The sequence below is a fragment of the Arvicanthis niloticus genome, chromosome X (genome assembly GCF_011762505.2).
Source record: "Arvicanthis niloticus isolate mArvNil1 chromosome X, mArvNil1.pat.X, whole genome shotgun sequence".
Classification (NCBI taxonomy): Eukaryota; Metazoa; Chordata; class Mammalia; order Rodentia; family Muridae; genus Arvicanthis; species Arvicanthis niloticus.
This window is the reverse complement of record NC_047679.1, coordinates 59,247,020-59,307,967: the sequence shown is the minus strand read 5'-3', so window position 1 is coordinate 59,307,967 and position 60,948 is coordinate 59,247,020. Positions and strand designations below refer to the sequence as shown.

General features: G+C 41.2%; 3 protein-coding genes across 6 annotated transcripts in view; 1 reads left to right on the top strand and 2 right to left on the bottom strand.

The window, feature by feature from the left end:
* Positions 1-3,607: 3,607 nt before the first annotated feature.
* On the top strand, positions 3,608-11,852 carry Taf9b (TATA-box binding protein associated factor 9b). The gene is made up of 7 exons (XM_034484907.2): positions 3,608-3,874; positions 4,465-4,546; positions 4,997-5,133; positions 5,212-5,346; positions 6,693-6,768; positions 8,842-8,952; positions 10,024-11,852. Exons 1-7 carry the CDS (start codon positions 3,824-3,826, stop codon positions 10,185-10,187), a joined length of 756 nt encoding a protein of 251 aa, XP_034340798.1. The 5' UTR covers positions 3,608-3,823; the 3' UTR covers positions 10,188-11,852.
* Positions 11,853-13,436: 1,584 nt separating this feature from the next.
* Pgk1 (phosphoglycerate kinase 1) lies at positions 13,437-28,393 on the bottom strand. Its single transcript, XM_034484906.2, has 11 exons — positions 28,225-28,393; positions 23,548-23,598; positions 21,192-21,347; positions 20,925-21,069; positions 18,923-19,026; positions 17,592-17,711; positions 16,405-16,519; positions 15,820-15,999; positions 14,445-14,622; positions 14,127-14,225; positions 13,437-13,846 (listed from the first exon to the last, which is right to left on the bottom strand). The coding sequence occupies exons 1-11, from the start codon at positions 28,287-28,289 to the stop codon at positions 13,806-13,808; spliced, it is 1,254 nt and encodes a 417-aa protein (XP_034340797.1). The 5' UTR covers positions 28,290-28,393; the 3' UTR covers positions 13,437-13,805.
* A 26,360-nt stretch (positions 28,394-54,753) lies between these two features.
* The window catches only part of LOC117695213 (toll-like receptor 13), a 20,921-nt gene continuing 14,726 nt past the window's right edge, over positions 54,754-60,948 (bottom strand). For all 4 annotated transcript variants that reach the window (XM_076918173.1, XM_076918172.1, XM_034486061.2 and 1 more), the window contains one exon: positions 54,754-58,558. In XM_076918173.1, coding sequence (XP_076774288.1) covers positions 55,613-58,483 — 2,871 coding nt within the window. In that variant the 5' untranslated portion in view covers positions 58,484-58,558 and the 3' untranslated portion in view covers positions 54,754-55,612. The remainder of the gene's footprint in view (positions 58,559-60,948) is intronic.

Below are 60,948 nucleotides of genomic sequence, written 5' to 3'. Positions count from 1 at the left end.
TCAGTAAGGCTCCAATATTGAGTTGAAACCAACTGCAACTATGCAAATGCAGCAGTCAATGTCTGTAATTGCGGCACTTGGGCAGCTGAGACATGAAAACCACAAGTTTAATACCTGCCTGTGCTACATAGTGAGTTCAAAGCCACTGTAAAAAAAAAGTCAAAAAAAAAAAAAAAAAACAATTGTTGAATTAGTTTAGATATTCAAAAATATATACAGTAAAGTGGGTTAGATATAACTACCAATCATACTTTCTACAAATGTTCCGTCTCATTTTTAGGAATGTGTACTTGAACACAACGGAGTTTCACAGCTACTAAATGGATTCATAAAGATATTAATAAAACTGTAGAAAATATATAACAAAATGTTGCTATTCTGTCCAAATACAAAGTGCTTAGTTGTGTTCATATTCAAATAACATGCAAATATAAATTATAATATATTCCACTCAGTCCATAAACTACTAGCAAAGAAAATCACAAGATATTAACCAACTAGGTGTACTATATGCAAGTCTTCTATATAATTGTGATGAATAAGGATGTGATTTTCTTGCCTAGCATATTAAAGATTTCATAATGGAAGTTTTTGTGTACTTTCCAGTTTCTTAAAATGAACAGAGGTACCTGAAATGTTTCAGTTTCCATAAATAGAAGGAATAACTTACTTAAGACGTGTACCTGCAAAGTGATTATCATAACAATTGGCCATAGAAAAGATATTAAAATGTTAGTCTGCTATAAATTCAAATTTTTATTAAGGTGAGAAAGAAAGAAATGCATCTAATTTAGAAATACACTGGGAATGAGACTAGACAAAATTCAAACAGATATTTTTATGCTGTTTCTCCAAAAGAGCTTGATTTTGGAAGACTATGACCAAAGTTAACTTGGGCAGGAAAGGATTTATTCATCTTACAGGTGTACTCCATCATTCAAGGAAGTCAGGGCAGGGACTGAAGTAGAGACAACAAAGGAGTGCTGCTTGCTGTCTTATTTCGCATTGCTTGCCCAGCCTGTTTTGTATACAACTAAGGACCATCTGCCCAGCAGTGGACCACCCACAGTGGCCTGAGCCCTGAAACATCAATCATCAATCAAGAAAAATAATCCAAAGACTTGCCTAAAGGCCAGTCTTACAAAGGCATTTTGTCAGTTGAGGTTCCTTCTTCCAGATGACCCTGGCTTGTGTCAAGTTGTCAAAAAGCAAAACAAAATAAAACAAAACAAAAAAACCAATCAGCACAGACATTATGTGAAACAACTCTCATTCAAGAAAGAAAAGAGAGCTGTATTTGAAAATAAAATAGCTTCAGAGCACTCACAAGCATGCACACGCGAACACACACACACACACACACACAGAGAGAGAGAGAGAGAGAGAGAGAGAGAGAGAGAGAGAGAGTTACCAGAAAAAGCATCAGGGTGAAACAGGACTCTCATTTCTTTACAGTAATCTCTCTAAATCTGTTTTTTGCTTTTCACAATTTCAGTTGCCTGTGGTCAACCATGATCTAAACTTATTTAATAAAAAATTCCAGAAATTAACAATCCATGAATCATAAATCGCAAGCTGTTCTCAGTAGTATATTAAATTCTTGCACCTTCCCTTGTTGAGCCATCACTCTGTCTAGTGCATTCCAGCTATACATGGATTCACCCATGAGCCAGTAACTATTTCAGTTGTCATATGAGCTACTGCAGTGTATGTGGGCAAATAACTGATATTTTGCTTAACAAATGGCCCCAAGGCACAAGATTAGTAATTCTGGAAATTTGGATACAGCAAAGTAAAATAAGTTACATTGTGAAAAGACAATAAAAACAAGATATTCCTTATATTTTGCATAGACAATTTTTAAGTCAAAATTGTGGGAGTCAAGCAGTGCTTTTTCTTTTTTAAAATTGTTTTATACTGTGTACAAACTACTCGTTTACTAGTTTCCACTTGTTTTGAAAAGGTAATCCTTAGTTTTAAACATTGGTCAGCTGGTTTTAGAGTAAGGAAAAGATGCTAGGGAACAACGAAGGTTCACACTGGAAAGTAAAGCATTGCTAGGGCGCAGGGAGTTGAGGGAAAGAGGGTCAGGGGGCGTGGCGCGGGGGCGTGGCGCGGGGGCGTGGCGTGGGGGCGTGGGGGCGTGGCTTGGGAGCCGTTAGCGTGTGTCCCGCAAGAGCGTCAAAGTTCAAGATGGCTTCCGAGGAGTCGGATGAGGAAAACTGCGGTACCCAAACTGAAGGGTTCGCTAAGCCCCGAAATTTTGAGGAGTTGGCTGCTTGGGACGAGATAGTTGAGGCGCCGGATGAGGATGAGGTAAACTGCGGTACCCAAACTGAAGGGTTCGCTAAGCCCCAACATTTTGAGGAGTCGGCTGCTTGGGACAAGGTTGCTGAGGCGTCGGCTCAGGTAAACTGCCGTACCCAAACTGAAGGGTTCGCTAAGCCCCGAAATCTTAAATTAATATGTGAGAGATACTACTGGAGAATTTTAAGTAAAACAGTATTTGTTATAACTAAGAGACCCTCAGTTGTGAGGAAGTGAAAAGGCCTTATTTGGGTGGCCTAATTCTGTAATCTTAGTAAGCAGTCGGCGTAAAGATGTTACCATCATAGCTCTAGAACTAAATACCAAAGAAATGTGATGTAATTTTGTGAAGTCACCCTGATAGGACTTGTCGCTAATTAATGGGCCTAGTTGTGTCTAAGCTAGGTGTCATGGCAACCTTCTCGAAGGTGGAAGAGGATAGAGCTGTTGATAAACATAGAAATGGGATTCTCTGAGTCATCTTAAACCAGAGACCGTTAACTGATGCCTTCATAATTCTAAGGGTAGGGGAAGTAGATGCCTTGGCGTGAACATCATGGTACTCAAGCCCAGGGGCCTTTTAGAGGTCAGAGGTCATCAGACTTGTCTTGCTGGAAGAGCATTTAACTGTTCTGATCCTCTTTGCCAGTCCCAATGCCTAACAAGACAAGAGAGAGCCCAGTTTCCACCTTAGCGGTTGGAGCCCCTCAGACAGTGAGGACCAAGGGAAGCAGGTGCCTTTGTAGACTTAACCAAATCCCTACGTGTGAAGAATAGAGTCTGTTGCAGTGGTTTTCAACCTTCGAAATGCTGTACCCTTTAATGCAGTTTCTCAAGTTGTGAGGACCCCCAACCATAAAATTATTTTCGTTCCTACTTCATAACTGTAATTTTGTTACTGTTATGAGTTGCAAACAATATAAATATGTTTTTGTAAATATCTGATATGCAACCCCTCTGAAAGGGTGGTTCGACCCTGAAGAAGTCGCAACCCACCGGTCGAAAACCTCTGGTCTATTGGGTAGGGTTGCCAGATTTGAAAAAGATTTCATAATGCCCAGTTAAATTTGAATGTCAGCTAAGCAGCAACTAATTTTTGTAGTGTCAGTATGGCCTGTGTCAATGTGGTGATACACATTCGTTGTTAATGTGATATTCAAATGTAACGGGCTGTTGTGTTTGCCAGAACCATGTTCACACAGAGACAGAGTGGAGGAAGGGCCTGTGAGGGAATTCCAGTAAACTCAGTGGTCATAAGGGGGAGTGAGGGGGTCGGAGGGGAGCGGGAGACGCGTGGTGCAAGGTCGATGAGCGTTGCTAGGGAGACTTCTCTGCACCTCAGAGCCTCCATGGGCCCAGCGTAGCCAAGCCCACACAGGTGGGGGCTGGCGGCTGTGAAGCCGCCCAAGGGGAGCTGCATGCTAAGACCGCCTTCCATCCCCCACAGGGGTGGAGCCAGATCGAGGTGGAAGCCGCCTGCAACTCTATCTCTGTGGTTGAGGAGCCGCTAGAGAAAATGGAGCCGAGCAAGATGGCGCCTGTCAAGAACGCTCCGAGGGATGCCTTGGTGAGCGCGAGGGGAGCGGGGGGCCTTGGCGCACTCGATGGCCTTGGGACCTGTGAGACAGGCCAGACCGAGCGCCTGGCGGGGGGCGGGTAGGGGGGGCTCGCGCGCTGTTTGCAGCTGGGAGACGCGGCTGGGAAAGGGCAACGGGGTTCCCCTGTGCCAGGGGCGCCGTCCGTGCTCCTGGGGAGCCCCTCAAAAGGGCTGCCTCAGGGCTTTGTCTCGCCCACCCGAGGTCGCCCCCACCCCCAAGTCGGCAGCCTCCTGGCTTCACTATGAGCCCCGACTGCGACATGGGTTCTGATGCTAGCTTCCCTCACTGACAGATCTGAAAATGACAGCCAGCTGGACCCACCCCTACCTCTGCCTGGAAAGCCGCTAAAGGCCGGCCACTCGAGTGCCTTTGCTCTCACCCTTGCTAAAAGTTTTCAGCAAGAGCATATGACTAATTTTGTGTGATTACTGACAGACACGCACTGGGAGAGGCACAAGAAGGAGCAGTTGGCTGCATATAAAAATATGCCTTCAGTCCACCCTTGATTTCTTTCACTTACATCGCGCGTCTGGCACTTTGTTTTTATTTGAATCCACAGGTGATGGCACAGATCCTGAAGGATATGGGAATCACAGAGTATGAGCCAAGGGTTATAAATCAAATGCTGGAATTTGCTTTCCGTAAGTTAAATAAATAAATAAATAAATACACCCCAAACCTGACCTCATGAATTAGAAAAGATCGTTTACTATAACACTTCAAACCAAAATCAATTGTTACTAATCTAGAGATGAATAAAGCAGTAAAAGGGAGCTCAAGTTAAGAGACAGTAGTAATTAAATATGGTGTGTCCGTTTAAGTAAGGTATGCAAATAGGACAATTAGTTATTAAATCCAAAATTCATAAATGTTCCAGAAATTACTGCAACCTTTTAAAAACAAGGGGCTATAAATAGATGCCTTTAGGTTAGTCTTGGTGATGCATACTGTAATCTAGCCCTTGAGGAGAGGCAAGGGGATCAGCAGTTCCAGGTATCCCTTGGCTATCTTGTGAGACCAGTATAGGCTAGTTAAGATCCTGCCTTGAAATGTCTTCATTCATTTAAGAAAAGACTATTTTGCTCTTAAAGGCTATGTGACTACAATTCTGGATGATGCAAAAATTTATTCAAGCCATGCTAAGAAAGCAACTGTTGATGCAGATGATGTGAGACTGGCAATCCAGTGCCGAGCTGACCAATCTTTTACCTCTCCTCCCCCGAGAGATGTGAGCAAACGTTTATTTGCAGTTATTCTTACTTACACTTTAAAAATTATATTTCTAATGAGGATTTTTCTCTGTTAGTTTTTACTGGATATTGCAAGGCAGAAGAATCAAATCCCTTTGCCGCTGATTAAACCATATGCAGGCCCTAGACTGCCACCTGATAGATACTGCTTAACAGCTCCAAACTACAGGCTGAAGTCCTTAATTAAAAAGGTAAGAATTTCTGGACAGGTGTGGTAACTACTGCCTGTAATTCCAACGGTAGGGATGCTCAGGCAGGATTAGGAGTTCGAGGCTATCTTAGGCTACATGGACTGCTTATGTCAAAAGGGGGGACAGGGGAGTTTCAGTTAGCTTATGGGTTTTTTTTTTCATTAGTTTATTCACTTTACATCCAGATGCCCCCTTCTCCAAGTCTCACACACACACACACACAGAGAGAGAGAGAGAGAGAGAGAGAGAGAGAGAGAGAGCTCCTACTCCCCATATCCCCCTCATTCTCCTCTGAGAAGGGGGACCGCCTTGGGCATCTCCCCCCACCCTGGCACTCAAGTCACTACAAGGACTAGATGTACCTTCTCCTACTGAGGCCAGACAAGGCAGCACAGTTAGGGGAACAGGATCCACAGGCAGGCAACAGATTTAGAGACAGCCCCCACTCCAGTTGTTGGAAGACTCAAATGAAGACCACACTGCATGTCTGGGGTCTAGGTCCAGCCTATCCTAGCACTTTGGCTGGTGGTTTCGTCTCTGGGAGTCTCCACATGTCCAGGTTAGTTGACTCTGTCTGTCTTATGGAGTCCCTATCCCCTACAGGTCCCTCAAGCTTATTTTTTTATAGGGTGGAAGTAATAGGTAAACTTATAGAAAGTCAAATTCCTATAGATAGCACAGTAAAGGTTAAAATAATTCTTGGAAATTTTTTTTCAGAGCTAGAAGGAATTTTATTATTTCATCTAATCCAGTGGGAATTTTTCTTGTCAGACAACTGAACCTGAACTCATGGAGTCAAGGACAATGCTAGGACTGAGTCCCAGATCTGGTAGCTCACAAACCTTCCACCTTGCCATAGCTTTTTATGTGTGACATCCAATAATAAAGTGAATGATATGCCATTTCTAACTAGACTTTTTTTCAGACATATGACCTAAGGCTCTCTGAGCACTGAAAAGAGAACTCTTCATCTTAGGCCACCCTTATTTTCTGAAATTCTGCTATAAGACAGTTTTAATTTAGGCAGAGTTAAGACATTGACTAGTTAAAACCCAATATTATAATACAAGTGAGCATTTGTCTACCTTAAATATACAGAATTAATAGGGTTGTATTATGGATATATGGATGGATGGATGATGCAAAAACTCCAAATAATTGGTTTTAAAACAGGAGAGTTCAGTTCTCAGCATCATGACAAAAAGAAAAAGAAAACACAATAAAATCAAATCTTTTTACATTGGATCATCCACTAATAACCCACATTGACAGTTACAATTTCACTCTTCATCAAGTTTATGTGTCAAATCTTACCATCAAAACTAACTTGTTTTGAAATTCCCTAGGGACCTAACCAAGGAAGACTCGTTCCTAGATTAAGTGTCGGTGCAGTCAGTAGCAGACCTACAACTCCTACTGTAGGTAAGTGAAGGGGAAAATAGCCTTTCTAAACAGTAAAAACAGCCTCTCAGCATTTGCTTTTGAGCCATAACCTAAGTCAAAATGGGAGTCATAAACCACTGATAATTTTATTCATCCTCTGGTAAAAATATGAACATGTTTTTCAGATTCATACAATTAGATTCAGTAATAAAAAGAAAACCACAAAGACTGACTTATCCCAAATGACATTGGCCTATCCCTTGTTCATATAACTGTGATCCAGAAACTCTTTATTCTTAGCTGTTTCTACATTCTATGTTCAGGTCTCCAAGCACACCCATGCCAGCTATCTACTTAAATAAGAACTTAAGTAAATGTCTCAATAAAGTGGGCGCAGGTTCAAAGATTGTTGGAATATACAAAAAGTTCAACATTCTTAAAAATAGTCTTTAATACTTACCTTTTTAAAACAGTAAAAGGACCAGCCTGGGTAGCATAGAAAGAGCCCATCTCAAAAAAGAAAATCATACTAATTATCCTGTATTGGCCAGTGAGAGCCCTCACAGCTGTGTCCTGAACTCCATTTGATAACTCTCCATCATACTGTGGATATTTCTGACATATGTTGATCCAAGCCTCTTATATTTCTATGTCCAAGGTTTAGAATTGAACACTTCTCCAAAGAGCCTTAGGTCTTTTTATTAGAGAATGGTCACCATTATTTGTAATGTTGTTTTTTTTTTTTAATTAAGGGGTTGGGCAATGGTGGCATTTGGGAGGCAGAGGCAGGAAGGATTGCTCTGAGTTCAAGGTCAGCCTGGTCTACAGAGTGAGTTTCAGGTCAGCCAAGGGTACACACAGAGAAACCCTGTCTCAACTCAAACCCCTATCCCCCAAAAGGAAAAATTAAGTTTTCTGACTTTTTTCATGTTTTTCAGGAAAAAAAAAATCCTCTTCTTTCTTACTTGTATTAATTTCATGACTCTTACTGTCTTTAACTTGAATCTTATAGGTCTCATTATACTTCTAGTATAAGACTAATTTTTTAAAACTGAGTCTTACTCTGTAATACAGGATAGCCTTAAACTTGCTATCCGTCAGCCTTCTGTGTATTCAGATTACACTTGAAGAATACTGCCCAGCTAGCATTTGACCCCTGAGGTGTGAACAATCTCTCCACATTCTCAGGATATAAATGTACATGCCAGCATTTTTAAACTATTACCAGTTAGGTGTGTAGCTCCAATAATCCACATATGACCTCCTATGAATAGAAATTTGCATATAAAAATCTGTATAACTTTTCAGTCATATACTACTTACCTGTATATTCACATTAATTAAGGGAATACCAAATTTTTGCTTTTTTTGAAAGTTATCTATGTTGCCCAGGCTTGTCTTAAATCCTCAACTGAAGTGTTCCGCCTGACCCTGCCTCCAGCTAGCACAGCTAGACAGGTGTGTACTACTGCACTTAAAAATAACAGGGAATAGTGATCAGTTACATGTAACATGCAAGGAAGCCAATTTCAGTACCAGTTGCTTTTTTACATTACTAGCTATCTGTTAAACATTTAGAGTTTAACCACCTAGAACATAAGTCTTAACCCAAACTTCCTGTTTAAACATTCAATCTTTAAAATTGAGCAAACTTACTTTTGGGGGGTTTTGTTGTTTTTTATTTTATTTACTTATATTCCAAATGTTACCCCCTTTCCCAGTTCCCCCTCCCAGAGTTCTTCACCCCCCTCCCTTTGCTTCTGAGAGGGTACTCCCCCCACCCACCCACCTCATGTACCCATCCCCTTACCTCACACCCCCTCCAGCATCCTCCTTCCCTGTGACATCAATTACTTTTTATTTTAAAACACAGGAAACATATTTACACTAAGGAAAAGTGAGGAGGAAACTCCCCAGAATAAGAAAGTGGTTACAGGGGAAGAATACCCATTGTAAAGATCTTAAATTACTCTGTCTTCTTTTCTGATGGTACTTTCTCATCTCCCATCAGCCCTCTGTACTTTGAAGGTGCATTCCTATAAGCTATGGACTATAAAGTATGAATATGCACTAAGTCATCTAACTAGTACAATCTGTTCATTTCAACTATAGCACCCCCACAAGCAGTATCTGTCCCAAATAAGGTTGCAACTCCAGTGTCAATGACAAGCCAAAGATTTGCCATGCAGATTCCACCTTCTCAGTCCACATCTGCCAAACCAGGTAATGTGATACAGAAGAGGGGATGGAATTCATGAGTAATTCTCAATTATACAACAGTTTGTATCACTGTAGGAAGACTTTTGTCTTAGTGTCACAACAGGAAGGTGATAGGTAAAGCTGCAAGCCAGGGATCTTCAAGCAATGTCTGTATGATTGCATGAAGTTTTACATAGACCTAAAATTTCAGGAGTGTGGCAGATTGAGGTGCTCATCAAATTCTAAAATATTATAAACTAAAGAAATTGGGGTTCACAGATCTAAGATATCTTCAGGGAAAAGCACTTTGAGTAAAAACTCAAAAAACTGATACAGTTTAGAGATGCACGTGTATGATCCCAATGTAAATGTGAATAAAAATGTACCTTTACTCATGTCATAGGTGCCAGCTGTGATTGGACTAATGTAAATAGACTGCTGACACAGCATTTTACTAATATATGTGTTTAGACTGCACATCTTTTGAAACATATCTCCATAAAAGAAACAACTTACATAAAAGTTGGGGCAGCAAGGTGGCTCTTGGGTAAGGGCAAGCACCAAGCTTTATGACCTGGGTTCAATCTCCAGGACTCCCATTGTATAAAGAGAACCAACTCCCCCCAAAAGTTGTCCTCTGACCTCCATATGTGTTCCATAGTACATACACACCTGTACACATACACACACACACACACACACACACACACACACACATAAATAAATGTAATTGTTTTAGGAAGTGCCCTATAAAAGAAGCATGTCTCTTAGCTGTACACATGAATCCAATGCACTAAATGCTAATTAAAAATTCAGGTAATTAAAAATTAGAATTTTGTTAATTTTGCAATAGGTTTAGGGAGATTTAATATTTATGTATACATATATCCAAACATCCTCATGCCTGGTAAATGTCACTATTGGCAAATTTAAGATAAAAATCTTTAAAGATTGAATTCTACCATTAGCAGTTGCCTATGTGTCTTCTATGTGCTATGCTATTGAAACTCATCTAAAATTACATCCTGCTTTGTTGTCTACTTTTGGATCATGGGTAATTCATATCTGGGGTTGGGGGGTCTCTTCTGTTTACAGCTCCTGCATCGACTGCGGTCCAAAATGTTCTGATTAATCCTTCAATGATTGGGCCCAAAAATATTCTCCTTGCCACCAACATGGCTTCCTCACAGAGTACAGCCACCGACTCAAACCCACTAAAGAGGAAGCATGATGATGACGATGATGATGACACTATGTAAGGAATAAAGTCTGTTCTGATCCATTACCATTTTCCTGTGTTTGGGCCCATATGGTGGATTCAGCAGCCTAGGTCTTCGTTAAGTTTTATCTTAGAAATGTATGGCAGTATTTTTCACACTAATTACATCTGTAGGTTTTGTTACAAAGGATACAAATGTTTTCTCAGTAGGCTTCAGGTATACAAGTACATGCTTCTAGACAGCTTCATTAAATGTTGAGTCTCACCAATGGCAGCTCTATTTTTAGAAGCAGTTTTTCTCTGTGTGTCACTGACAGCAGCGCTTGGATTTCAGATCCTGGTCTCATTTACATTTACACAAGACTTTTTTTTTTTTTTTTGATAGTTAACTATTCACATTGTCACTTTTTTGACCAAATCTCTCAATTTAGGAAACTTGTTTTTGAAACGATGGATTTAGAAGTGTGCTAAATCCATTTTGAATGTATTTGGGTTCTGGTCTTTCCTAATTCCCTATCTAGATCCAGTTTGTTTTTTGTTCCCACCTCTCATCGCCTTAAGTCACTTGCCATTGCACTTAAATTTAATAGACTGGGACTGGAATTTGTAATATGCCCTAGATGCCTGGCACTCTGCAGTTCCCTTGAACCTGAGTGTCTGCATTTGCTCTTTTTCACTCCATAACAGAGCATTTGGGTTTTAGCCCTTGTCTTTCATGCCTATTAGTCTAGCTCTTCTCGTTGATAGGCAGTTTTGCATCAATTACATTCAGTTGCATTCCAAGTCACTAGCTTCACAGTCTTCACGTTTATAATTTAAGATATAACTTAAAACCTGCCTTGGTAAGTTATTTACACTGGACCCAGACAAAACCACTGAAGAGCTTTGTTGTTTTTCTTACCACCTGCATATATGCTTTGGTCACTACTGCTTGAACCAGTCCATTGGTTTCATTCAGATCACCGTTCTAGTTTGCTGCTGAGGGTGTCACACATAAGATGGGATCAAGCATGAAGGAAGATTCTAATGATTCCCTTTCCCTATCAGACCAACAGGGAAAACAGATTAGTGTCATCATCTGACTCCATTTAAGTACCCTACAGAATTTCCCAACCACATTTCTGTACACCTTCTCCTACTTTGCTTTTATACATACCTACAAGACTCATTGGAAACAGCAAAGCTTTTTTGATAGTGTAACAACCTTTTTAATTTGGTTTAAGTTCCACATAGCCAACATCAGAAAGAAATTTCTGAAACCATGTCACTTAGAATTTATAGCCATGGATCATCAAAACTTACTAAGTATCAGCATAGGATGGTGTTTGACACGTGAAATAGATCAGTAACAAGACAGAAATATTTCATGCCAGTTTGAATTGTCTAGGAAGGTTAGGGAAAGTTGATCTGACCAATATCATAGGAGAAAGGTGTAATATACAACACAGATGTCAGGACTTGAATGTTCTCAGGGAAGCAGAATACCAGAAAGCCTAGGTTCTAGTATTAGTTTCATTTACCAACAATGTGACCTTACTTTACCTCTGAGCCTTGTTTTCACTAGTAATAGGGAAATAACATCTGCCCTGCCTACCTCACAGGGATGTTGTGAGGGTTTAGCTGGTGTGTGTGAAAGTTCAAGATTGTAAAAGCTATATAACTATTAATGTATGTTTCAACGTTATTAATAAAAATTTAACTTTAATCAGTGACCTTTCATTTTCTAACTGAAAGGATTCAAGGAAAGTGACTAAGGCAACAGTATAGCAATTCAGATCTACTGATGCTGACAGCATGTTTTTGCTGGAAATTAGCATTTGATTCATGGTAAAGAAAATAATGAAATCAAAGAATATGGCTTTAAATCTTACAAATTTAAGATACTCTTTAGCAGGAATTTGTATAGAACCTTGTACTGAACTAAAACTTAGTCTTAGGAAGGTTGCTTCTGGGGAGAGAAGCCAGGAGACAGCTAAGTTGGTGCCTTGTCATTCACTAGATACCCTTTTTGATTGCATGCAAACCTTTAATAGAGTATGAAAAAGCAGGAAACAATGAGCACTGGGGGTAGGGGTCTGGCTGGATCAGGATCATGAGTTTGGGGCTAGGTCAAACAGTATTGTAAAAAATTCTTGTAATTCTACATAAACACACATGCATATATGCACACACATACACACCCCAGAAACCCAAATTTGAATTCATTTATAACGTGGGGATTAGGTGGACACATTCAAGTTGATTTGACTTAAAATGCATGCCTATAACATTTATCATTAATTAACTAATTAACATTAGTAATTTTCTATTAAATCTGAAAGCACAACCTTGTCAGCCTGGGATACACAGTAACTCCAGAATAAGAGTAAACAGAAATAGAGGGGAAAATGAAATCAAGGATTTCCAAGGTGGAAACCCCTGCAACACCTATCCAATGTATAGTAGCCAAGAACTGGAACAGAGAGGCACCAAGGATTCCAGATTTCTAAACTTAAATAACTATCTGATGTGTTCACATATACTATAGTGTTCATATAGTGGGTGTTGGAATGAATCAGTAGCATAAAAAACTGGGGAAATTATTGTTTTATTTTTCTATTTTTGGACAGGTCTCACTTGGTAGCCTTCATCAGTATCGATCGAACTATGTATTAGGATTAAAGTGCACCATGCTCAGCAAAAGAAAAGTTATAAGTAAAATTAAAAATGACAAAAAATATAGCATACTAAACACATAAATAAATGGTACTTATAATCCTAACTTAAAACTTAGGGCTCGAGACAGGGTCTCATATAGTCCAGACTGGCCAAACTCATTATGTAGCCAAGGATGAACTTCTGTCTCTCCTCCACACTACCCAGTGGTGACATTATAAGCAAACACCAGGCCCAGAATCTTCATAAATGTAAACTTCTGGTCCAATTAGAACTCTGGCAAAACAGCACTGAGAATGAAGTGCACGAGGAACAGAGGCTGCTGATCTCATTCTTCAGGCTATGACAAACATTTGGAAACCACAGTAATTGGAACCATGAAGTGGGAATCAAGAGAAAAAAATGGTCACACGAGAATATGGATCATGAGTGAGAGTAATGAGCTGGCCTTAACTTTTTAAATTATGGTATCCAACTATGAAACATTATCATAAAGCAATAAAGGCCTTCAGTAAGGAGTGGGCATTTATGTAATCCCACTACATCACCACTGCAACCCCAATCCTTCTGTTCAAAATGTAGGTACTCTCCTGTAGTTACCCTTCCTAACAAAGTATGACAGGAAAAACTCAAATTTCAGTGGACATCTTTATTGTTTACGGTGGGAATTTCATCATATTTCCATGCTGAGTCATGAACAGTGACAAAGCTGACCAGAGGCTACATACAGAGAGAGCTAAGCCTTTACAGCTCACTTCCTTTCACAGGCAGAATATAGATGCCCTCTACAATGCACACTGGTTTTAGTCACTAAAGAATTGAAATGGGATCTTGAAGAATGTAGACCAATCCCGATGCAGTAAAGACGAGCTGAGATGCTGTGCAACTGCTTAAGGGTTCCTGGTGCTGCATCTTGGTGAATCTTGCACTACCACCAAATGCAGATGCGGAAAACACTAGGTTGACTTAGGGGCTGTGCACAGGAACCAAAGGCAGGACAATACTAAACATTGCTGAGAGCATCCACCCCGGGAAGGACTTTACCTGTTTTTGAAAAAACAAACATCATTACTATAAGGCCCACTAAGCTACACCTGCCAGATCTTTATTAGGTTATAAGACAGAAAACATTCTGCAATCAACTAAAATGTGTTCCTATTTACCCCTCCCACCAAGAGGAGGCAGGAGCTTTATTTGTGCTACCTAGTTATTGTGATTGCTAGTGACAGCACTGCCCAAAGCTAAAGTTCTCCACTCTTTGCCCCACTTCTCAGAATGCAGTCTTCACCCTGCCTCCAAAGAAGCCAAAAGACAATAAGCTCACCTTCCAGGAGCTCTAGACTGGCACCGCCCCCAGTGCTCACATGGCTGACTTTATCCTCTGTGTTCCATTTGGCACAGCAAGTGGCAGTGTCTCCGCCACCTGTTGAATGAGACCAGAGGGGAAAAATGTTTTGGCACCAAAACTAACAGTGTGATTCCCAACCCAAAATGTAGTGAATGAACCTCCCTCCCATCAAGAGGAGCCCCTATGAGTGACACATCTATCAGAACCAAGAGACACAGAAAATGTTAACCATTCCATCTGCCCTCCCCTGAATAACTCTGCCCATGTTATTGAGTTTAGTACAGGGCCCCTTACCTATGATAGTGATGCAACCCCTAGAAGTGGCTTTCACCACCTCATCCATGAGTGACTTGGTTCCCCTGGCAAAGGCTTCCCATTCAAATACCCCAACAGGACCATTCCAAACAATCTGCTTAGCTCGGGCCACAGCCTCAGCATATTTCTTGCTGCTCTCAGTACCACAGTCCAAGCCCTGGAGGACAGAATTAAAAAGAGAGTAACTGTCAAGAAAACTTACTAGGAACTACTATCACCTCCACCAAGACCATAATATAAGGCTGAACATCAACGGTTTCTACTAGGGCCAGGAAGTAAGTAGTGATACATACCCCTAATCCCAGCATTTGGGAGGCAGAGGCAAGCAGATCTCTGAGTCCAAGGCTAGACTAGTCTGTAGACTGAGTTCCAGGACAGCCAAGACTACAGAGAAACTCTGCCTTGAAAAAACAAAGTCCCTGCTAAAATGAAAATGTACCCTTTAGCCTCCTTTAGTCTATATTTATATGGCCTTTGACAGAACCCTCCCAACTTTATGGAAGATCAAGTCAGGGGAAAACCTCATGTTGCTTAATAAAGACATGCTTGCCGGGCAGTGGTGGTGCACACCTTTAATCCCAGCACTTTCATATGCATATATTTTTCATACATTCCTTACAATTAAGCTCACTTTTATTACCTTTTTGTTTTGTTTTTCAAGACAGGGTTCCTGTCTTTATCCCCTGGCTGTCCTCTAGACAAGGCTGGCCTCAAACTCAAATCCTCCTGCCTCTGCCTCGTGAGTGCTGTGATTAAAGGCAAGTCCTACCACTGCCCAGCCACTTTGATTATCTATGTTTTGAGAAAGTTTAATTTTTTATTTCTTAGGATTATTGTTCTTGTGGGAGCATACACATGTCATGTAGAAGTTAGAACTGAGTTTTGGAAATCTATTTCCTCTTTCCAGTACAGGTCCCACAGATACAGCTCAGGTCCATGTGGCTTATGTAGCAAGCACTTTTACCCAGTGAGCCATCTCACCAACCTGAATGCTTGCTTACAATAGCTTGCAGCTATCAGCACTGTAATCCAAAAAGTACATAGTACTATATCTAGCACAGTTAAACATTCATTGAAAGAGAATCAAATGGGTTTGCCATCTTAGTGATGAAAACAGCAGCAATTTGCTAGCACTGCTTTTACCCCAGGGATTTGCCCTCGGGTGCCAACTGCATCATTTGCAGTGCTCTTTGACAGTTCCCATGGAGACTATTACTATGCCTGTTGGAGGGGGAGCTCAGAGGTAACTCACGTAACAGACGGATCTCCAATGCCACAAAAGAATCTGTTCGATGAATGGATGATTACCAAAACTTTCTGATACCTTACATAGTCACACAACCAGCTGACTCACCATCCAGCCAGCAGGTATGCCAGAGGCCACAGTTGCTTGGCCAGTCTTGGCATTCTCATCAAATTTGTCAGCCGTGACAAAGTCAACAGGCAAGGTAATCTTCACACCGTTCTTCTCAGCTTTGGACATGAGATCTTTGACAATCTTGGCTCCTTCTTCATCATACAGAGATGTGCCAATCTACCCAAGAGAGCCAAGGAGATGAAGATCAGTCCCTATACTGAGAACACAACTGACTCATAAAACAGACAGGAGCATAACACAGTATAAAGCTGTGACAGAACCTTCCTAATGCTGGGACCCTTTAATATTTTCTTCCATAACTATAATTCCACTACTGTCATGAATTGTAATGTAAATATGTGATGTGCAAATTATCTGATATGTAACCCCTGTGAAAGGGTCAGGGTTTTTTAACCCACCCAGGGGTCACAATCCATATTTTGAGGACTATGTATATGGCTATAAATACAGGGACAAAGCAATTTCGCAGACAGAATGAAAATGCTCTTAGGATTCACATTAAGTTTACATAAACTGTTCCTTACTGAGCCATTTCACAGCCACTTGCCACTGTCTCCCTACCTCCATGTTGTTGAGCACCTTAAGGAAGGTAAAAGCCATTCCACCACCAATGATCATCTCATTGACTTTGTCCAGCATATTATTGATCAGCTGGATCTTGTCTGCAACTTTAGCTCTAGAAAAGAAAACAAGAATCAACAAGGCAAGCACAGTTGATGAGTGCAATGCTAATACTCAAAGCCACAGTAGGAAAGTAACAAAAGTACTGCCTAAATTTGCCACGTTTCTCCAGCCCTCTGTGCGTTGATCCATGTGTAAAGCCCTGGGCTTATCCTTAAACAGAAAAGCAAAACTTCCCTATCTAAACAACCAGGCTCCTATCCAAAATTTACAAGGCCCAGATAGCCAGATTAGTAACTGAGGGTGTGAATGAAAATAGTTTCCACAGACTCCTATTTACATGCTTAGTCCCAGGTGAACTGTCTAGAAAGGGTGGAGGTGTGGCCGTGTTGGAGGAGGCATGTCACTTAGAGCAGGCTTCAAGGTTTCCAAATCCCATCCCAGGCCCAGTATGTCTCTCTGCAATCATGGTTCACACTAGCCTTAGCTTCAAGTGTTCAGAAATCTTCCAACATATGCCCTGTGGCTAAATACTGCTGTTTCAGGCTTATTCTGAAACCTTAATACCACCAGCAGGGGGCAGTCACCCCCATATTCCAGATCTTCATCCGGAACAAAGCAAGATAGCTCAAACATTAATGTGAAGAAGCCAAAGACCAGAGTCTGATGCTTTTTAACTCATTGAAAAAAAAAGATTCAATGTTTCCAGGATTTTTCAAGACAACACAAAACCCTATACTGATCTGGGTTTCTCCAAGGACCATGAAACAGAGCTCATGAAGTCTAGAGGGCAACTACATTATGTGAAACTGACAAGTCTAGAGTCAACTTTCATCAGGAAATCCTGAGTGTGCATTTAGTCATGTGGAGGGTGGGAGGGAACAGTCCAGTGAAGGGTCTTGGGTCTCTAAGCAGAAAGAGGCTGCTGTCTAACAGTTATGCCAAGTAAAATGCAGCTTTCTTGTCCAAGCAGTCCAAGTTCCTTATTCCTCTGCCAGATAATCAGCCCTGCATCTGACCTAACCTCTGTAAACAGTCCCTTTATTAAACTGTCCTCAGTTACCCAGTGTTATAGCTGCTACCAGGCTAACACTATTTAAAGTATGATTCAAAAGTGTTCTTCATACCCTCCCAAGATAGCCAGGAAAGGTCGCTCTGGACTCTCCAAAGCCTTGGCAAAGTAGTTCAGCTCCTTCTTCATCAAAAATCCACCAGCCTTCTGTGGCAGATTCACACCCACCATGGAGCTAGGGAAAAAAAGAAAAATGTATTCAAAATCTAGTCAAATTGTACCATTTCCCCCACCTAGATGCTTTCATCACTTCTAAGATATTAAAAGACTGGTTTCATCCCTAAATTGCAATAAAGCCACTTACATCTTAGGTAACTTTTCTGACTAATAGTTTACAATCAAGGGTAAAAGAGCAATGAACTAAGGTGGAATTTAAGATACCCAGATAAAGAGTATGGCTCAGCAGTTAAGATCATTTGCTGTTCTTGCAGGACCTGGATTCAGAACCAAATCCCCAAAGTGTAGCTCAAAATCCACTCCAACTCCAGCCCCAGGGAAACAAATGCCCTCTCCTGGCCTCTGAGGGCGCTGCATGTACACAATGCAGAGAAACATACAGACAAAACACAACAGGAAGGGAAAAAATGCCCAGTTAATAGTTTTCAATAGGTCAAAGGTTAAGTCACTATATAATCAGCCAGTTGATGAGAATATGTTATGACAGAATGTTTCCAAAGGTAAGAAAATTCTATACAAGGCATCCAAAGTTAGAGAAACCTACTACTGAAGCTATAAGAAGTTTTATTTATCATTCCCAAGTTTTATCTTTATTTCTTTGAAACTGGATATTTAACAAGGACCAAGTAGACTTAGAACTTAAAAATACATCTCTTGGTTTTTATTTTTATTGTCAACCTAAGACTACCTAGAATTCCCTGGAAGAGGGACCCTCCTGCTCAAATTAGCCTGTAGGCATGTCTGTGAGGCACTGTTCTGATTGCTAGTTGAAGGAGGAGGGCCCAGGCCACAATGGATGATACCATACCTAGGCTGGTGGGCCTATAAGAAAACTGGCTGCCACTGGTGCTTTTAATTCCAACATTCAAGAGGCAGAGGCAGGTGGATCTCTGTTCGTTCAAGACTAGCCTGGTCTACATGGTGACTTCCAAGCTAACATAAGACTGCCTCAACATAATCCAAACATAAGCCAATGAATGAGCCAGTAAGCAAAGCGTGACTTCTGTGACTTCTGTCTTTCAATGATGGATTGTGATCTAGAGGCATACTCCAAGTTAAACCCTTTCTTCCCATAAATTGCTTTTGAGTGTCTAAATCACAGACATGATAGAAGATGGTAATCTCTAAAAACAGCCCAGAATATTTGGATGACTCAGGTGCCCAAGATCATTGCACTCTGCCTAGTACTGACAATGTTCTTTTCGGTACCTGTGGGCTCGGTGTGCAGTCCCAAAAGCATCATTAACATAGACATCTCCTAGTTTGGACAGTGAGGCTCGGAAAGCATCGATTTTGGCTGGCTCGGCTTTAACCTGCAGGGGAAAATTTAAAAAGGAAAATCAAATATAGAAAATGTTGATGACTCAAAAAACTCCAAAAGCATTTCAGGCCATCAAGAATCATCTGGAACATCTTTAAGATCCTGAGTTAATAGGACAAGTTTTACAATTAGCAACAGGGTTAGTCCTTTGGTCATTTATTTATCCCCTTTGCCTCCCCCTGAAAATTAAGCACATGTGCACACACATATATGCACACACTAAATACATAATAAAAATTTTTAAACAAAAATGTTTGAGGGAAAATAAGATAAACTGAATGTTTTTCATGGAAATGTCATAGAAACTAACAATCAGGACAATTCTCATTTTTGACTTGCCAATGGGTACAAGGAAGGCAAGTAACATTCAATGAGGGTGGACAGATGGACAGTTAAGAACACTTGCTGCTCCTCCAGAGCTCCATAGTGGAGCCCACAAGTGCCTGTAGCTCCAATGTCAAGGAATCCAACACCCTCCTGTGGCCCTCTTTGTGCACCTGTACACAGACTCATACATACACATACTAAAAATAAAATAAACTTTTAAAATTGAATTGTCTTCATGTTTGTGTCTAGTTTGAACTTTCAGGCACTCTGAGCCATTACATAACAATTGAATCAACTAAGACAGACACTATTATAGTCAGTTCATTGATTCCTGAATAAAACATTCTGCATCAACTTTCCAGTTGTTCCTGCCATTTCTAAGCACTAGAGTTTGTGAGTCTTGAGTTTCAGTTTAAAAGGGCACCAAATTTGAGGTCAGCATTTAACTAGTAGTACTGTAGCAAGCATGCCAAAGCAGAAAGGGCCAAGCTCAGGGCCTGCACTGCTAAGAAAAGAAACTGCTTGAAAGCAAGCACTCCAGATGCCTTAAGAAATGTCAGAGGTCAAAGGGGAACTGATGCCTTAGAGCATCTTGTTCTCATATCACTGAAGACCCAAAGAGGAGAAAACACTAGGAAGTGGCATTAGCACCCCTTCTAACCAAAAGGTAAATCCAATATCATGCTCAAAAAGGCAGTTTTAACAGTTTTAGTAGTTGAATTCTGCTGTCAGGTCTAGTAACCAATCTAATGGATTATCTACAACAGCCTTTCTAGGATAATGGCAGGGGAGTGGATCCAAACTGTACACAATTGACTACATGACCCACAAAGTTTACAACATTTACCATGTGGATCTTTGTAGGAAAAGCTTGCATGAAGCCAAGGAACAGTGACTTCAGCAAAATGACGGCCTTTCTGAAACCAAAGCCCCGTTTCTTTAGCAAATGAGGAAGACACCTGTACCTACATGTTAAAGAGACTCGAATGAAAGAAAACATATTTCACTTAAAAACGCCTTTAGCCAGGTGTGGGAGGACATGCCTCAAATCCTAGCACAGGGAAGGTGAAAAGACCAGGAGTTCAAGGTCATCCTAGGCTCCATCAAGTTTAAGACCAGCCTGAGCTACACAGCACATGAACTACATGAGACCTTATTTCAAATCACACTTACCTAACTCACAAAAGATATAAATGCCTTAAAGGAATCACACTATTACCATTACCTTCACTCAATACTCAGATTATCCAATAGACTCCATGTATTTTTCCATAGGTATTTCAAATGTGAACAGAAAGAATGTCTGCACTGCTGGTCACATTCTACTCCTTGACTAGATTATGCAGTTCATATACCTTGTGGTAATTCAGAATCATGCTGTGCACTTATACAATTGTACTCAGGGTATTGTTCAGCACCACTGAGCTACATCCATGGCCCTCATCTATAATTTTTCATGTATATTACACTTCAATTTAAAAAGTTTGGGAAAATAAACTTATCATATCATGGCCTCGTGCAACTTGAGGCCCTAAGGCCCAATATCAAAATCACAGGTCCTACCTTGTTCCCAGAAGCATCTTTTCCCTTCCCTTCTTCCTCTACATGGAAGCGGAGGTTCTCCAGCAGGATGACAGTCCCAGCCGCTGGGTTGGCACAGGCATTCTCGACTTCTGGGCCCACACAATCCTTCAAGAACAGAACATCCCTGGAGGATGGGGGGGGGAAGCAAGAGATGAAGAGACTAGAGTTGCCTGAAAGCTGAGAGCCAGTGGCAGCCTGCTGACTACCTCACCTCACAGCCCACCTGCACTACAGCCCTGTACTCACTTGCCCAGCAGAGACTTGAGTTCTGCAGCAACTGGCTCTAAGGAGTACTTGTCAGGCATGGGAACACCATCAGGCCGGCCCAGGTGGCTCATAAGGACAACCGACTTGGCTCCATTGTCCAAGCAGAATTTGATGCTTGGAACAGCAGCCTTGATCCTATAGCCAAGAGAAAACAGAAGACAGAACAAGGTTATCCACAGAATTAGTGGGAACTATTTTAACTCATGACTTCATAAAACAAAGCCCCCTTTCTTCTCCAAGTTTCCTCAAGTCTGACAGTTACAGAATTCCAATGAGTTCAGAAGACAAACATGATACAAACCTGCCACCTGGACTTAAGTCTCATTATGGATCTGTTTCTCATGCAGAAAAAAAGCTTAGCAAGTCTGAAGCTGCTGTCTATAGGAGCACCTGCCTGGGTTAGCTAGCTGGTTTAGGAGCAGGGGATGCACCTCAGTTGGTAAAGCACTTCCCTGGCATGCGCAAAGCCCTGGGACCATTATTAGCACCACACCAACTGCACATGGTGATGTGCATCTGTGATCCCAGCACTTGGGAGGCAGAGGAAAGAGAGGCTCAGAAGTTCAAGATCATCCTCAGTAGGTAACAGCAAATTTGAGGCCAGCCTCCATACATGAGGCCATGCCTGTAAACAAATAACGTCAGCTTTTAAAGTGACTCCTCAGTTCTCTGACAACAGCTGTTCACTGTTCCTATACTCTGTATAAACAAGATAATACATGAACACCTGCTCCCTAATTCTGGAATGAGTAGTTGCTAGGTAGACAGTACCTTTGTGACCAGAGCCACTTGGTAAGGACCCAAAGGAAATGAAATTAACATACAAAAAGATAGCTGTACACTAAAGTTTATTATAACATTGTTCACAATGGTTAAAATGAAAGATTCCACCTCTTTGCCCATCAGCAGATAGATGAAGAAAACAATGTACCATTCAATCACACACAAAAAAATAATTCTGCTGTCAGGTCTAGTAACCAATCTAGTGGATTATCTACAACAGCCTTTCTAGGATAATGGCAGGGGAGTAGATCCAAACTGTACACAATTGACTACATGACCCACAAAGTTTACAACATTTACCATGTGGATCTTTGTAGGAAAAGCTAATAAAAAATAATTTGTAGAATATGCCCGTAACCCAACACTTGGAAGACCTAGGTGAGAGGAGAGGGGCTCAAGGTCAAGCCCAGCATAAACTCAAACAATGTCTCAGAATAATGGTTTGAAATAAAGTCTTTCTTATAAATTTTCTCAAAAGCAACAACAGTACTATTATATAAAAAGTCTAAGAAGGCCTTCAGCTATTCTAGAGGACTGTTCGGTTTCCAGCAGCCATGTCAGCTGGCTTACAGCCACCATAACCTCACCTCAAGTGTATCCAATGCCCTCTTCTGACCTCAACTCCCACTACACATACACACACACACACACACACACAAATTTTTACAAAGAAACTCTGCTTCTTAATTAAGCCAGTACCCAAATTAGAGGCAAAAACAAACGAAGCTCCCCCACCCACACAGAAAAATACCTTTTTTTGGGCTACTTAGAACAAACCCTGGTAAAACTACACATAACCTTAAAAATTACTAATATCATCAGTTCTCTTAGATAGCTTGTTTCAAAAGACATTAGCATTGAACTTCAATATATTTTTAAAAAGTAGTAACTCCAAATTCCTTAAAATTTTTTTTATCAAACATCAGAATGCTTTTGCTGGTGGTGGCATAGGGTTTTTTTCCCGTGGGGCAGGGAAAGGTCTAGAATTTTCTGCCTAGTTTTGTTTTTATTTGTTATTAATTCTTCAAAAATTTCATACAATGTATGTTGATCCTATTCACCTCTCACTTGCTTTTTTGTATAGCCTAGGATGGCCTGAAACTTGCTTTGTAACAACTCTGGGCTACTTTCAACTTAAACTCATGGTCCTCCTAAATCCAGACTCCTGGGCGCTAGTATTAGAGGAATATACCATAATGTCAAGTTAGGTTTGGGGGGTTATCTGTTTTGTTTGTGGGTTGTTTTGAGACAGGGGTCCTCTACAGACCTGGCTATCCTAGAACTCTTTGTGGTGACCAGGTTGTCTTCAGTCACAAGATATGTCTGCCTCTGTCTCCCAAGTGCTAGGACTAAACACATAGGCATACACCACACCCTGCTTAGGATCTTTTCTTATACAATACTTTTCATAAATTTAGAATATTAATTCCCACATTGATAAGAAAGGTTAATAAATCAAAACCATGGCTTCAATTGCTGTACTCCCAGTGTGAAAAGGACTTTGTACTCCGTATACAACTGAAACCCAAGCCAGGTTTAATAGGAATCTTACCTTTGGTTATTTGTTATCTGGTTGTTCTTCATAGGAACATTGAAGTCCACCCTAGAAAAGAAAAAGGCTTCAGTTTCATAGCCATGATCAATTTCTTGGTCCCTAAGTATTTTATTGAAGCAGTTAAAATTCAAATCTCACCTTAAAGAGACATTAAAAGATAGAATTAAAAGATAGAGGGTTGGCAAGATGGCTCAGGGCACAGGCACTTGTTGCCAGGCCTGACAACCTGAGTTTTATCCCCAAGACCCATGGGTGAAAGGAAGCCAAGTTATCGTCTGAACTCCACAAGTGCCTGAGCCTAACTGTTTAGCAGTCTGAGGGGTGACAGGTAATAAGTAATACACCTTGATTCTAATTATTTTGATACCACTTCTGGCTCCTTGAGAAAACACCCTCCAAAGAAAAGAAATCCCCCCCCCCAAAAAAAAACCACACCAAGAGAATTTCCTTCTTTCTAAGCCTGACACATTAATAGGAAAAACCCAGGCTCCAGTACCCAATCTACACAATGCCCTTCAATGTAAATAAGATAATAGTGACTTTCAAACACAAGGGAAAAAAAGGGTGAGATGTACCTCAGCCCACTGACAACAGGCAAGTGGGAGCCACATGATCAAAATGCAAGCTAATAATACATTGAAGCTGTCCCTTTTGACCTAACAGATTACACGGCCTTTCTTTTTTATGGTGGTGCAGGGACCTGGGCATGATATCTCCAGCCCTGTATTACCATTACAAACCAATTCTGAACTCTTTGCTACAGGGTGGCTGATTTTAATGTCTAAGTTCTGTCTGCCATGATTTTGAGACACTCATTCTGCCGTGTAGCTTGCTCTCATGCATCTCCTGAATGAATACTGAGATCAAGTGTATACCAAGATATCCACCAAGACCATTTTTAATTAATTTTTCTTAAATCTGTGAAATGATTATAGTTTCTGGCTCAGAGTTGTAAATGTTAAAAGGCTTAGAAGTGCTACATAGTATCACACGGGTGTTAGTTATTATCTGCCATTGATTCCCCAAACTCTATTTGAAGGAACTATACTAAAGCATTACTTTTAGTACCTCTCACTAAGGGGCTGCAATGAGGGGTCAATACTGCCACTGTCCGTGATTGTGAAACTCCCTCCATCTTTCCCTTTGCCTTCTTCACTGGTTGTTCCTGTCTGCATCAGTAACCACAAATCCTACACGTCGCTGGCTTCCTCTCTACCCTGAACACTAATCTACCTCACTAAGGAGCTTGAGGGACATAAATCTTGATTCAGATTTAAGAAAGCCTTTAAAATTCAAAGGCAGTGTGCCTCTGAACAAAGAAATGCACTCTGGTTGGTATCAGGAACTTAAGGCATCCTCTTTAAATATCCTGAGCAGGCCCTTGCCAGCCTTAAAGTGCAGACCACAGCAGATCAAATATCCCATTACCATGACTGACTTCTCTTGCAACCTCCCAGAAAAGCCAATGGACAAAAGGGTTAACTGCACAGGGTAAGTAGTGCTGCTTCCTGCACCCAGAAAGAACCTTACAGGAAAGAATGCCTTTGGGCTAAAATATCCAACCATCTGTGGCTTCTATCCAGGCTGTGATGGCATCAGCTTACTGATGAAAACTGGATTAGTTCTCACTGACTCAATTACCTTGACCTTCACTCTCTCCTAGACTTACAACTCGGCCTTTAGCTTCTCTCCTGAAGACTTCAAAGCAGGAACAGCATTACCTATACACGTCACTTGTTCACTTGTGTGTGTGTGTGTGGGGGGGTGTATACACACACATATATACTGAGCATATATACATCTATATATGTATATACTGGGGAAAACTGAGTTTCTCTACAGTCTTTGCAATCTTCAACTTTTCAAAGTGGGGTGGTGGTGGCTACAGCATACAACACACACCTGTAACCCCAGCACTCAGGAGGCAGAGGCGAGAGTTTGAGGCCAGCCTAGTCTACAGACTGGGTTCCAGAACAGCCAGGACTAGAGTGAACCCCTGCCTCAAAACACAAAGCAAAAAAAAAAAAAAAAAAAAAAAAAAAAAACACTTTACAGAGAACATTAAATTACAATATCAAGTCTTTGTTGAAATCTCAGGATTCCAGGCCCTGTTCTACCAAAAAAAAAAAAAAAAAAAAAAAAAAAAAAAAAAAAAACCCTCAAGGGAACCATGTCCGCCACTGCTTTCATGGTCTGATTGCTAAATTCTGCTAGTGTGATGGTGTCTGCTCTTCATTTTCTTCTCTTCCCACCAGAGCTGTTGCTTCGGCACATCCCAAGAGAAAACCAGTGAGGTCGGAGGAAGAAAGAATACAAGAAAAAGAAGTGCAGAGGATGACTAGGGACCTATGGGTGAAAAGAAAGGAAATGACATGACAAGAATCAGCAGGAAATGTGCTCACATGGCCTTGTAAAATCAACTAGGGTGAGGCGGAACCTGTTGGGGTTTCTGGCTTATTTTAAAGTTTCTCCAAAAGGAACTGGAGTGTGACTCAATGGTAGAGTGCTCAAGCACAAAGTGGCAAGTGTTTGATTCCCCAGCACACTAATAAAAATTACCAACAAATCAACTTCCCTTGCCAATTCAAAGCAAGGGACTAGTCAGAAAACAAGAGTGCCCTTCTGCAGGCCAGAAAGGAGGTGAGTGAAACACCCACCACTCAGGAGGCCCCATTTCTGAAGCATTGCCAGCAACTACCACAAAAAGCACTGAAACAAAAAGGTATTGAGCTCACTGAGAAGCCTACAAGACAACTCCCTATTCAAGATGCTTTAATCTGGAAACAAAGCAACTTCACCACTGTGGCCTAAATACCAACAAGTACAATATATCCATATTACAGAAGGATTGTAAACTCCACAGATAAAGTCTATCTCAACCTGTCCCTGGGCCATCCCAAGGAGATAGAGACCCAAATCCTAGTCCTGGCTCTGCTACAAACTTTCTAGAGCTCAATAACCTTCAACATGTCTTTTTCCATCAGGAAAACTAAGCTAGCCAATCGTTTCAAGGCTCAAGGTTAACTTGTGTTAAATGAAATTTGATTTGGGGCAAAAGAGAAACTGTTTCATCCTGTCTCACCCCCAACCAGAGTTAATTCCCTTGAGGCAGTTTCCCTGTAGAAGATAGCATAAAGCCCCAAACTGCAATTACAGAAAGGTGACCAGCACAATGTCCCACTGTGTCTTTCAGCAGCTGCATGCATCTGGAAAGGTCAGCCTCAAACCAGTAGTGGTATAAATAGTTTAAACCTTTTAAGCTAGTTGCAAGCCAACACCTACCTGTCTTGGTTTTCACAGGATGAATCTTTCATCCTTCGAACAGAATGAAAAGCTATCGAAGACCTGCCCTTATCTATGATTAGGGTAGCTGGGATTTCTACCCATCCTGATTACAAAGGCCTATCCCATTTGGGGTAACATATTGTTTTGCATGAACATAATACACTGGGTTGGTTCTGGATATCAGCACAGTAAGAAGGCCACCTACCAAGTAATACTGGCTACGATAAAATGTGCCTGTAAAATTCTCTTAACTCCAGTGCAGAGGCAGAATCTCTGCTCCCTTACATCTAAAGGATGCCCTCACTTGAACTGGCCCAAATTGTCAAAGGGACCAGGATTACGTTGTTCACGTACTGCCAAACAATCAACCGCTTCCAAAGGTCAAGCAGGCAGAGAAGTCAGTCACTGCGACTATCTATGGCGCTTAAAAATTCCCATCCTTGGATCCTATTTTGTTACATGAACAGCCAGGCCCATCAGTTATGTATCTAATCTGATATCATCCTTCACTCCTGGCAAAAAAGTATACATTATGAAAGGTAGAAATGTAGAATATGTGCCCATGCTAGTAATTCTGTCAGGTAAAGGAGAAGCCAACTTAGTCAATGACCAGGGATTCACACGTGCCGAGTCAGAGAGTGCCATGTGTGGGGGAGCCTCCCTCACTTCTGACATCCTGCTTCTCTAGCCACCTCTGAGGGTGAGGTTACAGGCCTCCAACTCCCGGCGGCCACACCCTGCATGTGTCACAATCCTGATGCAAACCCCAAGGCCAGGAGTCCAACCGCAAGGTAGGGCAGTAGAGGCCTGTTATATAAGCTGTACTGCTTCATCCAGTGGGCCTCACCCTCCCATAACAATTCTCTGGAAGACGGACCTCCACTTGAGAGTATTTTGAGCAACATCTTTTAGGAAAGAAGTCATTTGCACCAGGACCAATGAAATGTGGGCGGTTTCGAATTCGTCACGGATGGTCCAAGGATCTTGGGGGAAGGGAAATTAACTAAATGACCTTTCAAGGTCCCTCAGCTGGGGCCTAGAGATTTCAGGATAAGCATTAGGTCCAATCTCCCTACAACAGACAAAACCGCACTTCAGAAATGAGAAAAGGATTGATTCCTGGGAATCTGAGCCCTTTCTCGGTGGGATCAACTCTCTAAAGGACACTATTGGTCTCTTTTTAAGCTAGAAGAAAGGCATTTAGGAAGCATCAAACTCGGACACAGTCTCCGCCCCAATGGGGTGAAAGGACTAGCCCTAACCTTTAAACCCAAGACCCCTGAGACCCAGCTGAAAAGTAAGCGCAACTTAGGGTGAAAGGAAAAGCATGCTTGCCAAGGCCAGAGAGACTGTGGCCCCGAGAGTTTGAGGGCAGCAGTACGGAATTACCTCATCACGACCCGCTTCCCCTTCACGTCCAGCTTGTCCAAAGTCAGCTTGTTAGAAAGCGACATTTTGGCAATACCGTGAGGTCGAGTGGCCCAGAGCTGAGGAAGAGGAGCACAGTGCGGCAGACGTGCGCTTTTGAAGCGTGCAGAATGCCGGGCCGCGGGAGGACCTAAGGGAAGCCGCCCCGCCCCTAACCCCGCCCTTGAGCCCGCCTCCGGACCCACCCCTTTCCAGCCTCTGCTCTCAGAAAACGAAGGAGCAAAACTGCTATTGGTCGCTGCACCAAAGGCCTGCCCACTTCCATTGCTTGGCGGTGCTGTCCATCTGCAGGAGACTGGTGGGACGTGCGATTTCCATTTGTCACGTCCGGCACGACGCGAGCTGCCGAGGAAACTTCCTGACTAGGGGAGGAGTAGAAGGTGGCGCGAAGGGGCCCTAAAGAACGGAGCGGGTTGGCGCCTTCGGGTGGATATGGAATGTGTGCGAGGCCGGAAGCCACTTGTGCAGCGCCAAGTACCCAGCGCCGCTGCTAAAGCGCATGCTCCGGACTGCCTTGGGAAAAGCACCACCCCTACCCGGTGGAATTCCCAGGCGCCGTTCCTAGACCTTTGCAAATGTCATCCCCTTTTGGAATCCTCTGCTTTCTCAGCTCCCAAATGGAAGTTTACATAAGGCCTTAGTAATCGAAACCTCTCAAGAATTTGAGAGAAATCAAAAAAAGGACCAGGTCTTCCTCCCCCTTTTCTAATAAAAAGTACAATATAATTTCTGTGGTTACATTATTCACAATGACAAATACATACAGCATGTGTCATGTTAACTAACAATGCTCATAAAATTTCTAAGTGCGTTCTGTCATTAAAGATGAAGTAACTGATAGACAAAGATTTAGTGTCTTACCAAGATTGCAGAGCATCTACGACATCATTTCAATCCTGGGTCACTGGGATTTAGACTGCTTTGTGAGTGTAGCTCAGTGGTAAAGCACATGCCAGAGGCCGTGGATCCAACCTCCAGCACTGTTTTTAAAAAGAAAAAAAAAACTTTAAATCTCTACTGACACTAATTTGGGCTAAGGATGTGTTTAGTGGTAAAGCACTTGCCTACAGTCTGAGGCAGAACAACTATTTAGGAAACTGAAGGGCACATGAGAAATGTAAGCCCTTCTTCACTCTCCTAGTTTTTTTCTACCTCTGTCAGTGACTGACACCCAGGAGTGACTGGCCAAACTACCTCTGCAAATTACTATATTGTGTGAAGTAACTCAGAAAGACAATACCATGTGTTTTCTATCATATTCAGCTTTTATATAAGCATATACATGGAGAGGGTAGAGACAGATCCACGAAAGGGAAATTTGTTTTAAGAGAACAGAGGAAGGAAAAAGAACTGGGTAACAGGAGACATATGACATGGAAGACACAAAGGACTCCAGCCTACTGAGGAATGCTGAGAGCCCCCGTGGTTATCCAATACCAATAGTGCGCTCTGAAATCAGATACATACAAGTGACTTTACAGACTGAGAAGGTTATCTTTACATATTATTTAGGTACACACACACACAAAAGCCAAGAATTTGAGAGAGGAGCTGCATCTTTCCCTGTTAACCATTCTCACTGACCCTGTATTTTGTCTTTCTGTTTTAATCAACAGCTAACTGCTTCTGAATCCCGGTGACATTCTTTTCCATGACGGATGGCAAGGACTCCGGGCATGCTACCTCCCCAAGATCTGAAGGAGACTCCATAGATCGCAGTGCCAGCAATACTGAACCGAATGCCCTGATGCCAGCAAGAAATCTCTACAGATAACTACTTTTTTATTTGTATTTTATCCTTGCATGTAGGTTTTTTTTGCCTGCATGTATGTATGTATGTCTGTGTTTAAGATAAACATTCATTTTTGCCAATCTTTTCCATCTTTTCTTCCTTTCAACCTTACTGGAAAACAACTCCTGGAAGGTATTTTCAAATGAGTCTCTGGACTTTCTGTCATTTAGTATCGGAGTTATCATTGTAATGAGCCAAACTGTGTTCGGATAAAGGAAAACTACAATAGTGACTATCAACCATGCAAACATAGAGTTTGACTCCCTAACTTAATGATTCTTCCCAGTTACTGAGCACTTATTGTTTGCCGGGCACTGCTGAAGGCTGAACATACATGACTCACTACTCTGCATAGGAACTTTATGAAGTAAGTATTATATCTTAAACACAAGAACACTGAAGATTATAAAGATTGGGAAGCTTTTTCCACTACTGAACTAAAATAATAGAGAGAAACAGACAGCCAATGATGAGAAGCCTGTGACAACAGAAAAACCTGAAAAGTAGAGAAATCTACAATTATACACGTGAGGCAGGGTAAATATGGGCCAGATCCCTTGGGTGTTATAACAATGCTAGAGACACAGTTTTTCTCCTAACAGAACTGGAAAACCAGATCATTACAGTCAGTTACCTCACCAGTAACTAGTACCCACCTTCCTTGCTTACAGAAATCCGATTTAATAGAGCGTTGGGCTAGTGACCAGTGCTCAGCAAAGATAGGCTTATCTCCTAGCACCAAAGGATAAATCACTGTTGACAGAAGCTGAGCCTGATAATCCCATCCCCCCACTCATCCCTTTGTAGCACATCGGTCTGGGAATGGGCAGTGACCCAACTTAGGTCAATGAGATAAAAAGGGAAGTCTGCTGTCCTGGGAACAATGGAGAAGAGTGAGAAAAGCAAGCCCTGCACATATATTGACTCATTTCTAATTAACAGAATGATGGGAGGTAACTATGGAGATCTCTCGCATGCGCACCCTCCCTCCCTCCCCCTCTATCTCCCTCCCTCTCTTCTTCTCCTCCCTCCCTTCTTCTTCCTTCTCCCCTTCCCTCCTCTTCCTCTCCCTCTCTGATCCTTCATTCTGGAAACAACAACTGCCATGTCTTAGGATCATTCAAATAGTTTCATGGGGTGGCTCAGATAGTGAGGAACTCAAGAGTACAACAGCCAGCATAAAACTGAGTCTTGCTGCCTGGGGCTTTGTAAAGGAGCCAGCCACTTTCAAAGTGGACTCTCTTGCCCCCAAGTCAAGCCTTCAGATGTCTGCAGTCAAGGCCTGCATATAATTACAATCTCAGGAGGTGCTTCCAACTAAAACCAGTTTAGATATTGTTAAATCCCTGACTCACAGAAAGTCTAAGATAGTATTTATTTTTTGGAAGTACTAAGCTTTGAGGTACTTTATTATTCAGAAATACACAATTAATACAGAGTCCCAGCAATGATTTTGTTTTGTAAGACAAAATCATCACCAGAACATTGAGTACATAACTGAGTACTTGATGACATCAGCAGTTTACTGACTTAACTAATCCCAGCACCATTGTACTACCTACCTTTCTATCATGTGAAATAAACACAGCTCTAATGTGAGTAATAATTTATTGAGTATAGTGTTGCTTGCAGCTAAAATGTCTCACTACAATATTGGGGGAATTGAATGGCTCTCATATAATCAAGTTTACAGTTTTGTAAATTATTTTTCTTGTTTATGATAGGGCCTCACTATGTGGTCCAGGCTACCTTCAAACTTATGACCTTCCTGTGTTAACCTCTTGAGTGCTGGGATTATAGGTGTATACTACCACATCTGACTATACATCTTTTTTTTAGATATTTCTATGTCTGCTATTATTGGAGTAGATAGTTGAGACTGATTCTCTCACTGAAAAACATTAGAAAAGCTGGGCTCTTTGGAGGGACAGGTGCTAGAAGATATGCCAAGGATTGAGCCCAGTGCCTCACACACTGCACAAAAATATCCCAGGCTTTTTTTTTTAAAAGACAGGGCCTTATTAAGGCTGTTCAAGCTGGACTTCAACTCACTCTGTAGCCTAAACCACTTAAACTTGTGATTCCTTCTGCCCTATTATCCCAAGAACTGAGATTACAGGCCTGTGCAATCAGGTCCAGTTTAGGCAAAAACTTTAAAACATTGTTTATTGTACCAGGCACACCCCTTTAATCCCAGCACTCAGAAGGAAGAGGCAGGTGGACCTCTGTGAGTTTGGAGGCCAGCCTAGTCTACAGAGTGAGTAACAGGACAGCTATTGTTGTTACAAAGAGAAATTCTGTCTCAAAAAATGTTTTTTAAATCTTGAAAAACTACCCAAGGCAGTAAGCCAAGATTTAAGAAGAAATAAAAGTAAATCCAGGGATAGTAAGATAGTTCAGCCAATAAAAATACCTGTCACTAAGTCTAACACCCTGAGTTTGAACACTGGGATCCACATGGTAAGAAAAAAAACTGACTCCCCCAAATTGTCCCCTGAGCTCAAATGCATGCTGTGGTACACATGTATAGACACACAAAAAGTAAATGTTTTTAAAAATAGAGGTAAGTCTGTAATTTGGATTATTTGCCTACAAGGACACAAGGCTATTCCAGAAGAGACAACTGAGTCTGAAGATGAATTTAAGCTTCAGTTAGATGTCTAAGATGTCAAGAGTCCACCAAGGAGTTTTAGTGGTTTAAATAAGAATGGCCCCCTACAGGCTTATATATTTGAATGCTTAGTCACTAGGGAGTGGAATTCTTTGAAAGGACCCTCCCTGCCCTGGCCCCCTCCCCGTGTGTGTGTGTGTGTGTGTGTGTGTGTGTGTGTGTGTGTGTGTGTGTGTGTGTGATGTCGTGCAAACTGCAAACACTAGTGCAGATGTCAGAGGAAACCTTCAGTAATCAGTTCTCTCCCTCCACCTTGTGGGTCCCAAGGATCCAACTCAAGCCCTTGAGAAGTTTTTCCCTAACCTGATTTAGCAGGACTCTTGCTTAAACTTGGTTCTTCAGTGACAAAGATGGAAACCTAAAGTTGGGGCATGTCAAACAGTAAACTCTGAAGACCCTGACTGATCTTTGAGTTGAACGAGCTAATTTGTCAATTGTAGTTACCTGATGACTTGATTAGAGGTGAAAGCCTATTCCAAGATGGTGCTTACATGGATCTTGGAAAGGGGTCTCAGTTTCTTACCAGCATGGTCCTTGCCATAACACCTAGTGAGTGTCCTCATGATATAAGAGTTAAGTACTTCTCAAATGACTGATCCAAGTGGTAGAAGGAGAAAGAAATTACAGTAGCGTGTATTACTCATTCTCAAGTGCCATACATAATTATTTCAGGCATAATCTGTCACTGGGAATGAATCACTAAAGCCATTCCCCACTGGGGTGAAGTGTTACTGGGCTACATATTTTTTTCCTTGTTTTCACTTGGGGTTTCACCTCTTGAAGGTAAAAATTAGAGATCTTTGAACATATATTGAAAATGACCAGACTCTCTTCCTAGTCCCCTTTTTTGCCAAGATCTGGATCTGATGAGATCCTGCAGGCACACATTTCTTTGTCCATAAAGAAACAAGTTAAAGGAATATCAAAGATACTAAAATTCAGGCTCTATGACCATTGCCTACAGTTCTACTAATGTCTCACTTGTGCTGATATTTCTTGGAACTGTAAAATGTCCACTTGGTAACAATTCTGAAAGTTTTACAATCCAAACTCCTACTTTCTCTGCAGTAAATTACCTCTGATGGTTTTGAACATCTAGGTTTATTTTAATATTCAGTGACTACTATTAGTTTAACTGGTACTTAGCATATATCTTCAATTGAAATATTCAGTGAATACTACATAAAAATAGTTACATTGTTGTAATTATTGGGAAATTGTTATACGAAATTATGACCTGGAATATAACCACCAGAATCCCAAATATAGGAAACCCAACAGGAAAAAAAATCACCTGGTTTTGAAAAATTGCAAGGACAGGAAGAGGATGGGAAAACTACATATTTAAGTACATAAAAGACATTTCAAAGGAGTATGGTGGATGTTTGCTGTTACTATCCTACTTCAAACAAGCCAGCCATAAACATCTAGATCCACATACACATGCTTATGGAACACCCTAAACATTTTGAATATTAACTAGATATTTGATGGTCTTCAAATATTGTATTTCAGATTTTGGATATGATAATTACATAATTAGGTAATAGTTTAATATAATTCTCTTAGAATTACATACAGTGTGTTTTGATCACTCCTCCCAAATCCATCCCCACTTCTACACAATTTTGATATTTTTTGAAGGGTCTGTATCTTAGAAATACACTGAAATGATTTTGTTTTCTTTTGTTTGTGGTGTATTTCACCATAGCCCAGCTACCCTTATTCTTTTTACCTTACTGTAATCATAAGTAATCTGCAGAAAGATGCAGTGAATTTGTATAAATGTCCTGCCCCTTCCTCACCTCATTGTTCTGAATGTTGCAGGTGGTACATGAATCTCTCTCTCTCTCTCTCTCTCTGTGTGTGTGTGTGTGTGTGTGTGTGTGTGTGTGTGTGTGTGTGTGTGTGTTAAAACTGTCCACCAACTAAAACATTAAGTAGGGAGAAACAGGCTTTGCAAGCAAGTATTGTATGACTCAAATCATGTCTGCCAACTGGATGCGGCCCATGGGCCACGAGGCTGTAACCTTTGCTCTTTATTACCCATATTAAATACAGTGTCTCAAAATAATCTGTGGTGCTGAACATCAAGAGAGTGCTCGCCTTTCCAGAGAAGAAATGGGTATTAACTGACCTGTCATTTGTGAGCTTCCTGGGTGCCAGGAATTTCCTATTATTCTGGGTAGTCTACTATAAACAGCTGTCTGATTTGTCTAGGACCAAGGACTCTCCTAGGATACAATATTTGTAGGGCTGAATGAAGTTAGAACAATCCCAGTATAATCACAAGAGTTAGTCACCCTAACAGTTACATGTCCGTATAGTGAAAGTTCACTGAACTGTATATTTGTAACCATCAGTGACCTAAACTGCGCAGAAAAGAGGTCTGTCTCGTTAGCACAAATATAGAACTGATATTTGTAGAATCTAAACTTCTACTAAGTGGGCTTAAGGTTACATTATCATTTTCCCCAGCCATACCATAGAGTTAAGCTATAAGGTAATTAAAGCTCTCAGACATAGTTTTCATGTACTTTGTTTGAGGCATGATTCCTCTTTCCTTCCTTCATACAAGTAATTTTTAACCTTAAGAGACTTGACTTCCATTAAAGTTCATCCTGCTTCTGTCTCTATTATATTTTACTGAAATATGCATTGACTTTGACAGAATTCATGTCTCAGTCCTGAACCTCTCCATGGTGCTTTGCATGTTAATGAAGGACACTAAAGAGCTTTCTTTCTTCAGACTTTATCCACTTCCACTATGCTTCAAATTCAGGTCACCATTACCAACTCTTTTTCTCAGTACTCTACTGTATTTGAATCTTGTATCCTCCAAAGGTCTCTGTGTTAAGGGTCTTCTTACCTAGGACTGGAAGTAGGGGAAGCTTCATGAGGTGGGTCCTAGTAGAAGATTTTCAGGTCATTGAAGATTATGCCCTTCAAGCAGATATGGGACTCTAGCTCTTTGTCTTTTTCTGTTTGTCTTCTAGCCAAGTAAGTGGTGAACAAAAAAAATGCTCTGAGGCGTTGCCACTAACCCAAGGCAACAAAGGCAGTCAGTTGCAAATGGAAAGCTCTGAAGCCCTTTCTCTTTATGAGTCTATCTCAGGTATTTGCTGTAGTGATGGGAAGCTCACTACCACACAATACTGATTCAGCTGTCAACATAACCCCAGACCTTTAGTGTTTAGTGTGCTTTGTATTATAGACTCAACTGATTTTTATTCACAGAGCTGGGGAAATATCTGTAATTGTGAAAAAAATTTTTTTGTTTACTAGGTAAAATGTTGATAGTACATGTTGCTTAGAATAGAGTAATTTTTTGTTTGTGTTGTTGTTGTTGTTTTGGTTTTTTGAGACAGGGTTTCTCTATGTAACACTCCTGGCTTGTCCTGGAAGTCACTCTGTATTCCAGGATGGCCTCAAAGCCACAGGGATCTGCCTACCTCTGCCTCCCAAGCTTAAAGGCATACATCACCACCACCTGACCAATTCTAAATGTAGAGAATATTACTTGCTAATACCTCACAGTTAATTATTTTCCCAGAAACTGTTCTCTGTTGTGAAGAGCGTTACTTTGCCAGTGTTGTACCCTCATTCCCAGGAGCAGCTACCAAACTGCAATTGTTTATTAGAGTCACAAAGGCCTAGCCTGTGTGTTTCATTTCCAGGCCATTTCTAAATGCCCACATGTTAGAAATCAGGTCCTCCACCAGCCTGCCCTCAGGGACTCAGTATACCAGAGGGTATGTCATCACCACCCACCAACTCTTTAAAAGCTCCCTACCATCCCAGATGGCTCTTCTTCTTTCTGTCTGTCCAAAAGTCTCTTTGCCTGCCTGCCTGCCTGCCTGCTTGCCTTTCTCGTCCTCACTTTGTGTCTTCCTTTTACTCCCCCTCCCTCAATAAATCTCTCTCCTGAGATCTGTTGGGTGGTGTGATCTCTTTGCAGCACACCTTGGCCCCAACCCACCAAGGTACTTCTGCCAATAAATAAAAACACCACATGTGGTTCAGAATTTTCTATAGGACTGGCTGAATACCCTCCTCATGGTAACTTTTCCTCTCTGTACTTATTTCTTTACTCCTTTACAAATTTCATTACTAGAAGAATCTCCCAACAATCTACTGCCATACAAATTTCAGCTATTCTTTCCAAAGAACTCTAGGAAGAATTCTAAGATGGCTTCTGTAATCTCTTCACTCTACCATCCACATGTTTGTATAATTTTCACCCCTTACGTGTGAGATGAATCTATTGGTTTCTTGTACACAACAGCAAATATCAAAAGCAATGGAATAGCATTTCAGTGATTGGATTGCCACAAAGCTCTAGAACTCCATCTTGTTAGTATTCACTAGGGAACCTGTTGGTATTCTGTCTAAACTCCACCTCCACAGTTACCTGGCAACAGCCAGGTATGCTCCTCCCCACAGTTACCTGGCAACAGCCAGGTATGCTCCTCCCCACAGTTACCTAGCAACAGCCAGGTAGGCCTGGTCCACTATAATAGGGGCTGCTTGCCCCCTCCTCTCTCTCTTAATCTCTTACTCTTAATCTCTTACCCTCCTACCCTCTTGCCTCTCTGTCCCCTTCCCCCCTTCTCTTCCTCTCTCTCCACGTGGTCATGGCCGGCCTCTACTTCTCTTCTTCCTCTTCTCTCTTCTTCTTCCATCTTCTTCCCCCCACCTTTGCCTTATCTCCTGAATAAACCTCCCCCCTTTGGAACCATGTGGTCTGGAGTGGTCTGTTTGCTGCTGTCGGATGTCTGATGACAACTAACACTTTGATGGCTCTGAAGTAAATCACCATTTTGTGAAAGAGTCTATTAAGAGGGCCATATAACAAGGAAGAATGGGGAGACCCTAAGATGTAAGATCAACACCCTGGTGACTAGCCAGTACAAAACTATAGACCTTAGTCTTCCAGTAGCTCTCTCCTTATTTGAACCTCTGATGAGACTACTCCCTAGTTGATAACTAGAATATACCCTTAGTGACACAAGGGTGGGTTATCTAGCCAAGATGTACCCCAGGACTCCTGACCTATAGAAACTAGAGGTTGTAAATATGTATTACTTTAAGCTGTTAACTTTGTTTCACAGAAATAAAAAACTAATACAAGCGCGTGACACTCAATGTTAGCATATATACTCACAGAAAGAATGAGGAAGACTGGAAGGGAAACAAGTCTCCACACTGCAGCAGTGTAACACAGGCCTTAGAAAACAGCATCTTCAACCAGTCTCTGCTGGCAAGGAGAACAGCCTGGAGCTCAGGGTCCAGAGGACCATCCTCTCAGGAAAAGACTTCTGAAAACTTACTCCACAGCTAAATCTATAAATGCAGATTCCCTGGCTTTTGTTTCATCTTGTCTAGAAGTTATAATACTGTTAAATGAATGGCAGAGACTAATGAAGAGGTTTCTTGCCATGAAGTTTTTTATCTCCATTTTTTCCAGTAAAGGGAAAATCAGCAGATTTGAAATTCTGATGATGTGTTTGATTTTCAATTTTTTTACTACTTTAAAAACTCTCAGTGAAAATTTTTTAATAGGAATTGCATTTTTAAATTAGGTACATTGGTGTTTTATTCCATAAAAAGTATCTGCTCCGAAGCCTTGTGACTGACTTTAATTTCCTGACCTACATGGTAGAAGGAGAAAAGCAACCCCCACAAGGCCTCTGACCTCCACAGACACACGAACAAAGTAAATAAATAGATAACCAAACAAATCTGGCAAGAGTGTGAAAAGGGGAGAAGGCATATTTGAAAATTTTTGTCTGGTAAAAATATTAGTTCAGGAGAACTCCTCATAGTTGAGGCAGGAAGTATCAGTGAAGACTCCATTCTCACCTCTAAGGGCCATTTATTCTGAGCCAAAGTGGTCTATGAATATCTGTTAATACATACAAAAAGTTTACCTGATAGTTGAAAGGACATTAGATAAGACACAATGATGGGCTCTTAAAAATGGCTCTTAAGAAGCCATCTAAGATTTGTTCCTAAATCTACAGCATTCCAACACTCCACATTTGTGGAAGCTTTATCAACTGATGCTACAGCACCTTTAACATAAATGTGCCCTTTTGTCTGGGAACTTCAATTCACAAATGATAGAACTTGTAAAATAGTTAAGTGGAAATCTTCCATATTTCTACTAAAATATAGTATTGAGAGTATTCCTTATTTGACAGGTTTTGCTGGTCCTTTTTTAGTTGAAACTGTCTATAATTTCACATTTTAAGCATAAAACATAGTTGTAATAAAACAGATCATGGGAAATACCATGAAAAAAATTAAAAACAGTAAGATCATATTATAAAACCACATTTTTAGAAAAATACTAGTAATGTGAAATTGAAGACATTATCAAGAAATTACTCTATTTGGGCTGGATAGATTGCTCTGTGGTTAAGAGCATTGACTGCTCTTCCAGAGGTCCTGAATTCAATTCCTAGCAACCACATGGTTGCTCACAACCATCTGTAATGGGGTCTGATGCCCTCTTGTGGTGTGTCTGAAGACAGCTATAGTGTACTAATACACACAAAATAAATACGTAATTTTTTTAAAAAAAGAAATAAAATTCTGCTTATGTTATATTTAATGTTCAAATAAGCAATATAAATAAGGGATTTTCTCTTATATTCATTAATATATAATATATATTGTTTATTTTTAGAAAAAACTTCTTTCTTTGTTGGCTTTGCCATGTAGCTCAGACTGACCTTAAACTCTATCATTCTGAATGATTTTATTTTGGAAGTTAGTTTTTAATAGAACTCTTTTATAAACCTACTCATATAATAAAATCAATATTTCAGCCAATAGGTAAAAATTCTCTGACATAGGGAATCATTTCAGTGCCCTAAACTCTTTGAAGTATTCTGGTTTCGGTAACAAATCATGTGGCATTAGTATCCTGCCTGTCTTTTAGGCTTTATGGCTATCCTTTATCGGTGCCTGCAACTCAGGTCCCCTTTCACAAAGAGCCTGAGCCAAAAACACCACTTAGACCTTTTAACCTGCCCTTCTTCCTTCATCAGATTTAAGTGAGGCAGCAAGGGAAGGGAGATAGAAAGTTCAGAGGTTAAAAAAAGGCTCTGGCTTTTGTTCCCTGGGAGGCATCTTTTCACCAGTTAATTTATTAACAAGCCCCAAGAGTTGTCCTGGAAATAGATTGCTGTCTCCAAGGACGTGTGAGCAATGAGAAAAGAAGCAACAGAAAATGCATACATCAGCAGCACAGACAGGAAGAGGTCAAGAGAAAAGAGTATTCAAGAACTCCAGTAAACAATAAATAACACTGAGCACAGGGAACGCTCAACTGGGAAAGGCAAAAAGTCAAAGCCTGCATGAACCTGGGATGCCCCAACATCAGTTGTGGTCTTAGCTAGGGTGTTGTTTGTTTGATTGATTTAATTTTTTTATGTATGTGAAGTGCTCTGTTTTCATGTACACCTGTGTGTCAGAAGGGGTCATCAGAGATGATTGTGAGCTGGGATTGTGAGCTAAGAATTGAACTCAGGATTGCTGGAAGAGCAGCTGGTGCTCTTAACTGCTGAGGCATCTCCCTACCCCCTAGCTAGGGTTTTATTACTGTGAAGAGACATTGTGACCACTGCAACTCTTATAAAGGAAAAAAATTAATTGGTTTAGTCCACAATTATCACGGCAGGAAACATGGCAGCATGCAGGCAGACATGGAGCTGGAGAGGTAGCTGAGAGCTCTAGAGTTCTATATCCAAATCTAACTAAACACAGCAGAAAGGAGAGAGAGAGAGAGAGAGAGAGAGAGAGAGAGAGAGAGAGAGAGAGAGAGAGAGGTGGGGAAGGAGGGAAGGAGGGAGGGAGCCAGGGAAAGAAAGACAGAGGGAAGGAGGGAAGGAGGGAGAGAATGAGACTAGATCTGGCTTGAGCATCTGAAACCACAAAGCCCACCTGCCCTGTGATACACTTCCTCCAACAAGATCACATCATCTAATTGGGTCACTCTCTGTAAGCCAATGGGAGCCATTTTCACTAAAACCACCACAGTTGTCCACTGCAAATTCCTGAAGAGGGGGTTTATGCCATTGTTTAGATTACAATGCCTGGGTCCTTTATTGATACCCTTAGCACCACCATCATACCAGAGAACATTTTATCTTCTTTACTAAGGTGCAGAACACCTAGCTTTTAGTCAGGTTGTCGTTGTCTAACAAGAGACTATATTTGCTTCTTTCTCTTGCAGCTTCAAGTGTGCATGTGATCAAGTCCTAGACTTCCTTGTGAGATTGTTCCACAGTGTGACCTTGAAAATAAAACTCATGCTTTCTTCTGCCCTGTATTCTCTCCTGCTGGCTGGAAGATAGCAAAAGCTATTGCACCCATCTTGGACTTCTCAACCAGTCCTGAGGCCACTCACTCATACTGCTAACATGACAGAGACACAGACTTCTACCTTTAAACTCCTGGTGTAAGATCTGAGTTTTTGTTGCAGAATCTGTCTTATCTCTAATAAGACCCTGCTGAACTAACTTTGAAAAAGATACCACATACATCACACACACACACACACACACACACACACACACACACACACACGGGGGATGGTGAAAGGGAAAAGACTATACCAAGAGAAGACAGAGCAATGGGCCAGTAGTAGACTAATGGAGTGAAGATGAATTTCTTTTTTTATTTATTTTATATTTTATGTACATTTCAGATGTCATCCCCTTTCCCCATTTCCCCTCCCTAGAAAACCCCTATCCCATTCCCCCTCCTCCTTTTTGCTTTTATACATTTTTTTAAAAATGTTAATCAAAGGCTTTATAAGTTTGGTAATGCTCAATCAGAAGTGTACCCAATACCCAACCTAGATATATAAACTATCTTTGACTGGTGGAGACACCTGAACATCTGCCTCCCTGTCTCCCCCCTCTTTCTCTCTCTCATCACCTAGCTTCACCCTTCCTGTTAAAATAAAACTTTTCTCTCAAAATGCAATTAGAGCATAGTTATTCCTAATTGTACCGGTGAGGTACAAGATAGTCCTAATACCCAGTCCATCATTTTGTTGACTAACCAGAACCTCCATCATCTGTCCTAACTAAAGCACTTAGTTTTGAACCTGGCTTTTTTCTTGGCTTTAGAATGAATGTCAGCTGAAAACCATCCACTCAGATCTGTTCTCTCAAAGTAAATAGCCAGGATTGGCTATGAGACTATAGGTCTTCAACCCCATCAGAAATCCAGAATGACTGAGTTAACTGAAATTATGGGAAGGACAAAGCATAGCTTCTAAAACTTAGCCAATTTATAGAGACCGCTGAACACCTGGAAAGCCCCTATACTACCGAACGTTGGAGCATCAAATCTTCAGCCTTCTGGCCGAGAATCATCTGACAGACATTAGTGATGCAGAATTATTAAGGGCTGATTACTCTGTCTAGGCAGATATAATCAGTCGACTGTTCTGCAAGTGTGTCCTTTTCTGGACAGTAATTTGTCTGTAGATGGGAAGAGGCAATTCTTGCCTAGTGGCTGTCACCACACAACTGGAGTAACTCCAAGGATGCTCAATTTCTTCTTAGAATCCATGACAGGAAGCTGTCAGGAGCAGACAGGTCTCTAATCAAAATGAACATTAATGTAGAAATATTTGTAACGTCAATTCTATGGACTTCTGATGTTTTGAAAACCAACTATCTATGTAAGGTAACCTGGACTGTTGTCTGTTCACTCCTCTCAGCTATTTCTAAATAAAATATGGGAAACACCCTAACAATAAACTCAAAGCCATGAATTTACTATAGGCCCTTAACTCATAGGTTAACCATCTCAAATCAGTTAAAAAGGTTAAAGAAGGACTGGGTCTAAGCCTTGTATTCCTAAATGTGTTATACAGGCACAATGCCCATGAGAATATCAATATTAATCTCACTTTTATATCAATAAGAAGCTCATACCAATGAAAACCTTATATTTGAATTCAAAGTAAATTTTGTACCATTTAAGAAATTATACCTTCATCTTGATATTAATTATACAGATTTTTATCAATAGGTTATGGCTATGCAATGAGTCCTAGCTAATCCTCCCTGTTCCAACAAAACCACTACTTTTCCCTAGAAAGACAGACCAATATTTACCACCTCAGTCCCCAAGCCCAGAGAATAGGGGCGCTGACTCTTCTTTAACTTCTTCAAGCTGATTATGGGCACTGAGATATTAGAAGAGGGGTGGGGGGAAGAGTAAATTGATAGGCCTCTGACGCTGTGTTTTCACTGCATCCAGATGGAATTCCAGGACATCGGAGGTTTGGGCAGGTCTGCTCAGTATGCTTGATGAGTAGATATATCAAGGCTGTGTATTCTGCAATATACAATTCTCAGAACAACTTTTAGCATAAAGAAAAAAATTTTTTTTTCCTAGAGGGTTGACATTTTTAAAAAGATGTTGGTTCTAGCAACTTTTCTTTTTTTTTCCCCTTTTTAAAAATTGGTTGTAATATTTACATTTCAAATTTTATCCCCTTATTCCATTCCCCCAACCACCCAGGAACCCCTTATCCCATCCCCCCTCCTTGTGCTTCTATGAGGGTGTGATTTTCCAGCTACTATGATGCTGTTTCCATTAACATAAATTGCCTCCTAAATTTCTAAATCCTTCCCTTTGTTATTAAATCTCCTATTTTTTCTTTCTTTTTTTCTCTTTTTTCTCCTTCACCCCCCCTTTTTCATCTTTTTTAAAAAATTGGGTATTACATTTACGTTTCAGATTTTATCCCCTTACCCCACTTCCTCCCACCACCCAGAAACCTCCTTTCCCATCCCCCTTCCTCATGCTTCTATGAGGCAGTGCCTACACCTACCCCCCCACCCCCTCCCCACCCTTAGATTCCCCCCCACACACTCTGTGTTCGTTTTTTATGGGACCAAGAAACTCCTCTCCCACCTATGCCTGACAAGGCCATCCTCCCCTACATATACTGCTGGAGTCATGGGTCCTTCCCTATGTGCTCCCAGGCTGGTGGTTTAGACCCTGGAGGGCTCTGGTTGTTTGGTATTGTTGCTTTCCTCCTGAAGTCACAAACTCTTTCTGCTCCTTCAGTCTTCTCTCTAACTTCTCCATTGGGAAACCCTTGATCATATCAGTGGTTAGCTGTGAGCATCGTCCTCTGAATGTGTTAGTCTTTGGCAGACCTCTAAGGAGACAGCTATATCATGTTCTTGACAGCATGCACTTCCAGCCATCCACTTGTTATTTAAAGAAGAATGAACTTGATCTTTTCACCTGTACTTTCCAATTACAGATGAAATTACAGGTACCACCGCAAACAGTTCTTTAGAGACTTTATTTTCTTCTTTTGTGTTGTGTGTATGTGTGTGCTGCATGCATGTTAGTGTGCAGGTGCATGCAAAGGCTATAGCAAGAAGCTGAGTGTCTTCTTTTATTGCTGTTTGCCTTTATTGCCTTCTGATATCATCCCTTATTCGATGGGATAAGTTAGGCTCAGCTGGCAGGCTCGTGAGCGAGTTCTTGGAATACTTGTGTTTATGGCCCCCAGGGTTGGAACTATAGGCATATACATATGCTTGCTTTAACTGTGGCTACTGGGGTTTTAACTCAGGTTGTCAAGCTTACAGAGCAAGCACTCATACTTACAGAGTTACTTTCCCAGATCCCTCCTTAGGAACTCCTAAAAATTAGTTATTAACTTTGTATCTCTCCTTTTCTGTGCCTCTGTCTTTCTCGGCCCATTCCCCCCCACACATCTCTCCCTTTCTGTGTCTCTGTATCATTGTCTCTGTCTCTCTGTCTCTCTGTCTCTCTCTCAGACATTATATACATTAGTGGAAAATTGTAAATAGATAGATAGATAGATAGATAGATAGATAGCCAATCAGAGTTTCACCACTCAATAATTATCACTGTTGATATTCTAGAGCGTGCCTTCATAAAATTGCAAGTTCATGTCTAGACACATAAATGTACATATAGGAACAGAGGAGTTTCCATAACATTATTTTCTAACTTGATCATTTTTCAACTTACAGTATACTGGTACATCCTATATATTAATTATTAATAAGCTAAAGAGTAATAAAAATGGCGTGAACGAGGCTAGGGAGATAGCTCAGCGAGTAAAACGCTTGTTCTTCAAAGTCGAGGACCTAGGTTTAATCTCCAGCATCCACAGCCGTATGTGGCAACCAGAACATATAATCTCAGCTCTGGGGAGGCAGAAACAGAATGATTCCTGGGACTTGCTAGCCAGCCAATCTAGCCAAAGCAACGAGCTCCAAGGTCAATGTCTCAAAGGCCCATCAACACTTGAGGGGGAGAACTATCAAGGAAGACATTAACGTGGGCCTCTGGCTCAAGCACACATGCAATCTCTCTCTCTCTCTCTCTCTCTCTCTCTCTCTCTCTCTCTCTCTCTCTCTCTCTCTGATGTCTGGCCTCTAGGACTGTGAAGAATACATTTCTGTTGCCTTAAGCCACCGCGTTTGTAGTAATTTGTTATAGTGGACACAAGAAATTGATACACTGTGTTGTAACCTGCTTAATCTGCTAACGGTGGAGTAAGTGCTTAGGCGGCTCATTAGGAAAGAACAATGGGGCTCTATGGAGGTTTCTATGCTGTGCGTGCTCCAGCATCGGTTGGCTGGTTTCCTCAGATGACCAGCAGGTGGAGGTGCTATACAGGAAATGAAGAGGAACCTCCTAGTTCATAGTCTCCCTGAATTTTATTTTCTTTTGAGGCAAGATCTCCTGTGTCCCAAGCTGCCCTCTAACTCACTATGTAGCTGAGGATGGCCTGGAACTGCCGGTTCTTGCCTCCATTTTCCAAGTCCTAGGATTGCAAGTGTACATCGCTCTACCCAGATCCCTCTTCCCCGTTAAATAGCTTATTTTCATCCTTCATATCCATAAAATCAGAACCTTCTTCCCTAAAGTAGCATGTATGGCCCTTGCACATCTTCAGGCTGCAGAAAATTTAGATTTCAGAAATTAGATTGGACATTTCTCCTTCTCCCTCCCTCTCTTCCCTCCTTTCTCCTTTTATAACAGCATCTCATGTGTCCTCCGCTAGTCTAGAACTCATTGTGTAGCCAAGGCTAACCTTCAACTCCAAAGCCATCTGATTCTACCTACTGAATGCTGAGATTGCAGATACAAACACAACCACACCCAGTTTGTGTTATACTGAGGTTTAAACCCAGGATTCCATCCCTGTTAAAACAGCATTCTTCTAGCTAAACTACAGTCCCAATCCCTAGACTTGGCATTTCAAGGGCTAAAAAGGATGTCTGAAATGTAGCCAAGGCCAGCTGTGTTGCCCAGGCTGACTGAGAGCTTAATCTTCCTGTCTCAAGCATCTCAAGTATTTAGGACTGCAGGTATATGCCACCATGCCCTGCTGAAGATCTGTTAGTATTTACAAAGCTTTCGATGCTGGAAAATTGCAGCCTTTGATCTGGATCTGTTGGTACATGCCTGCAATCCCAGCTACTTAGGAGGCTGAAGCTGGATGACTCCATTGAGTTCAAGGCCTGTCTGGAATGAAGAGGGGGTTCAAGGCAAGCATGAGGAATTTAGTGAGAACCTGTCTCAAAAAGAAAAGTCAGAAGAGAGCTGTGGATGTAACCCAGTGGTAGACTGAGGCCCTAGGTTTTATGTCCAGTATAGTAATAAATAAATAATCAAATACTGTGGTCTATGGAGAAGATGCTCCAGGTTTGTCTTTAGAAATGGACTTAGCAAATAACAAGACAGACTAATCTGGTCACCACTGTATTTATAGTGATTTCTCTTTAATAACACTAACATCACACACACAGTGCTCCCTCCACTCCAGCTCCTTCTGTCATGAAGAAGATGGGTTTCTTAGCTAGTGTTTCTCAGTCAGGAGTGCTGCTGATCCCTGCTATGTATTAGTTCAGTTAATCCTTACAACGTTTTGGAAGATGCTGTTTCAATAATACCAGTTTCATAGATGGGACACATGCAGTTTTAGAGAAGTTTAGTATCAGAATTAGTTACAGAGAAGAAAATCCAAGCCCCAAGTCCTGGTCATCTGGGTATCAATTTCTGTGCTAATGTAAAGGATTTGGCTTCTGGCCATCTTTCTTTTCTTTGATTTAGCACATAGTGTATCATTGATTTGGTCCTTGAACCATGTGTCACGTGGCATTGTAATTATCGATTTATACAGAAATGTATTAATTACTGCAATCATCGCCTTGATAATCTACCTGGCAAAGGCAGCTTAAGGATCTATTTTGGCTCACAGTTTGAGTAGAGTCCATTATAGTGGAAAAGGCATGGTGGCGAGAGTGCAAAGCTGCACCAGCAGTCAGGGAGCAGAAGGAAATCAGTGCTTCTGCTCAGCTTGCTTTCTCTTTTGTATGCAACCTAGACACCATCCCATTCCCACCACAATGGACCCCAACTACAAACATCTTCCCAGACAAGCCTAGGAGTCTGTCTCCTAGGTGATTCTAAATCTATCAAGTTGACAGCCACTATTAACCATCAAATATATATTTTGTTTTTTTTAATTAGATTGCAACTTTTATGAAAAAGGTTAGCAAACCATGACATCCACCCAGAACCTGGTGCTGTGCTTAAAGTCATTGCTTTTTACTACATACTTGTTAGCATGTGATTTGAGGATGTTCCCTAGTTAGACCTTAAGTCAATGAACCTTTTATTGCAGTGACAAACTTCCTGAGGAAAAGCATCTTAAAGAAGAAAAGATTGACCCATGATTTCAGAAGCTTCGATCCCTTGTTGCTTGATTCCAGTGGCTTTGGGCCTGTGATGAGGCAGAACAGCCTGGTGGGGAGCACCGTGGAGCAACATCTCAAACCTTAGAGACAGAGGAGAAGGGGTCTAGGTTGCAAACCTCACAGCTTGCCCCCACTTATTTAACCTTCCACTAGGCCTACATCCTAAAGCTTCTAACACCACCCATAAGTGCCACAATCTAGCAAACAGGTCTTTACTTAGGATTTGGGAAGTTTGGTGGGGTACATTTAAAATCCAAACCATAACAGGCTCTTGTTCACATCAGTATACTTAATGATTTAATATGGAAACAGCCCCTGGCAACGTTCATCTGTGATGTACTTACCATGTCACTATATTTAATGATTTAATATGGAAAGAGCCCCTGGCAAACTTCATCTGTGATGTACTTACCATTAGCCACCAGTAATAGTCTTAAAATGTACCCTGAAGGTAAAGTACATAGTAAAATCAAGTGATTGCATTAAACCATTATTCAGTCAATGTAACTCTCCTGGTTTACAGACAGATCTGCACAGAAGCCAAGATCCAGACACATCTAGAAACCTTATTGTATATTTCCTGAGCTAACAGGCCATTTTTATTGAGCTAATTGTAGAACGCTCAAGTTAAATTGCTCAGTTTTATATAAAATACATAATGTATGGCTGGATATGTAGTCCAGTTGGTAGCATAAAGCCCTAATTTTGATCTCTAGTACTGCATAAAACAATGTAATAGCATGTGATCCTCCCTGACCCGGCATCATCAGTCAGTATTGGTCTATGAGGGTGAATGGAGCAGAACCTGTTGGCTCTATGGTCAGGAGATTCTGAAGTCCTGTAAGTACAGTAATGACCACACACAAGGACCAGCTATGGGAAGACAGAGCAACTTTATTTGGTGGTGATTCAAGGATTATATAAGTTTTAGGTTAAGGGGTTAGGAACATCCAGGATGGGCAAATATCATTGGCTGAAGGCTAAAGTACTGAGATGCCTTATTAGCATAGAGAAGCCTTCCAGGAATCTCAGGTGCTAGCTGAATGGGTTCTTACCAAGAGAAAGGAAGTTGAACCTATCATCTAAGGCTATGTGACATTCTGCAGGTTGTGTGTGTGTGTGTGTGTGTGTGTGTGTGTGTGTGTGTGTTGTTAAGGTCAGAAAAGGGGAAGTCATGCTAGTAATGGGAATCCTCCATTTTGCACTGAGCCCAGAAGGCTATCTGGACAATGGTAGACCTCAACCTTAATTAGCAGTTTTCCACAATAGTACATGTCTATCAACCCAGCACTGGTGAACTGCAGGCCGGAGGATCAGTAGTTCAAGTTTATCCTCAGCTATATAATAAATTCAAGGCCAGCCGTGGATGCATGAGCTCAAAGATACATGTAGCTTGCAGATCCTCTATTGTAGTACTTTGACAATGAGAATGAACATTACTTTAGACAAACAATTAAATTTGCCCAAGGATAAAGAGCCCTTCTAGGATTCGATGAACCATTATGTGTTTTGACACACAAATATTTATCTTCACTAAATTCCATTTATATTATCACTGTAATATATCTCTAACAATCATAATTTATTTTAATTTCAGTGTTCCTATGTTATTCTTAGGTTTATAAATAGCAATCTTTGAAAATAAAACAATACATGGACCTGAAAAATGTCTCACTGAATAATGAGGCTTACTTTCAAGCCTGACAATCTGAGTTTGATCCCTGGGACCCACACCACATAGTAGAAGGAGAGAGCCAGCTCCCAGAAGTTATGTTGTGACTGCCACACACTCTCAAGTCATGATACACACACACACACACACACACACTTATATAAAACCATTATTGCCCTAACTTCATATTTATTGGTAGAATGATTAAAATGCAAAAAACCTAAAGATGACCATAGGAAGGGAAGTGTTTGTAAAATATTAATAAAATTTACAAAAGCAAAATCCCATTATTGCTTGTTTTTTAAATTAATAATTGTGTGTACATGTGTGTACATGAGTGTGTGTGTGAGAGATGGGGAGGAGCTTCATACATTTGTGGAGTCCATTCTCTCCTTGCATTTTTATATGGATTCCTGAGATCAAGCTTTCTTGGCAAGTGCCTTTTCCTACAGATCCATGGCACCAGGATCTGGTGGCACCAGGACTATTATTTTTTAAGAGATATTACACTAAGAGAAATCCAAAGAATATGCAATGATTACGTGTTAACCACTGCATCACTTAAGGGGAGTTAATTTTTGAAGATAGGAGAACTTGAAAGGGTAACTGTTTAACTGGCCATCTCAAACTTACCTGTGTTAAGAATCACCTGGGACTTTTGCTGACCGGCAGATTCAGGTTCAGAAGGTGGATTCATGTTCAGTAGGCCTAAAATTCTTTATTTGTGAAATGCTTGAGGCGGGGCAGACACATTCATGCTTTGTTTGAGTTTGTGGAACAGTGTGAATAGAAAACAATCATGTTGACTCTGTGTCTTTTGTTTGGTTTGGTTTATTTTGGTTTATTTTATTTTGGTTTAGTTTGGTTTGGTTTGGTTTGGTTTGGTTTGGTTTGGTTTGGTTTGGTTTGGTTGAAACAGGGTTTCCCTATATAACATTATGCTTGCTTCAAATCCATGATCCTCCTGATCATAGGCCTGGCTCCATATTTTAAGCCATTATCAATATTATTATTAATAGAGTAGGTATGGTTACAAGAAAATACTGTAACAGAGCCCCAGACTTTAGTAGGCCTCCAGACCTTAGCACAGCTGACTTCATGGTGGAAGTACGTTCAAGCTTATAAAATTCTGTACTTAGATAGCACCACCTGATAAAACCAAACAAAGACCTTAAAAAAGATCCATCAAAGTTTATAGCTATGGGAAAGTCTCTAAATGTACTAACCTTACCTTTTAACTTCTACTCTTCTGCTTCTGGCTAGCTATTTTTGGTTTTTAAATATTTATTTATTTATTTACTTATTTATATGAATACACCAAACACACCAGAAGAAGGCATCGGTCCCCATTACAGATGGTTGTGAGCCACCACGTGGTTGCTGCAAATTGAACTCAGGACCTCTGGAAAAGCAGTCAGTGCTCTTAACCACTGAGCCATCTCTCCAGCCCCTGGCTAGCTGTTCTTATACATAAACCCAAAATATGTTTTGTGTGTGTGTGCTTAAAAGTTCACTGTGAGAAAGGCTTGGTACTACACTGGGATCCTGAATACCCAGGGTAGTTGCTGGGTGGTTAATAAAGAGCATCTATTGGCTTAAACCCATGTCCAAGGAGTCTTCTCTGGTACCTATCATACAACAAGAAGTAATCAATGAAGATGCAGAAACATTACCCACTTTAAACAAATGCAAAACTGGCATGAAACTGAGGTTTGGAAAAGCTTGAAAGCCATTCAGGTAGGCTGCAGATTCATTTCCCAATGGAGAAGTCTCTACCTGCTCCTCCTTTCAGTGCTCATAGGGAAAAACATTTCAGTTCTTCAAAATAAATTAAAGCTTAATATATGTCTATCTTTAGTAGCAGGAGAATGTTTTTCCATTAATTAATTTACTTAATCACTGTACATCACAATGGTTACCTCCCTTCCTGGTCCCCCCTCACACAGTCCCTCTCCTATTTCCCCTCCTTTTCTCCTCTGAGAGGGTGGAGACACCCTCCCCCACACACCAGGTATCCTACATCAAGCCTCTACAGGACTAGGCACATTCTTTCCCACTGAGGCCAGTTAGGGGAATGGGATCCACCAGCAGGCAACAGAGTCCAAGTCAGAGATAGCCCCCACTCCAGTTAATGGGGGACCCACATGAAGATGAAGCTCACATCTGCTATATATGTGGGGGACACTAGGTCCAACCCATGAATGCTCTTTGGTTGGTGTTCCAGTGTCTGGGATCCCCCAAGAGTCCAGGTTAATTAACTCTGTTGGTCTTTATGTGGAGTTCTTATTCCGTTTGGGACTAAGGGTGTTTATTTTTACAGTTTTTTTAATTATGATTTAACCCTTGCTACTTCAGATTTGTTTAAAGAGAAATTATATAATAATTTTCAAATCTGTTTTTTAAAGTAGAGCTCAATGCTTTCATTAAAAATTAAAAAGTGCTTGGAGCTCTAGTAATTTATTCTAGGAAATGAATTTTCCCTGTGTCCTGGCTAGCTAGATAATATTTAACATATAAGAATACATAATACAAGCCCCTGTGGAGTTAACAAGTATGCCTTGAGCTACAGTACCACCCATTCCAAGCCCTAAACAAGAATGACAACAGCACATTTTATAATTGATGGCAACAAACAGTACTTTGTTCATTAAATTCATCATCGTCTTCAACATTATTGTACGTGGATGAAACACAGAGACAGAGAGAGACATTATAGAGTCTGTTCTCTCCTTACATTTTTATGTGAGCTCCAAGAATCAAACACAAGTCATCGCATTTTTGAGGAAAATGCTTTTGCCTGCTAAGCCATTTGGATTGCCCTCGTATTTCTTTTTATTGATTAAGACTATTTATTTTTATTTTATGTGTGTGGGTTTTACCTGAATGTATGTCTGTATATCATGTGAGTGCAATGCCCTCAGAGGCCAGAAGAGGAGGCCAGATTCCCTGAAACTGAAGTTATAGATAGCTGTGAGCCACCATGTGGCTTCTGGAAACCAAACCCCTGCCATTTCTCCAGCCCCTACTTCTTTTTAAATACCAGCCACAGTTCACTTCTCAGATTGCTTCAAAGTTGCAGGATCATTTTGTTGCAGCAAGTGTCCACCCCTTGATTGAAGTGATTCATAGATTATTTGGGCATATGCCCACTGGTTTTCTCACTAGAGACTGACTTGTGGAGGCAAAGCTGATATTCTTCTAGCTCATTTTAGCAAGGAAGACCACCTTCATGAACACATAACTGATGTTCTCACACAAGGCCCCAAACCTCGAAGGACCTTATGCTTGGTTGGATGCTTTGTGATCTCTAATCTTGAAATTCTGAAAAACCTTAAGCTCACTATGTATTCCAGCCTGGCCTTGAACTCAAAAATATGCCGGTCTCTGCTTCCAGAGTGTTGAGATTAAAGGCACGTGCCACCATGCTCAGCAACATTTCCAGTTTACACAGGGTCTTCCAATCTCTCCAGCACAAGCACAAACATACCGTTCATTCAGTTTCTTAGAAAATGCCTATTTCAAAAGCTCTCCAAAAGGAAGTCAGCTCTTGTAGTTAACTATTTACCTTTTCTGTCAAGAAAGACTCGACCCCTGTGCACCCAAGTGTACTTTCCTACTAGCTCTCAGCTATCTTCCCGGAACTGAAACTCTCATGTTACATAGTTTCAAGGACTCTTAGGCCATTGACCATCATGTTACCCAATGATCTTAGTCTTTTGGATGTTGTGTGAGATAAGTTAGTTGCATTAAGATATATGTGCCTTGTTATGTTAGATCTTAGTCTATGTTTTGTTTTCCCTGCTGTGAAAGAATCAGTAAGATTGAGAAGAATCAGTAAGAACGAGAAGACAACAATGTTCTTCCAATCCAAAACAATCTGTTCTTAAGCCTATTGGGATTATTTGGATCCTTCTCTTCTGCCTGGCATGCAGTGAGTGCAGAAAGGAGTGCAACCCTGGGGTGGAGAGAGCAGCCATGCATTGGCCAGATAAACCAGACAGGTGAAGATTGCCCAAGGCCAGAAGAGGAACACGGACTTGCACGTCCCTTCCATTACTCAAGAGCTACTCCACCTCCAGAGAGATGACAGGCGATCAGGAAGGAATGGGTGTGGCTGGCTTTAGCAACATCACAATGCTCATCATTACCCAGAAGCTGCAGAGTCTCAGGCTCCCAGGGTCCAGTTTGGACAATGGGTACATTATTGGTGATCAACATGGTTCAAAAATGGGACACTGTCCCCAATTTTTTCTTTATGTATAAAAATAGTAGAAACTCGGGTGCATATGGCAATGCATGCCTGCAACCCTAGAAACTATGAGGCCATAATGAGATCTTGAGTTCCAAGGCAGTCTGAGCTACATAACAAGAACTCTGTTCAAAACAAAGAAGAGAAGGACCAATTTTTGGAGTAAGTAGTAGAAAGGACTGGGGTTGATTATGATACCATTTATGTTAGGGGCTTGGCTGGGGCATATTGAAGTACATGCCTGTTATCCCAGTTGGAAAAAAAATGTCTTCTTCAAGTCTCTCCCTCAACAAACTGCTCCTAGAATGTTGTAGATAAGGGAGAAACTGGGAAGTAAGTCAGCAACTTAGGAGAAAGCTTTTTCTGGGAAAACAGTGTAAAGTAGACAGCACTGTCCTCTGTAAGCTGGTCTGACTTGGGTTCCTGAGGTGTCACATACAAAAGGAATTTGTAGCACTTTTGTACAAAATACCTGCCACTGGTAAGACTTCGTGGCCTCTGTGTTTAATACCAAAGGCAAGTCCCGTTCAACTTTAAGAACACTCAGTTGAGAAGGGTTCTGAAACCTCAAAACAGAAAACCAGTCCAAAGTCATAGTACTGGTACTGGAAACAACATGAACTGGTCTTTTTACTGGAATCCATGTGACATTTCCATTATCGTTTATGTTGGCATGAAATTCCATAAGTCAATTTTTCCTCCAATTCAAAGCACAAGAGCTTGGAGAGCGCTTCTATTGAATGTATCAGTTTGTGGAGAAGTGGGCTTGATGGATTAGCAGAGCAGTAAGAGTTGCAGAAGATACCACCCAGCCTACTTGGGCAAAACAGACTTCATAGAAACGTCATCTCAAGACATCTTTGTAGAATTTTTTTTTGATTTATTTATTTCATGTATGTGAGTACACAACACTGTCACCAGACACACCAGACAGAAGAGGGCATCTGATCTCATTATAGATGGTTGTAACCTACCATGTGGTTACTGCAAATTGAACTCAGAACCTCTGGAAGAGCAATCAGTGCTCTTAACTGCTGAGCCAACTCTCCAGTCCCTCAAGACATCTTAAGATAGGTTTGAAACTCCAATGGCTATGTGCCTGGTGCATCAGTCACAAACCAGAGTCGTGCAGGAAACAATTGCTTTTCCTTTCCTTCTGTTACTTATTTTTAATTTCATTTTTGTTGTTGTATTATCTTTGTTTTGTTGTTTCTGTTGTTATGTGACACTCTTCCTGGGGAGACACGAACAAATGTCTACTCATTCCAGATAGGAAACTGACAATAGACCGAAATATGAATACCATCAAAGTCCAACTTGGTGAACTAATGAATTTTATTGGGGTTATTTACAAGAACATGGGTGAGGGGTTACTTACAGAAGCAGAAATGACAGCTGCATCAGTATGGGTGACAGACAGCTCACAAAAGCTGGGAACCTGGAGCACACTGTACAGGCTGCAGGCAGCTCAACAGGATGGAAAGTGTCCTTTCCTGGTGGTTCAGCTGGTCTGAACCTCTTCCAGGCAGCTCTTCTGGTCTGAGACTCTTTCAGGCAGTGGGGCTGCTCTCTGCTTCTTCCAGGTAGCTAGGCTTGGCCAAGGGTCTCAGCAGTCTTTACTGTTTATATACACTTGGGGAAGGGCCTAGTCCCTGGTCAGTTTCAGGGGCTTCATGAATCTATTTTAAGTTGTTTACCTCCTCCTGTCTTAACAAGCTTCCCCACAGGGTGGAATATTTCAATCTCCCCTCAGAACATCCTGTCGTTCTCCCTCCCTGTAAACCCCTGTCTTAGGAAGTTTCCCTTCAAGATGGAAAGTTTCAATCTTGCGGCAGTTTGGATACACAACAAGTGCAGTCTCCCGTGACCACAACTGATTTAGAGAAACAACGTGAGCAAGGATCTCTGAACACAGGCGAAGGAAGACCTTCCTGTTCCCCAGAGTTCAGGACTGGGGTTCCAAGTCCTTAATAAAATAGGAATTCCTTCTGCATATCCAATCCCATAATAGTGGGACCCTACTCCTGAAACTTTTCCAAGCAGTCTCCCAAACTCTTCTAATGAACACTATCCAAACAATCATGTTTGTCCCTGAAGAGAGCTTATTTAGTCAAAACAGCTTACACTTATTTGGGGCAACGTTTATGCAGCTGGATTTAAGATTGTAAGACTCCAGTCACTCGACAACAATTAGATGTGTATTTTCTTTCTCCACAGTCTCATTGCCCAATGCATTTCTGATGCGAGCCCAGAAGAGTGGCTGCTGGTGAGCACTGTCTGGCCAAGTGATAAACGTCTGTCTGTTTATGAGTTTCCTGAGTCGGTGGTAGCTGGACAGCTTATAGTTTGGAATCTCTTCAAGGAAGATCAAGATAATGACATCCTTGTGCTCATAAAACATCTTCATGCTAGCCAGCTGGACTTCAAGCCGGCACCATTCACTGTGTAGGTAGTGGTTACTGACTACACACAAGGTTTTCCTGCTTGTGTTAATAGCATTCTGAATGTTCTCGAAAATGTCAATGCCTGGTTCAAAGTCCCGTTGGTGAAGACACAGTTTAAAGGTGGTCTGGCTGCCTTCTTCTAGGGCTGGAACAAGCTCTTTGTATACCCACGCCTCATCAGTGGCTGAGAAAGAGACAAATGCATCATATATGAACTTCTTCTCTGTTTTGTGCCATTTAGTGAGGTACCAGGCCCTACATATGTACAAACCATACCACAGAGATGCAGTCATCTTGGCACTGAACCAAGCGAAGACCATGGTGCTGACGACCATACTGAAGGAACATAAGAAGTAGACCTTTCCTAAGTCAAAATTACACATGGCATCATCAAAATCTATAAGCAAACTCTGGCTGTCTGGCTGCTGACAAGGATAGCTCCGGAGGAAGGGGATGTGGACCTCCTCTGTGTTTACTGACCAGTTCTTGAACCACAAATTGTCACAGGTGCACTGAAGTTTGTTCTCATAGACATCAAAAAACATCAATGATTTCAGATTCTCCAGATGAGTTTGATTAATGACCTTCAAGTTGTTGAATCTTAAAGAGAAGACCTGGAGGCTCTGTAAGCTGGAGAACATGCCAGGAACCAATGACTCTAAGTTGTTATTTTCAAGGCGGAGGATCTTTAGCTTTTTGAGGTTTCGGAATAAGGAAGCATTTAAATAGAGACTTCGATCTCCATCTTTTGTTCCTGAGATATCCAACTTTGTGAGATTAATCAGAGGGTCAAATTGGTAGTGGTCCAGGAATACCGATGGGTTTTTTCCTAAGAGTAGCTCCTGCAAACTACTCAACCCTTGGAAAAAGTTGCTCGGAACAACCTGAATCCCATGTTTTTGTCCTTCTAGGTTGAGCTGTTTCAAAGACTTGAGCTTCATAAATGGAGGATACTGAAGGGTCCTAGTAGTTTCATACGTGATCTTATTAAAACCAAGTTTCAAAACCAGCAGCTTTTCAAGGCCTGAGAAAAGGTGTTTATGAAAATATGACAAGCTATTGTACATCAGGTCAAGGTAACTTAGGTTAGTGAGTCCAGAAAATGCATTCGGCTCCATGATTTCCAGGCGGTTGTGGGAGAGAATCAAAGCCTGGAGATTTTTCAGAGGTCGGAAGGTTCTGTGGTTGAGAGTCCGAATATTGTTGTCTCCAAGATCTAAGACCTCTAAGTTTGGAAACGGTGTAAAGGAATACCTGTCAATTGTTACAATCCAACACGCAGCTAAGTTGAGCTCCTTCAGTGAAAATAGCCCACTGAAGGCCAGATTATTGAGTTCTGTGATGGGGTTTCTCGAAAGAGAGAGAAACTCCAAGCGCTTCAAAGGGGAAAACGCAAAATCTGGAAAGCTTTTAAACTTGTTATGGCTCAGATCTAGGATGGTCAAGTTCTGCAAGGAACCCCAGGTCCTGTTGCTGATGAAAGAGAGCTGGCACTTGTTCAGATTCAGTCTTTGGAGACTGGGCAGAGAATTGAACTCGCTGTCATTGAGATGAACCAAGTCACTATTTTGGCCCAGGTCAAGGACCAAGAGCCTGGTACACTTTGCCAGCTGCTTAATGCCCTCTGCATTGGTGGCATTCTTCTGAAAAACCAGTGTCTCTAACATGGGTAGGTTTCTGAGGAGGTAACAAACAGTTTTTATATTTAAGTGGCCATGTCTAAGCTCCCGGTTACTGAGATCCATAACCCTTAAATTCTGCAGGTGTTTGGCTGAAAGCATCTCCAATTTCACCATTGTTCCACTCAGATTCAAGCTTTTAAGTTGGGGCAGAGTTTCCAGATACACATTCTGAATGAGTCCATGGCCATTCTGGGAAGCACTTAGAGTGGTTAAGTTGGGCAGTGATAAAGTAGAGAAGTTTAACTCTATTAGTTTGTTCCCCTGGAAACTCAGGTGGGTCAAAGAAACCAGTGACCTGGGGCTGTGGTCCAAGTACATGATGCTGTTGTTAGTAAGATCAAGGTGCTCCAGGCATGGAAGATGCTGGACTGCTTCAAGAATACCAGAAAAATTGCTAATGCTGTTTCGAGATAGGCTCAAATATTTCAGTTTGCCTAGAGGAGTAAAGGCGTCTTTGTGAACATGGGTGATCTGATTGTGGCTCAGAAGCAAGGTCTCCAGGTTGGACAGGCCTTCGAAAAAGTTAGTCACACTTGAAATCTTATTTTCCACTAAATTCAGCAGAGTCAAATTTTCAAGTCCCCTAAAGGCACCTTTGTCGATCTTCCAAATTGAGTTCCACTCTAGTCTCAAGTCCACCAGAGCAGACAGATTAATGAAGCTCCCAGGAGGAAGGACTTGAATGTGGTTGTTTGTAAGGTTGAGGTGAGTAGTATATCTAGGTATGTCACTAATGGCCTCTGTCAAGTTGGTGATCTTCTTCCGAATGCAGAACACATGGTGAATATCAAATTCATACTGTGTGCACTTGTTGAACCCATATGCCTCTGCTGAAGACAGCAGAGAAAGTCCTGCTAACATGAACAGGAACTGTAGAGAAGACACAAGGCTGTCCCCACTCATCTTGACTGCCTTAGGCATCCAGGTTACAACCAGGAAAAAAATCCCTTCTCATATACGATGCTCATGTTCAAAGGACTTTACATATGGACTTTGCTGCAAAGAAAAACAAAGGTTTTTAGTTGAAATTTCTCTTTCCTATTAAGTATTTTATAGCTGCTTCAAGGAAACAAAAAAGCTCAATCTCAACATCAACCTGGGTTTTTGGGGTGTTTTTTTGTTTTTGTTTTGTTTTGTTTTTGCTTTGTTTTGTCCCTACCTCCACTCCATCTGTGTAGCCCTAGCTGTCATGGAACTCACTCTGTAAAACAGGCTGGCCTCAAACACAGAGAGATTTGTGTGCCTCCTAAGTGCTGGGATTAAAGGCATGAGACACTATTCCCAGTCCAACTCCAACTTTCAAAACCCACTTCCAGAGTATTCTCTGTGTTAAGAAGACTGCTGCTCTTTTTCTGCAACCAAAATTCTCAGCATGCAGAGCCAAAGGAAGCAACAGTGTGCATCATTTACTTTAGTACGACAATCAGGAAGTCCCCTTATCCTCTTCTTACATCTGTACAACAAAACATCCCCCGTCTTGTGGGCCAGCACTGGAAATGCCATCATTGCAGATTCGTTGAATGGGTTGGGGGAATGCAATGTCACCTGTGATGCAAGTCACTGCTACCTCAATGTGAATGAGGCCGAGTGATCAATCATTTCACCACAGTTTGCCTTTGATAGAGGGAGAGGTGACTCAGTAAGCTCTGTCCTTGAGCTGAACTGGGGGAAGGGGAATTGGGCAGGAGGAAGAGCAAAAAAACATTGAGATAACTGATACAATTTGAGCAAGATGCCCTGACTAGTGAAATGGAGAACCACAATATCTGAGTATTGGTGATTTTGAAAATCTGCTTATATATTTGGAAGCTTCTCTTCCAGGGACCTGCTTGTTTATGTCTATTCTTCATTTTTTTTCTAAACACTTTGTGAGTATTCTTGTATATTCTTCATATATTAATCCTTTGTCAATAAATTAAATGTATCCTGCAATCAACAATCTAACATTGTTTATTAACTCCTTTGTTGGCAAAAAAATCATAATAATATGGTGTGGTGGATGGTTTAATTGTCAACCTGAAATACTACAGAATCTAATGAGACGAGTCTCAAGAAAGGATTGTCTAGATTAGATTAACCTGGGAGCATATCTGTGGTGGACTGCCTTAATTACATTAAATTGAGATGGGAAGACCTAACCCAAAAGTACATGGCACTATTCCCTGGGGTTGCCTCAGAATCCTTTAGGAGTCGAGAAAGCAAGCTGAGCAGTGGGCATGCATTTGTTCTTGACTTGGATGTCATATGATCAGATGCTTCCAGTTCCTACTGCCCATATTTCCCTGCAATAATAAACTACATATGAAAATAGGCTCTTTGAGATACTGTTTTGTGGGGGTCTCTGCAAACACCAAAATTGCCAGAGCAACGACCCACATGAAGCAAGAAGGAAATCCAATTTACCATGATTTAGTTACTCAGTACTGGTTCAAACTTCTAAAGTCTGATACTGGGCAGTTTAGTTCATTTTAGGCATATTTAAGTACAGTACAACCTTGAAACCAAATGTTTCCTCATGATAATTAACAAAATCTCAATTGAACATAAACAGTTTTATATCGAAATACTTTACAGAGTGCATGTGACCTCTTGAATAAAGATGGGTTCTGTTGATGCAGAAACAATGCTCAAAATATGGGTGTAGGGGAAACGACTAAGATAAACACGAAAGTCTGTGGGAGTGCAGAGTAGCCTGGCCCTATACAGATAGTACAGGGGTTACCCGGGCTATTGTAAAGTACAAGAAACATCTCCCATAAGGAAGGGTTTTATTGGCTGAGAAACAATGCTCAAGATAAAGGTCAAAGGGGAAGAATCTGGGACAAAAACCATAAAAATCTGGGTGATTCAGGTGTGACCTATCCCTCTAGATAGCACAGGTCACCAGGTTATCAGTTACATCCAAACACAGCTTTCTGGGTGGAAAACGAGTAAACATGTTCTTGCTGAGGAGACAACCTAGTATGTTTAACATTCCTTTCCCCCCAGTGCTTATCTGCGAGCAAGAGGACCTTGTGCCCTCTATACTGTTTTCTGTGCTGTCTCCTGGAAGCAGTTAAATCTTGTTATTTTGAGAACACTCTGTTTCCTCTTATTTACTAGTTTGAAACAACAGGATCAGGATGTTCATCAATGTTGATCATAAATATAACAAGCTTTCTGAATGCTCTTAGTTTTTAAAATATGAATGTTGGTTTCATTAGAATTTTTAATTTGTTTTTTGTTTGTTTTTGCTTTTTTTTTCTTTCTTTCTTTTTTCCTCCTGAGACAATGTCTCGCTATATAGCCCTGGCTGTCCTAGAACTCACTATGTAGACCAGGCTGGACTCGAACTGAAACTCACAGAGAGCCACCTGCTTCTGCTTCCCAAGTGCTGGAATTAATGG

Bases quoted from the DNA above. Each gene is read 5' to 3' on its own strand.
- Pgk1 (XM_034484906.2), bottom strand. From the start codon at position 28,289: ATGTCGCTTTCTAACAAGCTGACTTTGGACAAGCTGGACGTGAAGGGG. The intron at 14,226-14,444 runs GTAAGGGGCCCT...CTCATTCAACAG, and splicing joins GGGTTGCATCACTATCATAG to GTGGCGGAGACACTGCCACT. The intron at 13,847-14,126 runs GTGAGCTTATTG...TTTCAAAAACAG, and splicing joins CAGTCTAGAGCTCCTGGAAG to GTAAAGTCCTTCCCGGGGTG.
- Taf9b (XM_034484907.2), top strand. From the start codon at position 3,824: ATGGAGCCGAGCAAGATGGCGCCTGTCAAGAACGCTCCGAGGGATGCC. The intron at 5,347-6,692 runs GTAAGAATTTCT...GAAATTCCCTAG, and splicing joins TGAAGTCCTTAATTAAAAAG to GGACCTAACCAAGGAAGACT. The intron at 6,769-8,841 runs GTAAGTGAAGGG...TTTCAACTATAG, and splicing joins ACCTACAACTCCTACTGTAG to CACCCCCACAAGCAGTATCT.